General features: G+C 44.6%; 2 protein-coding genes and 1 long non-coding RNA gene across 7 annotated transcripts; all 3 read right to left on the bottom strand.

Moving 5' to 3' along the window:
- Positions 1-2,807: 2,807 nt before the first annotated feature.
- On the bottom strand, positions 2,808-12,017 carry LOC143664473 (uncharacterized). Its single transcript, XR_013166435.1, has 3 exons — positions 10,807-12,017; positions 10,418-10,538; positions 2,808-4,066 (listed from the first exon to the last, which is right to left on the bottom strand). It is a non-coding gene; the product is annotated as an uncharacterized LOC143664473 (long non-coding RNA).
- A 3,537-nt stretch (positions 12,018-15,554) lies between these two features.
- Positions 15,555-58,928, bottom strand: PURA (purine rich element binding protein A). Of its 5 annotated transcripts, XR_013166205.1 has the most exons (3): positions 58,483-58,918; positions 20,003-20,178; positions 15,555-18,476 (listed from the first exon to the last, which is right to left on the bottom strand). XR_013166205.1 is itself a non-coding variant. In XM_077137177.1 (2 exons), exon 2 carries the CDS (start codon positions 52,790-52,792, stop codon positions 51,824-51,826), a length of 969 nt encoding a protein of 322 aa, XP_076993292.1. In that variant the 5' UTR covers positions 52,793-52,933; positions 58,838-58,928; the 3' UTR covers positions 47,508-51,823. The 5 variants fall into 5 exon arrangements, 3 of the variants coding, with proteins under 3 accessions (XP_076993292.1, XP_076993291.1, XP_076993293.1); XR_013166206.1 differs by lacking the exons at positions 15,555-18,476; positions 20,003-20,178 and adding an exon at positions 23,592-24,412; XM_077137177.1 differs by lacking the exons at positions 15,555-18,476; positions 20,003-20,178 and adding an exon at positions 47,508-52,933 and having other exon boundaries at positions 58,838-58,928.
- IGIP (IgA inducing protein) lies at positions 37,465-38,470 on the bottom strand. Its single transcript, XM_077137175.1, has one exon. The coding sequence runs from the start codon at positions 38,401-38,403 to the stop codon at positions 38,260-38,262; it is 144 nt and encodes a 47-aa protein (XP_076993290.1). The 5' UTR covers positions 38,404-38,470; the 3' UTR covers positions 37,465-38,259.
- Positions 58,929-60,948: the final 2,020 nt, after the last annotated feature.

Below are 60,948 nucleotides of genomic sequence, written 5' to 3'. Positions count from 1 at the left end.
TCTGTGCATTAGTTTCCTCATCTGAAAAATAGGGATAAGATTGATAGTTACTTCACAGGGTCATTTTGAGGATTAATGGAGATAATGCACATAAAATGTAAGCATGGTACCCGGCAGATAGTAAGTACTCCAAACCATAAGGTTTTATTATTAACAGTTTTATTAGGGCTAAATAGAAGAGGATGGATTCAATATGAAAACTATAGGGAATCACTGAGGATCCTCAAAGTGGGACAGGGGAATGGGATTCAGTGTTTTGTGAAGAATCATTTGGTGGCAGTATTCAGACTGGATCAAAAGAGAAAAGCAGGGCCATCGACCTAAAAGGAGAGGCAGGACTAAAGAAGAAGAGCTGACCAGAGACTAGAAACAATCTCTCCTAAAACACGAGAAAGGCTGCCCCACTTGCTCATAGGTGTGTGGGCTCTCAGTAACCCTATTAGATAAACAACCCTAGAAGCTGCACAAGGTGAACAATATATATATATATATATTTGGAGCTTACGGGCTCAGTGGCAAATTCTAGCAGCATCACCCTATATCAAGTACAGAAAGTTTTAAAGCACCACTGAGACTGGAATACCCCACTTTGGCCTCCGACATATTTCAGTGCCTTCCACCCCAGGGAAACAAATGAATGCATATGACAGGAAAGCCAGTGAATGTGGCCAGCACATGCAAGAAAACCAGGAAAGAATGATTAGATTATTCTTTCATGTGGGGCTATCAACAAGTTTGTGCTTCTCCTAGTTTCCTAGCCCATTGCACTGCCTAATTCTAATGAAAACTGAGGTGCACGTAAAGGAGAAAGAGGCAAAGTCAGTTTGCTTCTGATCTTGGTTCAAGTCTTTGGTTTTTACCTGAGCCACAGTCTCTTTTCCTGAGGGACATTTGCAAATTTCAATTTGCTAGTCCTATCTCTCTGCATTAAAAGTGGCTGAAATGCTATTCAGGTTGGTTTTAAAAAGAGAGGGAAAGAAAATTTATTGGCTCGTGAAACCAAAACTCCAGGGGCAAGTCTGAGCTTCAGGCTTAGCTGGATCCAGGACTCTCAAAACACTATAACCAGAAATCTCACCTCTTTTTCCATCTCTCAGCTCTTTTTCTGCGGCATGACTTCATTCTCCCGCAGTATTTCTGAGACTGAGTTCCATTCTCACAATAAAGTCACAGCAGAAAAAAAAAGTCTTTCTCTTTCTTAACAGTACTAAGAAAAGCTCCAGAATGGAAATTTAGTGTTCAGATTGGCTAGGATAACTCACTTTCCTTTGAATGTGTGCTGTGGCCAGGTTATGTAACCCTGGTTGGTCCTATGCTTTCCTCTGGGTTCGGGGATGAGGCCTCACTCCCCCAAATCCCACAGTTAAAAAACTGTGGAAAGAATGGCTTCCCAAGGGAAATCAAGGTTTAGTTACCAGAATTAGGAGGACTGGATTCTGGGCAAACAAAAAACACAGCTGATTCCTACAGGTTACCAATACCGAAACCACAAGCCAATGTCATACAATATAACTTTCCAATGAGCTAATCTTGAATAGACTTGGTAGTCAACTCACCTTTTATATTTTCAGGAAACTTGCATCCAATGAGGAGCAAACTGCAGGCACTCAGAGGTTGAGTTGTATTGAGATAATGACATAGGACCTGCCTTTAGTTCTAGCTAAGTGCACTCTTCTCTCTGAAAGTATTACTTCTGAGTAAAGTGCTTCATGGAGCACTAAATGTTTTCCATGTGTTTGTACAGCACCTTGAGTTTTCAAGAGGCATTACACAAATGCATGTGTTTTTAATTGTGACTTTTTAAAGCCCTGATTCCTGAAGTGGCCTGGCATTCTGAAAGAGAACTTAGAAATCCAGCCCTGGAGGAGAACATATTTTTCTCCCAGGCTATGGCTCAAGTAAGTATGGCAATGAAGTTACCATCCGCTCTGAAAAATCTTCCTGCTTTTTGATATTTTAAAGGATAAAGGAAAGAAACCAATGTGCAAATTAGAAATAAGTAACTGAATTGTAAGTCTATTTGCATTGATATTTATAAAGTAGACCAATAATAATTTAGCAAATGATATATGAAGAGTAATATCTTGGGAAAATCTAAATCCACATAGTCATTGAACCTATTTACTGAGTGCATCATATGTGTCAGGGACTATATTAAGCTCTGGGGATACAGGAATAAGCAAAGCATTTTAAAAAAATTCTTGCCTATATGGGGCTTACATTTTAGTAGGTGTGTGTCCACTGTATACTGTCCTCAAATTCCTTTATGTCATTGAAATAGTCATATACATACAAAGAATGGAATGCTCATATGTTAAGAATGTTCCTGTTTGTATGTTGTTATTTTTTGTCAATAAAAATAACAACAAAAGAAATGGGTCTGCATAGATTATCTCATCATTCTCTTCTTTGTAAAGATTAAAAATAAGCCTCAGAATTGAGGCAAATGTTCTGGGAAATGATCATGATGATGAATATGCAACTATGTGATGATATTGTGAATTGTTGAGTGTATGTGTTGGGAATGTTTGTGTTTCTTTCTTGTAATTTTTTTTTTAATTAGTAAAAAAAATTTTTTAAATTAAAACAAAAAGCCTCAGAGAGATGCAGGCATCTGTGCAAGGAACCATAGGAAGTAAGTGGAGGGCCTAAGACTGGAATCCATTTCTCCATATCTGCCTGTTAACTTGTACTCTCTTCTAAGGTGTAGATGGGTGGGGTGGGGGGTGGGGCATAAAGCAGTGAGGACTGTGGCAAACTAGAACAAGCTCTGTGCAAAGGGAACAACTATTATTCAGCTCTAGCCACTTTTCATAGGGGATTATGGTTCCACATGGCCAGGTTTTCTGATTTCAAGAGAAGCCAGCAAACAGGATTTTGATGTGAAGATGTCCATTTTTTAAAACACTGTGAAAGCCAACTAGCTCTATCTGGGTATAATTCAGGCCACACCCCTGGTTAGAGGTAACATTGTGTCTAGAACATCCTAGGAGAGCTAGGATTCCAGGTAGCCATGGCAAAACTCAATATGGATAGAAAACTGCAAATACAGCTGCGCTCCTTAAAGGATTTCTCAGGTGAGTTTTAAAAGGCACACATTGAAAAATGGGTTGCTTGTTTACCAAAAAAGCAAAGTCCTTAATGAAAGGTAACAGAGAGGGAGCAGCTGAAGCATTCCGACCCCGCCTATCGCGGAGGAGGTTGGCAAAGAGTTATTTTATGCTGGGCTGACAGACCATGCTTCTCTGAAAGAGAAAATGTAACTTCAGGGCAGGCTCCCCTTTACAACTGAGGCCCTAATAATGATCATTATGCTGTCAGTGCACCAGACGTGGTTCAAAATAATTCTCCTAAAAGTCACATTTTACCCGCTTCCTGGCCCTTCCTTGCTGCCTCCACCCCGTGGCCTCCCACACTCAGCAAGCCTTTCCTGTTCCCCACCCCATTTGCCAAGGGGTGGCTTTGGGACATTTGGAGCTCTCACCATGGGGTGGTCTGTAACGGGAATTGGGTTGGTCACCTGGTGGTGGCAGCTCCTCCTTCTGTACTGGCCTTTGGACGGAGGGAGGGAAGGAGCACAGAAGAGCTTCCATGCTTAAAAAAAACAAACAAACAAACATTTGCACCCTCGACAGACTGAAACACTGCAAGACAACAGCTTTACTTTAAAAAGTCTAGAGGAATTCCCATCCTCCAGAGCTTAACAAGATCAGAAAACCTCTGTTTACTACAAGAATTGTTTCAGAAAGGGAAGCAAAATCTGGCACATGAAGAATCCCATTTCTACCCGCTCTCAAGATAGTAACTTTGCAGCCATATGCCATGTGTATTCCATCACAACAAAACCGTGCTGTTTGTGCACTGGGGACAGATTTGCTGCCGCCGCCACTGCTGCTGCTGCTGCCACCGCCTGCACCAGTTCCTTCTGTTGCTTGGATAAAGCGGCAGCATGTGGCACTGCCTGTCAGATTCTTAGAAGATCAGGCGATGTTCCTGGCTAGGACTCTACAATCCAGTTTGCACCATGAAGCTCTCAATACCACCTCCTCTGGGCCCTGGGAGTCTTCTGTTTGGAAAACACAGAAAAGGCTGAAATAGTTTCTGAAAAGGATGGGACAAGGAAACTTGTATATTATCCCCCCTTGTTTGGAAGGTCATTTACGATTACGAGATGAAGTTACTTCTCCCACTTAGGAAGAGGAAGGGCAATGCTTGATTAGAAGTGTCCAGAGATGTGCATTCCAGCCCTGGTTTCTTTATATCCTTGCTTTGGGACCCAAAACTAAACATTTTTGAGCCTCAGTTTCCTCATCTGTAAAATGGGAATAATAGGACTGACCACATGGGGCTTTTCAAAGGGCTATTTTGGTGAGATACTGCACGTAGCAACTGCTCCCTTTGCACAGACCTTGTTCACCACCACAGTCCCCACCTCAGATTTCCTGCCACTCCGCCTTCCACAGGGAAAACGCCAACTCAACTTTACACTGTGCTTAGGTCTCTGAATGCTCCATGAATGCATTTAATTCAGTGTCCTCCATTTGAATGTCCTTTCCCCTCTACTACATTCAAGACTCAGCAAAAATGTCACCTCCTCTGTTCCCAGATATTGCCTGGTAGCCCTGACTATGCCCTTCTCTATCCTTCTTATTTTCCCATGACCCTGAAGTGCCTTTCTGCCCCACTATACTCTGGAGGATTGACATTCTGTTTGTTTCAAATTCCAAACCTTTTCAAGGCTGGTAAGGTCCTTTTGATCTGACGCACAGCCAACTTTCCACCCTCATCTCTTACCATTCTCAGGCCCGCTCTCTTCACCCAGTCTCACTGGACTTCTGACAGTTCCCAGGGTAGCCAAGCCCCCTCCGGATTTTAGGTCTTTATGCCCTTGGCCCGGTATGCCCTTTCCCTAGATCATTTCATGGCTGGCTCCTTCTTGACATTCAAAGATCTCTCTGCTCAAATGTCAACCTCTTCAAGAGTCCTTCCCTGGCCGGCCAATAGAAACTAGTCCCCTATGCCCATTATTCTCTCGTAACACCATTATCTTCTTCTCTTCATAGCACTTATCACAAGCTGTGGCTAATTCACTTAAAAAATCAACCTTATTGTAGTATAATTTGCATACAATAAAATGCATCCACTCAAGGTGTACAGTTCTATGTGTTTTGAAATATATATATATATACACACACCCATGTTTCCACCACATCACTTAAGACATAGAATATTTCCAAATCTGGACAGTTTTCTTAATTTCCCTTTCCAGTTAATGTCCCCTGTCCCCAAGACCAGCTCCAGCCAATCACTGCTCTGCTTTCTGTCACCCTAGCTTAGTTTTGCTTGTTCTAGAACTTATTTAAATTAAATCATACAGTATGTGCTCTTCAGCCTGGCTTCTTTCACTCAGCATAATGTTTTTGAGGTTCATCCATTTTTGTTTTGTTATTTCTTTTTCATTATTGAGTAGTAAGTTTTTGTCTGAATATCCTGTAATCTATTTATTCACCTGTTGATAGGTACCTGGGTTCTTTCCACTTTTTGGCTATTATGGATAAAGCTGATCTGAAAATTCATGCACCCGTCTTTGTGGGGATATCACTTTGAGATTGCTGGGCATATGGTAAGTGTATGCTTAATTTTGTAAGAAACCACCAAACTGTTTTTCTCGGTAGTTGCTTCATTTTACACTTCCTGCTAGCAACATATAGGAGAGTTACAGTTGTTTCACATTCTCATCAACACATGGTATTAACAGTCCTTTAAATTTTAGCCATTCTAATGAGTGCATAATGATATCTCATGGTGGTTTTAATTTGCATTTTCATAGTGGCTAATGATGTTGAACAACTTTTTGTTACTATCTAGATATTTATATCTTCTTTCTGAAGCATTTGTTAAAATCTTTTGCCCATTAAACATTTTTTTTTCCTGTGTGTGTGCTGTCATTGGTGATTCATAAGATTGCTTTGTAGGATTTAGATTTGCTAAAAATATATATGGCAAAACTTTTTCCTGTTCTTTGACTTATTTTTTCACTTAATGTCTTTTGAATTTTCAATTTTGAGGAAGTTCAGTTTGCCAACTTTTCCCTTTTATGATTAGTTTTTTTCTGTGAATTAAGACATCTTTGCCTGCCTCCTAAGGTCATAAAGATTTCCTCCCATGCTTTCTCCTAGAAGTTTCATAGTTCTTGCTTTTTTATTATTTTAGATACATTTCAAGTACATAGTAAGGATTGAGATTCATTGTTTTCCATATGGATATTAAGTTGTTACAGCACCATTTGTTGAGAAGGCTGTCCCTTTGCCTGAGGTTATTTACATTTAGTTTTTCTTTAATTGAATTATTATTTGACTCTCTCACTAGACTTCAAGTTCCATATATCCATTCTAATTTAATCTCGGTTCTTCTCCATCCCTGGTTCTTCCTTGCAAGCAGAGAAAGCAGAATGAGGGTTTGCTGCTAGTCATTTATTCTGAGGGGACAGTGAAATAGGAAGGACAGAAGCCAGTATGACCGTGTGTTACCTAATTGTTACCACCGGGGCTCTATCTGGCTGGGACCTGCTGTGGAGCAGGGTGGGGTCCCCTGAGTGTCAGACACTCACCCACTCCAGCCTCCACTGGTCAACTTCCTCTGACTTCGAGCGAGTCCAGGGAGAAACCGTGGGCAGGAGGCAAGAGCTGTTGGAGCAACCAAGCCAAGGGGCTTCCACTTGCCCCAGGCTGGTTGCCACAGAGCTGGCTGCCTAAAAGGGGAGCCAAAATGTAGGGCAAGAGGCACAGGAGATTTCTGATAAACACTCATTCGACAAATATTTATGGTGTGCCTCCTGCGTGCCAAGCACTCCTTTAAGCACTAGAGATACAGTCATGAAAAAGCTAATCTTTGTCCTCATGGGAGAGAAGGCAATGAACAAGTTAATAATTAATATAATATAACATCAGGCAGAGATAACGGGGGAAGGGAATTGCAAAGATGGGTGGAGGGAAGGGGGCACATTTAAACCATCAGGGAATGATCAAATGAGAGGGAGGAGGTATAATGGAGAAATTCAGATTTAACAAGTGATTTTGACCACTGACTCATTATGTAGGTATTTCGTTTTAGTTTCTAGTGTAGTAGAACAGCCAGAAGGAAATATCTGAAATTGCTGAGCTGTAATCCAGTGGCCCTGATCTTTGATAATAGTTCAATAGCTATATATATATATATATATATATATGTGTGTGTGTGTGTGTGTGTGTGTGTGTGTGTGTGTGTAGGTTGCCTGTGTTTGTATGGGTCTACTTTTTTTTTTGGCTTTTAAAAAGGGGAATTTAATAAGTTGCAAGATTTACAGTTCTAAGGCTGAGAACATGTCCCAATTAAAGCAAGTCTAAAGATATGTCCAATCTAAGGCATCCTGGATCTACTTCTTGATGTTTTATTCTGTTTCATTAATCTATATATCTCTGACAACAGTGCACTTTCTTAGTTAACTTACCTTCATTGTCTTTATATTGGGTAGAATGCAATACTAGAGGTCAATAATGTGGAGGGGAAGGGTTATGGGATGTTTGCGTTTTCTTTTTTTCTCTTTATTTCTATTTCTTTATAATGCAAATGTTCTAAGATTGATCATGGTGATGAATGCACAACCATGTGATGATACTGTAAGCCACTGATTGCACACTTTGGATGGATTGTATGGTCTATGAATATATCTCAATAAAATTACATTTGAAAAAAAAAACCCATTAGGAAAGCTGATATTTGACACAGAGAGCATGAAGTGGAGAACATTCCAGGTGGAGGGAACAGCACGTGGAAAGCCCTGAAGGAGGAACAAGCTTAGCGTATTAGAGAAACAACCAAGAGGTCTGTGCGGCCGGAGCCCACGATGGGACAGACAGCCTGGCAGGCCGCAGAAAGGAATTGGGATTTTCTTCCGAGTATGATAGGAAACCACTGGAGAGTTTTGAGAAGGGCTGTGGCATGGTCTTATTTATGTTTTCAAGGTTGCATGGGGTATTGCTACACACTTAGTAAAATACCTAAAATAAAATAAAAAGCTAATACCCATGCAGACAGGGACACAGAGCAACTGGAACGCTCACACAATGCCAGTGGCAATGTAAGCTGGTACGGCCACCGTGGGAAAGAATTTGGCAGTCACTTATAAACACACACAACCATACAACCCAGCCATTCCACACGCAGGTATTTACTCAAGCGAAATGCCACTTACGTTCACACACAAACACCTGTATGCAAGTGTCCACAGTGGTCTTATCCTTAATCACTCAAAAACCGGAAACAACTTAAATGTTCTTCAACTGGGAAACGGCTAAACTGGTGAGGTCCATGTAAGAGCACTACTCAGCAATCAGAAGCGATGAGCTGTTGATATATGTAACCAACTAAAAGGACTTCAAGGGCATTAGGCTTAGCGAAAGAAGTCTACTTCAGAAGGTTGCATACATATCATTCCATTTATATAAGACTCTCAAAATGACAAAATTATAGAGCTGGAGAACAGATGAGTGGTTACCGGGGGAGGAAGAGGGTATGAAGTAGGAGTGGCTGCAGACATAAGAGGTAGAATGAGAGAGTTCTTTTATGGGAATGTAATAGTTATGTAGCTTGAGTGTACGGTGGTTACCCAATCTATTTATGGGATAAAAGTGCTTAGGAATGCACACACACACGAATGCGGGTTAAAAAATGGTGGAAACTGAATAAGGTCTGGGGTAATCTAGTTAGCAGTAATATACCGATGTCGATTTCCTGCTTTTGGTAACATACTACTGCTATATATAAGATGTCATCTTTGGAGTACATGGGACTCTACTATTCTTACGACTGTGAGTCTATAATTATTTCAACATGAAACATTTAAAAATAAAATCTCTAAGAGGTGGGTGAAAAGCTATAAAAAGGCTTGGGGAAATTTGCAAATGGGCTGGGTATTAGATGATATTTGGGAATTACTGTCAACTTCCTTAGGTGTGATAATGGGATAGTTATCATATGTCGTTTTTTAGCTGCTATATGTTGAAATTTCAGAGGTGACATGTCAAAGTGTCTACAACTTACTTTCAAATGGTTCAGCAACTATATGCCTATGAATATACATCATTTAGAAATATGGCAAAATTAAACAATGGTTGAATCTAAATGGTGGGTTTGTAGGCGTTCACTGTATTAGTCTTTTAACTATCTGTATGTCTGACATTTTTTCATGATAAAAAGTTGAAAGGGAAAAGAAAAGGAGTGAATCACTCATATGTACAAGATGAAGACTTAAAAGACTACATACTGTAGGATTCCATCTATATGACATTTTGGAAAAGGCAGACTATGGAGACTATTAAAAACAATTAGATGTTGCCCATGGCTGCTAGTGGGCTGAAGGGGTTGATGACTAAAGGGTGAGGGGAAATTTGGGCAGTGATAGAAATACTCTATATTTTGATTGTAATGGTGGCTACATGATGTATGTAACCACCAACCATTACGAAGCTCATAGAACTGTACGCTAAAAAAGGTGAATTTTAAAGTGTGTAAATTATACACACACATACACACAGACCCAAAAAATGCAAAGGAAAGTAGCATACACAGAGAGGCCATTAAAAAAAACTACATGAGGGCGGTGCAACAGTGGCTCAGTGCCACTCAGAATTCTTGTCTGCCATGCTGGAGACCCGGGTTCAATTTCTGGAGCCTGCCCATGACAAAAAAAAAAAAAAAAAAAGCTACATGAGGGGAATTGGTCTTGTCCACTATGCTTGTCCGCTTGGCATCTAATAAGCACTGAATAAATATCAACTAGTATTCTCGGTAAGTTTTTCCCAAATGAAACTCCCGCATTCCAGGGAAGCCCTGGCCGGGCAGCGTGGTACTGTATGGTGCAGGTGTCTGTTGGACGGTGTTCAGGCCTGGACTCAATCACCTGGGGGCTGAGTACTTCCTGGTGCATCCTCTGGATCAGTGAGGTCCCTCGGCGTCGTGTATCGGGGCACTTTCTGGGTTCAGGGAGCTCTATGGATGACCTCAGAGACCTATAACAGCTCCAAAATAATCATTTACCTTTCTGCTGAGGCTTGTAAATCAAAACCAAACTTCCTTGTCCATACGCCAAAGGATAGCAACTTTTAAAAAGAAGGCGATTTCCTTTACAAACTCAAAATGCCAAATAAACATAACACCATGTTTTACAACCTCATAATAACTACTACTTAGCAGGGGTTTTCGCAGTGCCAGCCCTGTGCAAAGGGGGTTGCGGTGTTACCCTCCCTCTGAATATTTGAATGCAAGAGCTATTGTTAGTCACTCCACTGTACAGGTGAGGAAGCGGTGGCTCAGAGGGGTGAGGTGACGAGCCCTTGGCTGTGCTCTAGGGTGTTCTGACAGCAAACCCGGCACCTACCTGCCCCCCACAGAGGCTCGCCCAGTTCGGCCATTTCACCCCGGCCATGGAAGACTCTTCTTCCAGCCTTGGAATGGGAATATTGTCTCTGCAGTGGGGTGAGGGGTCACATCTGGGTCAACTGTGGGAAGGAAGGGCAGAGTTGGGGCAGGGAGGGGAGCTGAGGGGAGAGGAAGACATGCAGAAACTACCAGATGCTCTTTCTAGTTTTTTAAAAAAACAAGCAAGGAGATGCAAGGATAGTTCAGTGGTAGAATTCTCACCTGCCACGCAGGAGACCCGGGTTCGATTCCCATCCATGCATGTCTCAAAAAACAGGCAAGCAAGCAAACACACAAAAACAACAAACAAAAATTCAACAAATGGTGCTGCAATAATGGGATACTCACATGGAAAAAGAACACAATGTGACCCCTGCCATACAGCATACCAAAAAAAAAAAAAAAAACCCACAAAAAACAGGTGTTAGGGAACAGACTTTCATCACGTCACTTTGTCAGGAGGAAGAAGGGGGAGAGGGGAGAGCAGGCTGTGGAGGGAGGAGAGGGCCTCTATCCAGACCTCTACCCAGAATTGAGTCTGGGGGCCAACAATGATAACAAAAAGGTGGCAATGATGACAACAGTAGACGCTGTGTGAGGCCGTCCATGTGAATTATCTCAGTTTACCTTCTCAGTAACTCCCTGACTGCACTACTACCATCATCTCCATTTTTCAGATTAGGAGACTGAGGCCCAGAGAGATTAAGTACACCAAATCATATATTTTCATATGTAGAGATTGCATTGAACGAGGTCAGAAAGGACACACGTTAAAGGAACAATACTTGTTATTTACTTACAAAGTAAAATTACTTGGGATGGGGAGAGATGAATGCGGTGAAGTTGCGGAGCTTTAGCTTTTTATTGCATTTTATTTTCCCCCTCCGCGATGTAAATGGGAACCCATGAGAATGTAGTTTGAAAAAAAAAAAATGTTGGGAGCTAAAGACTGTGTCCAATATCTCATAACTGATTTGGACCTGGATCTCCCAGACTGCAGCCCAGGCCCTTACCCGCTGGGCAGCAATGCCTTTCAAAGGGAGTCCCGAACCTGCCCCCACGCTCTCCATGCTATAGAGGAAGGAGGAAATTCTTCTGAGAGGATCCGTCACTTACCCCTTCCTTACCCCTGCCTCTGGTTTCCTGGGTAACTTGGCCAGTCTCGCGTCTTGGCTTTCGGGAAGACCATTGCTCAGTGCCCAGCGCGGGCCGCCCACTGTCGCGGTGCGGATTCCCGGCCAATCAGACCCGGGTGATGCCACTCCGGGAGATGAGAGTGGCAGGAAACCAAGGTCAAGGCCCCGGACACAATGGGGCCATTGTCGGTCTCCGGTCAGTTGACTTTCAAACAGCAATTCCCCATCCACCCTCGCTCCTTCCTCCCACCCCCGCCCCATTCCAGGAAGACTCCCAAACCTACTGCCTCCCTGTTACCGTCTGCCTGAAGGAAGCGGCAATCTGGGTCCCACCCCAGACCGCGGCTCGGGGCTGAGCCACCCCTGCACTGTCTATTTTGTCCACCAGGTGGTGACAGAGCACCGCATTTCTGAGGGTGGGGAAGGCGGCAAGGGGCCGGCTCTTCCGTCACTGACCCCGCGGTTCCTGTTCTATCCGAAAGAAACAAAAAAACAAGTAAGATTATACTTTCCCTCACCCCTTACTCTGAGATCCCCTAGATCTGGAATTTCAGGGCTCTTCGTTCAGCAAAGGCCAAAACGGCCGTGGATTGCAGTACTTTTCCTTGATGAGGAGGTTAACCAAGCTCAAGGGGGAAAACCTCTTTATCCAGCAAATCACAGCAGGTGGAACCTCTCTGATCTAGATTAATCAATTGTCTGGTTGATCGGTTATGCTAGTATATAAATGTCATCTCTCTAAAGCCTCCCGTGATTCCCTACGCCCCACCCAGTCTAAAGTATATCCTTTCTGTTCTCCCTCCTTTGGGTGTATCACCATTTGTAATTAGCCACACATTTGGTTGGTTGTTTTCCATTAAAATATACACTGTAAGAGAGCAGGGACTGGGTCTGGTTTTGCTCACCAGTGCATTCTTAGTGTCTAGGACAGTACCTGGCACATAGTAGGTGTTCTATAATATTTGTCAACATGATAAATGAATAAATTAGTGCCTGTTGAGGAATGGGGGTGACTGGGGGAGGAGAACCTTCAGGTTGTTGAGAATTCAGCTGTGTGAATACAGGTCGTACCTGGACCCATTTGGCAGGCTGGACACATCCCAAATCATCAAGTTAAAGAGGTAGGCCCCGGACGTAGAAGGGCTTTGGGCAGAGATGTCTGTCTAGCGTCTGGCACCTGACTTCACAATCTCCCCTCCCCACCCTCCCCTTTATACAGTGGGCATCTTTGCACACATCACTTTCTGAGCATCAGTCTCATCATCTGTGAAATGGGAATACAAATAGCACTTACCTCTATGGCCTTAGCCATTGAGAGGGTCCCAAGAGTTAATTCCTTGAAAGTGCTGGGCACAGAGCCTGGTACCTCCTAAGCACTCCTGACCACTGCCATTAACATTGCTGCCACTGTTGTAGGGAGAGGAACTTCCACGGAGGCCAAGGCCGCAGCCTGAGCCCTCCGGCAGGGGCCAGCGGAGCTGGGGGGTCTGGGACTGAGGGCGCAGTCCTCTTGGCACCTGCCCCTTGGCAGTTCTCCTGGTTTGGTTTCTTCCTTGCACTGGTCCAGGAAGCTGAGGCTGGTGGGGCCATCCTTCTCCGCTATGGGGCAGGTCTCAACCTCCAGTCAAAAGTCAGATTGGTTTCTGCTGCAGTCACACTGGGGACACCCTCTCAGCCTCCCTGGGACACTGTGGGTCGGTCCACTCACTTGTTCAACAACCACATGCCAGGTGTCCCTGGGGACCATGGAGAGCAAAATCATTTTGTCCCTGTCTTCAAAGAGCACCCGTTGGGGAGGGGCACAGTGCTCAGGACACCACAGAAAGAAGTGCAGAATTTTAACTGTAGGAAGTGGTGGGCCACAGGATGGAGGCTGGCATGGGACAGGCCCTGGGGAAGTGACTTATGAGGTGGGATGAAGGATATGGTAGAGGAACCAGCCAAGATAATCCCTCTCTTAAAAGAGCCAGGCCTGGGCAACGCTGAGATGACCCGACAGAGCCTCAGGCTCTTCCCAGGTCAGGCAAGTGGTCAGATGGAAGAAGAATGAAAAGGAACCCACTCCAAGTACACAGGCTCCTCCTGGGATCAGCTGCCTTTGCCTGTGTCACTTGGAGATGTGCCCACATGATGTCATGTCCCCAGTCCCAGCCCCGGGGGAAGGAGGAACAGCCTTTCAGGGAGGTGGCCACAGGTTAAAAAAGGCCTGGGAGGTGGGACCCTGGGCAGGATGCCAGCCCCTGAGGTCAACATTCCTGGTTCCCACAGAGCATCCCGCAGCCACCCTACAGAGCCAGGTAGGGAGGGAGCCAGTGGGTCCTGGTGCCCATACACACTGGCCACCCGCACATCGGGTGGATGAGCGCATGACCTTCGAGTCAGACTGCCTGGGGATGTATCCCAGCTCTGCACTGGCCAGCCTTGGCAAGTTATACAACCTAAGCCTCAGTTTCCTTGCTTATAAAATGGGGGCAATAATAACACTGACTCTGTAGGGTGGTTTTAGGATTGACTCTTTGTAGGGTGAATTTAGATAATACACAAAACTCCCTGGCACACAACAGACACGATAAATATTGGCTAGTGCCATCAGCATGTATTATTTCATTAGCTCCTTTGTTACAGAGCTCTGCCAGTTCAGAGATAAGGAAGCTGAGACCCAGAGAGGTTAAGTTACTTGCGTAGGATCCCACAGCTAGAGGGCAGAGAAGTCAAGTTTAGAACCCAGGTTCCTCTGACTTCAAAGCCTGTACTCCTGTGAGGTACAGCTTTGGAGTCAGTGGCTGTCTGAGAAGAAATGTTTTCAAGGATTCCACAGATGGGTGTAAATCTTTCTGGGGGTGAGGGTAGGGCACACACCCTCTTTTTCCAAAAGCTGGAGTGGGGTAGGGTCTTGGGCCTGGGGAGTCGGGGAGGGTGGGGATGGAGGGAGAACCACCAGGGAAGGAGGGCACTGGGTCCCAGGGGCCTGGAGCTGTGCCCAGGCTAGCCACAGAGCCCAGGCAAAGCATCCTTACCCACCTGAGCTGCAAATTTCTGCTCAGCCCCATCCCCAGGAGTTTGTAGTGCTCCCTCCTCCATCCATCTACTTCAGTCCAACCAGGACTCCTCTCCTCTCCTCCTCCCTCCCGAATGTAGTGACCCTGAGTAACAGAAGCAACCACGACCACTCCAACATGTACATGATGCTGACGAAGTCCAGGCCAGGCCAACCAGTGTGCCAAGACTCCTTCAGGCCCCCTTCCCACGTGCCAGAGTGCACTACTCCCTCCCTGCCCCTGCCCCATGACATGCTCTAGTGGTCCTCACTGTTGAATGGAATTAAACAGCAGTAGAAGCTTCCTGCGCCAGTCTGCTCCCTCTCCAGTTCTGAAAGGGTAAGATCGACTGGACAGCTAGGGCAGAATTGAACTTGAGGAGGAACAGCCAGATGGGCTGCGGTGTGCAGGAGACGCTGCTGGGAAGGCTGTGGGTTTGGGGGTGAGCTGGTGCAGTGGGGGAAGGGTGATGTTGGTCCAGCTCCAGCCATCCTCTGCAGGCCCAGGACTCCTGAGTCAGTCAGACCAAGTTTGAATCCTGGCTGTGCCACTTAGAACCTGTGTGACCTTGGAAAGTCACTTGGCTTCTCTGAGCCTCAGTTGCTTCATCTGTAAAATGGGGTTAACTAAATGCTTATGAAGTTTGTGGGGATTCAAAGAGATAACAAAGGAAAAATGCTGCATGCAATTCCAGCCATTCAGTAAGCCCTGCATAAATGCCCCCCTTTGCTGCTGCAGCCTTTACTGCTGCTGCTGCTGAAGGCTCTGAGACAGGGCCACGCCCAGAGTTTGGGTGCTGGGTGCAGCTTTGAGACCCTGGGGGTCAGCTTCCAGGAGGAGGTCTGCCAGGTCAGCTGGGGGAGGCTCCCTCCCTGCCTGGTCCAGCTGATAATGACACCAGGTCCTTGGGCGTGATGGAGGAAGCTCAGAATCCTGGGAGGGAGAATCACACTGCCCCTCCTCACCCCCAGCACCCCACCCCCAGCTCACCAGCATGCAAGGTGCCCTGGCTGGGAGGATGGGACCGCTTCACCCGAGAGAGCCTGATTTCTCCCTCTTTTCCTCTCAGTGTTGCTGTGCTTTTATTTATGCCAGTGCCCGAGACCCTCTTCCCTATGCCAGGGAGAGAGGGGGTGAGGAGATGGAGGCAGCTCCCCAAATTATAAAGAGGAAAGGGGCCATCTCTCTTTCATCTCAGACTGAAATTGGTGACACCTGGTGATGTATTAAAGACCTCTGACCCCCTTCGGAAAAGACTTGCACTCAAAGGCACAATGCTGTTTGCATAAGAAAAGAATGGGAGCTTTAACAAATAAATAAAAAAGTGTTTAGTGACTACACAGTCTAAATCATCCCATATCACATTTCCAGGGCTGGGGGTTTGATGCTTCCCTGTGCTGCCTATATTTTCCCTTCGGCTGACAGCAGGGCAGGGCAGGGCCCGGTGGAGGGCAGTGGTGAAGGCTGGGGCTCCCGCAGGGGCTCAAATCCAGCCTTTCAGCGCTTTTGGGAAATAGACCCCTGGAGAATCGGATCCTTCCAAAGTCCTGTTTATGAGACAGGATCTTTGGGCTCCTCCACTAGTGGGGCCCCGGGCTCCATCTCCAGGCCTCCTCCCCTCCACCTTCCACCCAGCTCTCCCAGAATTGCTGCAGAGGGGAAAACTCCAGGCCTCCAGCCCCTCCTCGCTTTCTTCTGGAGGAACCCCCGGGGAACCCTGAAGCCCCCAACCCTGCCCTGGTGAGAGAGCAGGCAGGGTAGCTCTCCCCTTACCCCACTATGAGCTCCCCAGGAGGTGGGTGGCCCAGTGTGTGGGAGCCCTGGAGCCCGATGATTGGAGCTGCAATAAGGCTGGAGTGTCCCGGTTTAGTTCACTGGGATGTGTGACGTCCGCAGGGAGATCGTGGAAGGGTGGCAGACATCTGACCGTCCCCAGGTGCCTCAGGCTTGGAAGCCCACTAGGGACTGTGATTTCTGGCCCCACTCATCCCTAGGCCTCTTCTCTTGCCTCCACCTCCCTCACCCACTAGTTCTCAGCAGCCTCCAAGGGACTTAGGCTCCCCGGGCCTTGTTCATAGGGTCCCCTGTGCAGGAAAGCCTTCCACTCTTTCTTGAAGACTCTCCTCCAGGAAGCCCTCCAGGCCCTCCCTGCTCAGGCCCGGTTGGCAGCCACTCCCCTGTGTTCTCTAAATGCCTCCTGCTTACTTCATCTTGTGCTCACCATGCAGAGTATTCCAGTGTCTGTCCCTCTCACCACGGTGACTGCCGAGGTCAGGTATGGGGTCCTCTCTGGGCTCTGGTGCCCCGCCCAAGTCCTGCCTGTGGTAGGTGCATGCGGAGAGTGGGGCCACGCCTTGTAGCTTGAGAGTTCATAGTGCCCTCGAATGCTTCCCCCCACATCCCTGTCACAGCCTGCTAAGGGCCACGGGAGGTGGCACAGCAGAGCAGTTAAGCAGGAGGTCACCGTCAGCTGAGGGACCCTGACCCACGTTTCCCCTTCTGTAAAATCAACAGCAACTTCTTAGGGCGGATATAAGGACGCAGTGTGATAATTCCCATAACGAGCCTCTTCTCTACCCCCTGACTAGACTGAACAAAGGGATTTTGTTCTTTCCCGGAGGTCTGTGATCTCTGCAGAGGCAAGGACAACTCTAGGGTCGGGCTTGGCGTCCTACCTGCAGCAGCTCTGTCCCCTCTGCCCTCACTTTGTGTCCTCCCTACAGCCACGCCTGGCCACAAAGCAGAAGCCAGGGGTGCTCTGGGACATGTTCCCGGGGTGTGCAGGGGAAGCTCCTTGGCACATGGGACACGAGAGGCTTTAGTGGCATTTCTCTGCCCCCCACAGTTGTCTCTGGCTTTGAGCTCAGAGGGCGCCTCTGCTTTAGGGGTATGCTCTCAGCCTAATGACTTAGTGCCCCCAGGTGCCACGATTGCAGATTACTACTGAGGCCCCAGGTAGGGAGCAGAGGCAGACAAACCAGGAGTCTGGGTTGCTCAGCCATCAGGGACATGAAATCTGAGAGCAGGTGAGCTGAATCTCCCTGTCTGTACCTGCAGCCCTCACTGTACCCAAGGCCAGGAAGACAATCTGTGCGGAATGAAACTGGCTGAGGTCGGAGGCCAGCATGGCTTGGCCAGCTGCTAGCACCCATCCTTTCCCTCAGATACCCCTCCCTCCCCTGACTAAGGGGATGTGCCTGGGAGGTGGCATGCAGGAGGCAATGATAAGTATGAACCTTGGAGGCGTATTTTTATCGGTTTTAATTCCAGCCCTGCCACTTACTAGTTGTATGTACCCTTAGCCAATTGACTTCACTTCTTCTGATGAGCCTCAATTTCCTAAGCTCTACAATGGGGATAACAGCAGCATGTATCTCAGGGAGTTGTAAGGTTAAATAATAAAATGCATGTAATGGATTTAACTCAGAGTGCACATATTAAGTGAATAATAAATGGTAGCTATTAACTATTATTATTATCTGTCCCTGATGTGTCCCCAGCATCGACCAGTAATACTTCAATGCTGTCCAACCTAACAGAGTCTGAATCTTGTTAACATTTATCACACCTTAAAGAGGAACTCAACAAGCTCAAATGAGAGGAGAAAGGTGCCGACAGGCTCTGAGGCAGGGGCTGTGCTCCCTTTCTGCTCCCTGCCTGTAGCTCCAGTTGGTCCTGCTGCTGTCCTCAGTTCTTGCATGTCCAAAAGCTCAGGGAGGTCTTGCTGCATCCTCTTCATATGGGGAATTCAGGCGGGCCTAATAGCAAGTGCCCCCGCCGGGAGGCCAAGGGGGACTCCAGCAGCTCAACATTTAAGAGACGAGGAGTGGGGCAGAATGGATGCCTAGATGGAAAAGTGATAAGGATTACATCTTTGCTCCATACCATGCTTCCAGCTCTCCAAAGATTCCCAACCCTTTCTCTCCATAGAGATGGCCGCTGGACATCTAGTAGCAGAGGACAGGCCCCCCTTTCCCTGTGCCGTTCCGGGAACCTCAGGGGCAACAAAAACCCAGCTGTGCAGCCACCCTGAATGACACCGGGGAAATGGGGAGACTGAGAGAGCAGCATCCAAGGCCTGGGCCACAGGAGGAAGAGGGGTGTGCAGAGCACTCTCCCAAGTGCCAGGCTCCGGCCTCACAATGCAGACAGACACACTAACTCAGGTTAACTCAGGTTAACCCCCGCCCCCCAATCAGTCCCATCCATGTTTGTGATGAGAAAAGGAAGCAAAACATAGAGACTGCAGCTGTGTGAGGTTCTGCCAATGCAGGCTGCTGCTAGGTAACCTGTGGCACTGGAGGGGCACGCGTGTGCCAGCTGAAGGACCCTGGCATTCCCACTCGGGCCACCCTGGAGTTCTCTCCTGGTGAGACCAAAAGGCCTGAGATAGAGACAATGCCCTGGCCACCTGTTGCTCCTTGAGGCTGAGGTCTGAGTCATGCTCCCTGCAGTGCACAGCTCCTGGTGAGGAACTGGCCATATTTAGGGGCCCAGTACCCGCGACCAGGAGCAGAAGAAGGTTCCTCAGCCTTCTCTGAGCCAGGCCTGGTGGACTGCCTCTTGCCCTGAATACTAGTGCTTCCTGGGGGAGGCTTCTGGTTGTCCCAGTGGGGCACTTCTTACCTGGAAGTCCTTACAGAGCCAGGCTGGAGTGGTGGGGGTGGGAGGTGGGGGATTGTGAGGAAAAGGACAAAGCCAGGAGGGCCCAGGCATCTGTAACGGCTGTTTTGTTGGATGGATCCCAGGCCCAGGGCTCTGTTGCCCAGGCTTTGCAACTCTCCTGAGGGACAAGGGCAGGGGGCTTACCCTGGCCAGGCCTTGTATGTCGTATAATGAGAAAGCCAGAGGCAGAGTGGAGTGAAGCAGGGAGGGGTGGGGATGGGAGGTGAGGGATTTGGGACAAATGTCAATGCACCAAACCTCACTGCTCCTCACTTAGGAGTTCTTTTATTAAACACGCCAAACCCAGCTCCTTCTCTGTGGCCCTTAGAGCAGAGGAGGCTGGGGACACAGCAGCCCCACAGCCTGTAACTCCACTCCTTTGCTGGCCAGGAAACTTCAGTCAGTGACCACACGGGGCACTGTGGCCTCCTGCCACAGTGCCAATCAACAGGCGGCAAGGAGAGGTGCCTGGAGTTCCCAGAGAGGGAGGGGCCTTTCGGAGGGGCTGGAAGATTTCCTGGGTGCTGGGGGTGAGCGATAGGGGTGATTCGGGCACTTTTAGGAGGCTCTGGAGGGGGGGGGGGGGGAAGCTAAGCATCGCACCAGGTTCAGTCCTGTATCTGTCCTTGTCCCATCCCCGATTCCTGCCCCACTCACTCAGACTGGTTGCTCTTCCCCCTTCCCCCACTTCAACTCCCAACTTACATGCGCTCAAAGTAGCCTGTGATTCTCCTTATCATGGCTTATAATTCTCTGTTTTCTAGATGGTTTGATTAATGTCCGTCTCCCACTCATGGTCCATGAGTCTGTGGGGTGGTATTATTACGATGGCAGGATTCTGCTTGTCCTCGTGGCTGTCTCCCCAGCACTTGGCTCAGGGCCTGGCACAGAGTAGGTGTTCAATACACATTTGGTAAATTAATTGAAGAATAAATTCCCTCATCAGACACCATGAGCTCTTGGAGGGCAGGGGCTGCTTTTTGCTTATTTTTTGTATCCCCACCCCCTGGCCGGTGCCTAGTACAAAGCAGGTGCTCACTAAATTGTGTAGGTTGGAAGACTGGAATTAAAGATGGACAAAAAGGAGTCTTTGCAGATGCATTAATGAGATTCATGCTGAAATGGGGACCCGCTTCCAGGCAAGTTGCTGTGTTCAGGGGAATGCTAAAGCTTTGTTGCCCCCCTCCTGAGGGTGGAGACTCTGATCAGAGGTCCCACAAGCGCCACTACTTAAACAAGAGGGTCTTGGGCGGGCCACGGTGGCTCAGCAGGTAAGAATGCTTGCCTGCCATGCCCGAGGACCTGGGTTTGATTCCCGGTGCCTGCCCATGTTAAAAAAACAAACAACAACAACAAAAAAAACAAGAGGGTCTTATGGTCATGTAATGCTCTGGACTTTGGGCTACTCCCTGCCTTTACAGAGCCAGGTATTCTCATACACACACATATATACAGGGGGAACTAAAGAATCGTCAGACCAGGAATGGAGTCTTGTGCCAGCCTGGAGCAGATCCCCTCTGTCAGCAGTGTTAGCCCTGTGTCCTGTGGTGAGACTCCCTCGGAGGCTGCAGTCACTCAGGCCCTCTGATCATGAGAGTGCATGCTGAGCTTATTTGGGACGTCAGGATAAACCGAGGAGGAGGGAGGAAGTCTCCTGGAATCCTGGGTCCAGTGCTAAACAGATTTGATGTCTGGGGTTTGCAGCCCAACCCCACATCTCAGAGCTTGAAAGCAGTTTAGGCTATAAAGTGACCTATCTTAGCTGCCAAACAACCTCTCATAGCCCGGGAAACAGGTTTCATGGGCACCCAAGTGGGCAGCGGAGTGCCCTCATTCAGGACCTAAGGGTTTGCCTGAATATCTATCTGACCAGCCACGAATCAAAATAAAGATTGAGGCAGACATCAGTCCTGGTACACCCAGGGTTAAAACCTGTCCTGAATGTTAGAATTTGAAACCAGAGATTATGTGCAACTTGAGAAATAATTTAACCTTTAACTCTTATTTTGTGCCTTGCAAAAAAACAAACAAACAAACAACAAAAAAAAAACCCAACCCAAACCAAACAGGGGTACCGCTTCAAAGTCTCCGTTTGGAAGGAAACATAAACTTGACTTTCTTTTACTCAGTGATAGAAATATTTACCTATATGGATGCAGGATAGTGGGGGACGCAAAGGATTTTTTTTTTTAACGCGGAAGGCTTATTTGCGACCCTTGGCAGACTCGATGTGTTTTGATAAAGGGTGACACGGCTCCAGTGGAACGGACTCTTTCTATGGAAACAGTACGTCACCGTTTGGAGAGATGGCCAGAATGCGGAAGCCCTGGGGCGGGTCTCCGTCCTGAACTGTCAAAATCTCACTCGGGCTATGGCCCCAGAGTGTCTTACCCAAAGTATGGTCCTTACCACGAGCTGATTCAGGGAGAAGTCTACACATGCAGCTGTAAACCCACTTTTTCCGTTTTGTTTTCCTTTAAAGCCGAAAGTCAGATATGTCCTCTTCAGTGGGTGACCGCCGCCCAGGTGGCGTGTGTCGTGGAGGCTGGGTTCAGATCCCAGCAAGCGAAGGTGCGCTCTGACAGCTGCCGAGCGCGGGCGGCCGACCGGCCTTGGGCCGCACAGCCCCCCACGTCTGGCGTGGGGGCCTTTTCCCAGCCCCCGACTAGATTAGAAGCTGGAGGGAGCCGGGACAGGCCTGCGCACTGCTTGCGATCGCTTGGAAGGGGCGGGAGGAGGAATGCGGGGAACCGATTTGCGACTTCCCTCGCCTTCTTTTAAACTCCAGCGTCCTCCATTCACTGCGCCCCGGGTGCGGCCCTACTCAATCACCGGCTCTGAAATGCGGGAGTCACTACCCTACAGCCAGAGCTGCTAAGAGGGCCGTGGAGGAGCCGGAAGGGCGCGCGGTAAGCCCGCCCGATAGTGCCATGAGCGCGCTGAGCGGGGGAGCGCTGGAGATCTGGCCACCTGCGGGGAAAACCGCGAAGGCGCCACTGCCCAGGCCTGGGGAGCAAAGCGCGTCGCTACCCGCCTGTAAGTCGCGGCCCGGCAGGGCTGTGGCAGAGGGAAGCTGAGGCGGTTCTGGCGGCCGCTTCTTCACTGGCCGGACCTCTTCGGAGCGCAGCGCCCGGGTGCCGGGTGTTCGAGGAACGAGAGGGCACCCCATTCGCCCCCTGGCGGCGCCGGGAACACAGCGGGCGCCGCGACGGAATGAGCTGTCCACAACAGCAGTGGCCGCTGCCCGAGATCGCACAAGATTCTGGCTGTGGACTGGGAATCCAGGAGGCAAGCTGTGCTCAGGAGGATTGGAGAGATGATGAAATGAAGCTGATGTTAGGTTTTAGGGTTTCCTCCAAATCTAGGGCCCCAAATCCCTCATGGGCGTCTCTGCCAGCTTGCTGATGGGCACCCAGGTACCTCATGCCTGATTGGTCCTACCTGCCCCACCCCCCAGTCTCCCTGAAAATAAATCTCCCTCTCATTTTCAACTTTTCTGGGAAATGTCCCCATATCTCCCCTCCTTCCACAGTGACCTGCCATCGCCTTGGTCATAGTTGGCCCAACCACACCCCAGACCTTGCAACAAGCAGTAAGCTCTTGAGGCAGTGCCAGGAGGCTATTAGTCAAGGATCAGAGTTCAATTCTGAGGGCCTGGCACTACCTTAGGCCTTGTGGGAGATTTAAATCCTTGCCCTTTGGGTGCTTCCAATCTCAGAAGACAAACATACTCTGATAACAACTGGCACAAGTGGCCTGCAGCAGGAGCCTCAGGGAAGGAATGGTGGGGAGGGCTGGCATGTGACACTGATGTCATTAGGACTTGCCAAGTGGACAGGATTTGGAAAGAGAGAGTATTCCTGGTCTAGTCTAGAGGGAAGTGGAGGGCTGGTGTGGGAGGATTAGGTAGTGGTAACCCAAAAGGCCCAGTAAAGTTCTGCTTCTGCAGTGGGAGAGAGAAACAATAGGAAGAGGGAGGGCTGGAGGTTGGAAGTCCCTTTGGTAAGCAGCAGCAGTAGCCTGTTCTAACGTGCTGCTTGAGAGGAAGGCTGCCATTTGCACAGTCCTGAGGGGCATGTGTGCAGGTGGAGAAGCAGCGATCTACGGCTTCTTCAAGAGCTTGAGTCGTATCTTACTGAAAACAAACAAACAAGAACCCAAAAGGTTGGGTTAGACTCAGGATTTCATCAGGAAGGAGAAAGTCCAGGTCATGGCAGGGGAGAGGCAGCAGCTCTAGGCTAGGTTCAAAAGCAAAAAGAATTAAAAAAAAAAAAAAAAAAAAGAGTGAGGCTGGGGGTAGCTGCACATTGTGCCGGGATATGAAGGAAGGACAAGGAAGTCTCCCGGGGAGGAGAAAGCCCAAAGGTAGGAGCCTGTTTTGAGGGACTGGCAGTGTGGCACAGGGGCCTTGGAACCTCAGGCTCTCCAGAGCTGGTTGTAGCTGACAGGCTGTGTCAGGTTCTGCCCCACTTCTCACTCCATTTTCCTTTCAGAAGTCGTCTCAGTTAATTGGGGAGACCCTTTTCCATTTAGCTTCTAGTTTTGTACAGAAGATGCAGCAGACACAGAATGAAATTTCTAGGTCTTATTGCACCCTTCTGCCCAAATTTGTCCAGGGAAAGTCATAGGGGTGCTGGTATCCTGTCCCATTCTTTGACTTAGAGAAGCCACCTTTCTGGCAGTGGAGACAGACAGACCATCATCTCGTCTCAGTGGTATGTCTCCGCACTTGGCCTTGTCTTCCAGAGAGTCCTGTCCATGCCTGGGTCTGAGCTGCTTCATGGTAACCTCCCATTCTGACTCTGAGGCAGGCAGACACCTAAGCCCTGGCTATGCTGGTACTTCATGGAGAGGACTGAAGCTACAGAAGATGAGCCAGGAGAATCAGGGGCCAGCGGCCCAGAGCCAGCAACCACAAAGATGAATTTAGGCAACGGGACTCCCCTATGACCCAGCAGTCACATAGGGCAGGCTGTGAGGTGCTTTTCAGGTGTGGCAGTCCCAGAGGAGGGTGGAGGGTGGTCACTGTCACCAAATCCTGTCATGGTGATCACTTTATGAGGGCACTCCACAGGAGAGGGGCAGCACAGGCTTAGGGGCCCAAGAAAGCACCATCTGGAAGAAGGACCAGGATCAAATGAGTCTTCTGGGATAAGAGTGGGATGGGGTTCTACTGTGTACAGGGACAGGGGAGAGGGTAGGAGGGAAAGGGTCCCTTTGCCTGGAGCAGGTTTCCTTCCCCTTGCAATCAAATCACAGCTAAAGAAAGCTTCCATTTACTTGTGCTCTGCTTGACTTTCTCCAGGGTCAGCTTGCCATTCCCACTTTCTCTGTTTCTACAAGGGGGCCTGAGTAAAAACAGGGAGGAACATGCTATTTCTTCACATAATGATGCTGTGAGTGAGCCTGTGAGTTTGTGATTCTGAGGCATCTGCCACCATTACCCTTCTGTTCCTTGGAACATGCCCCAGAGGAAAACATGGGTCTCTTGGCCACCATTCCCTGACTGTCCTTTTTAAAATTTATAAACACAGTTACTAATTTCTAAGTCCCTACTATGTGCCAGCCATTGTGGTAAAACATGAGATAGGTGCATGACCTCATTCACTCCTCACAGTAGCTCAGAGGCCCATCATTCTGACTCCCTGACTGATTCTGGTTCCAAGCCCCAGCCAGGCACCAGGGTTGGAATCTGTTCCCTAAGCTGATAAAGACAACTCTCCAGTCTTCACGTCACTCATTGTGTGGTGGCTCAGTAAATATTAATTAATTCTGAGGACAAGTTGCACTTTGGCTCAACTCTGGCTTATTAAATAAACCTGCCATATAAATTAGCAGAGGGGACAGAGAGATATTAGGCTGTGCCAAAAAGAAATCAGGCTGAGGGAGAGTATTGACATCAGGTAGAAAATCTGCCTTGGCCTGCTCTGGCTCTCTTCAAGTTCTCAGAAGGTGGGACCAGGGTGGTGGGTATGAGGAATAACCCCACTTCTCAGAGAAAGCCTGGCCCCTGAAGCCCTGGAGAATTGCAAAGAGGGAGGCAGGGTTCAGATACCCACTGGTGTCTGGTGCTCACAGTGGAATGAAGATTTGCTAAGGAACCAAGGGAGCACTACTGGCCTCCCTTTTCCCAGCTCCATCCTATACCTGAGGCTTCTGTGTCTCTGTAGTCAGCTGTGGGAGGCCTGGGGCCTACGGCAAAGGGGCAAAGGCTCCATGTGAAAGCCCCTGGCAATTGAAGACTATTGGGGCTGGCAGGTGCCTCCTTGGGTTTACTTCCCTTAGGCGTCTTTTTGAAGAAAATGAGCCTCGGTAATGTCCCAGACCTCTGGAGGCCCAGCTACCCCTCTGAACAACTGGGAGATCTAGGGCAAGTCATTTAACCTTGCATTCCTGGTCCCTTCTCTGCAAAATGGGAAAATAGCAATATCAGCCTCACAAGGTGGCTGTGAGGATTTTCAAAGAATGTAAAATGCATAAAATAAGGGCTCAGGAAGCAGAAACTACTTTATTATTATCATTATTATTATTATTATGAAAATCTTATCTGGTTCATAATAACCAATTGAACCCACCCCTCACCCCCACCCTCTAACGCTGGGCAGTCCTGAGATACAGTCTGAGTAGCTACTGTAATTAAATCCTAAGCTGTCACTTTGTAGACAGCTATTTTCCCATACATAAAAGGAGAAACACTACCTCAAAATAATGTCATGAAGTTAAAATGTAAGAATAAAATGAGATAAGGTGAGGGCAGGGCAAGAGCAGAGAAGTGTGTGAGTTCCTGAGAAAGGATATGATGGCATAGCAGGATTCCTGTGCCCCTTCTCCTCCCATCTGAGTCCCTCACTGCAGCCACCTGGAACCCCTCGCCCCTGCAGAGCCCTTAGCCCTCCTCGTCACCAGGGCTAGTGCTTGGAGCATGGCTCAGAAGGTGAAGGCCAACTCTCGGAGCCTGTACATCATAGCATCCCCACCCTGTCCTTTCCTAGGGAAAGATGCACCTGCCACCACAGGGAGCCGGCCTGTGGAGTCCCCCATTGCTGCCAACAGGCACAAGAAAAACATTTACATTCAACACAATGGAACAGATCAAATGTGGTTCTCAAAAAGCTCAGACTTGCAAGCTTTGGAGAAGGTCCAGGTTTTGGCTCCTTTTAACTTCCAAACAAATTCTTGTGGGATGTTGCAATTACTTGTGACAATCCCTCTCCCTGCCTGGGACTTTGATTTCAGACTTAAACATGTAAAGCTGAGTGGATGGCTGGGCCCTGAGCAACTTGGGGGCTGGGGTGGTGGTTGGCCAGGGAGAATTCTTTGCAGCATGTTGTGTTTGGAAGTAGGATCTCGAGGAATAAGCCTCTGAAGCTATGTTTGTAATACCAGAACTTTTCAGCCACTGTAGCAGATTTCCTGTCACAGAAATCTGTTCACTATGCTGAGTGGCTCATTCTGTCCTTTGAAACGCAAATGTCTAGGAATCATTTCCTGTAATAGTCTTATAGACTATTCCAATCACTGTAACAAATTCCGCAGCCCTTACCCTGAAATCTTATCCCCTGGACGAGCAGCAGGTGAAGATTCATTAAGGCCACGTGAGCTGTTTTAGTGGTAACTTGCACTGACCTGGCCCCAGAGGGGCCTGGAAACAGGAGGAGATGATGCAGGGAGAGCCCAGTGGATGTAGAAACGCGAGAGGAGCATGGCTGGGCAAAGCATATCTGAGTGTTGGGACTCTGTGGCCTTTCTGGGTATTGAGGTGTACATGCAAAGGCTTTAGGCAAACTGCCTATGTCTCTGCTTTGCTATTTACCTGGGCTTAAAGCATATTCGCTCTCCTGGGAATGAGGTAGGGACCTGGACCTATGTCGGCTCCTGTTTCCTACTCCCTGGCCACCATGCCTGGTTTGAGAGCCTATACAACTTTAGTTCTGACTCTTTGGGCTTTCACACAGGCAACAAAACAGCTGGATACTGCTGTCCCTGAAAGAGACTGAGCAAAAGCCTGAGCAAAAGGGCTGGGATATTCTGCCTCTTGAGGATGGTGTGCATGAAAGACCACAAAAGACTACAGGATTCCTAGATGTTCTGTGGAGTTCAGGCTGGAGAGCAGAGTGATAGGCTGGTGGTACCTGTTGGCAAACCTGGGGTAATAAATTCTTGCTCTTAGTGTAGGCAGCTGGCATAGAATCACGAACATGGCTATTCCCCTGAATACTTTGTGAACTCCCCTCCTTCCAAGATATCTTGTCTCGACAAAACTTAGAAATGACATAGAATAATGTGAAGAGAGATGAGAAGGTCAGAATGAGAGACTGTTTCAGACCAACCAGATCCTCAGAGAAGTCCAGACTAAAGGCAATATTAGGCTGCCATATGCTAGATTAGAAATTTTGGAACTTTTGAGGGAACAATATGAGAAGAAAGATTCTGGGACTTGGATGGGAAGGCAGGGGAATAGAGAGATGGGAAAAACTCCTGGGTTCTATTGGGTCCTAGGAAGATAAAGCTCAGAATTCCTGAGCAAAAGGAAATGCTCAACTGTTTAATCCATCTCTGGGTGGGAAGAGGGAATGAGTAAACTCAGATCACAGGACATGGCATTATACAAGGATCTGATGGCTTGGGCATGAGCCTAGGGAAGCTAAGGGATGGCAGGATTCGTGAGAAAAAGAAACTCTCTGCTGGAGGCCTTTAAGAATATAGCTGAGATACTCTGTTTCTGGATGAGAAAACTCAATATTTTAAAGATATCAACTCTCCTCCAACTTAATTTATAAAGTCAATAAAATCTCCACCAATCAAAATCCTGAAAGGACTCTATTTTTTTTTTAAATGAAACTTGACAAGTTGATTGGAAAATGTATCTGGAAAGAAAAACATATACAAGAATAGTGAAACAATTTTGGAGGACAAAAGGATAAAAATATACTGTATAAAAATGTACTCCAGAGCTACAATAATTAAAATGGTTCAGTGCTGTTAGAGAAATATAAAAATAGTTCAATGCAACAGAATTAAGACTCTAGAAACCCTACATGTACTTATGGGAATTTTGAATATGATAAAGAGTAGTATTTCAAATTATTGGGGAAAGGATGGCCTATATAATACATAATGCTGGGTAGAATGGAAACTTCTGCCAAAAAAAAGGCTAGATCCCTAACTCACACCATTTATGAAAATAAATGCCAGGCAGATTAAAGAGCTAACATGGAAACACAACTATCCACAAATTACAAGAGAATACATGAGAATATGTTGTTATTTGGGGATAGGGAGGCCTTCTTAAAAAAATCATCAAATACAAAGTCTTAAAGGAGAGGACTAATGCATTTTACCACATCAAAATAAAACGCTTCCATATAACCCAAGGCAGAATTTGTAAGGTCAAAGGAACCAGTTTGCCTGGACTGAGGGTCGGCTCATTCTGTCAGGGAGTAAATGGTGAGACAGATGGCCTTGGAGGCCATCTCAGAAGTCAGGGTTCATGAAACAGCAAATAAATACCACGGGGTGGCTTCTCCCCATTGTTTGTCATCATGAGAGCTCTACAATCAAGAGCTAATTCAAGTCATAGTTATTAAGAACCAACTCAAAATGAGTAGGTTAAGCAAGACACAGGAGAAGAGATGGTGAGGTAAGATGGAAGGATGGCAAACAATTCTGCTGGATCCCAGGTGAGGAGAGGAAGGAAGGGCTGCTTTTCTCAGAAATCATAGTTTCCAGTCCTTAGCTCATCTAACGATGGGTGTGGCTCAGAAAGCTCCTCCCAAGATCCCGTTTTGCCTGCATAGAGACTTGGTGGAGCATGCAGAGAAAAGTTTAGCCCTGTGTGGGCTTTATTCACCCCCATGAGACCCCTTAGCTCTGAGGGGATCAAGGCAGCCTGGAATGGATGGATCTTGCACAAACCCTAATGGTAGTAACGAGAGTCTTGTTACTACCATGTTCTTGTGTGGCCTGCATGGCCTGATGGCTTCAAGTCAGAGACCTATGTCCCGTGACTGGACTGTTTTATTTCTGGAGAACACCCTGACTCAGGGTCCTCAAAGTGAAGTGAAACTGTTGCTTCATGGAGTCTTCTTCAGTCAACTCATCCTGAGGGGATGAGACTCTGCTCCTAGGGGAGTTCAAGAGACCACACTTGTGAGCTGACCCTGAGATCAGAGGGTGTTTGCCTGCTTTAGGTAGGATGACAGCCACATCCAAGTCTTCAGAAACCTCTGTGGCATTCTGATGCCATCTAGTAAGCTAAGGTAAGTACATGGGCCTGAGGTTTGAGAAATGGGGCAAATTCTCAGTAAGGGAGATAGATGCCACTTTCTAACACAAACAATGGACCACAGCAAGGAATGATGGGTGTTCAGAAAAGCAGAAGACAGTAGCAGGATTGATCTCAATTGGGGCATAACCTCAATGCTGCATTCATATTCTAAGAAGCATCAATCTTGTAGGTCTCAATTTGGCTTTCAGAAATAAGGATCAAGATTTGGAGGGTGAGGAGTAAGGAGTAAATAAGCACAGCCAGGGTTAAGACCAAAGCACCTGGCTCATCATGAAAGGAACCACAGAGGTAACAAGAAGCCACTGACTGCTGGGAAACTCAAATGGACTATGGAGCTTAGTCTCAAGATCTCTAAAAGGAAAGGAAATGACTCCTCTATATCAATGCACAAACAACGGCTGAGTACCAACCACTCAAATGAGAGGAACATAAAAAGATACCTTCCCTCCCTGCATTACTACCACCATCATACATCTAGTAAAGTCCCCTGGTCTTGCCACTTCCTCCAAGATAACACCAGAGCAGCCCACCCATCTGGCACAAAATATAATGCCTTCTAATACCGTGACCAAATTTCAAGGAAAATAGGGGATATTTAGTTAGCTGAAACCCCCCAACTTCCCAAAAGGATACAGCAGGCTCCACCAGCCAACCCAGGTACAATAAAAAGAACAGCTTTCCTCTCTTGATGCCTAAGCAATCCTTCCTCCAGGCTCTTCTCACTAATAGTCATGATGATCAGCCAGCCTGAAAGATGGAGCCTCTTAGAGATCCCATGGAAGAGAGTTCTGTCTTCACTTTCAGATCAGGAACAGTGATTCTGAATCTATTTGGGCCATGCTCTCCCTTGAGAATTCTGATAAATGCTATGGAACCTCGTCTCAGAAAAACGTGCACTTAGAGGTATAATCTTGCACAAAATTTCAGGAGCTTTATAGATCCCCAAAAGCCCCAGTTTAAGAATTCCTGCCAAAGGCAAATCATTCCTTTTCTTACGTGAGAACTGTTTCCAGTGCTGATTAACTGCTATCTTAGATGTCCAATAGGTGAATTAATATTCAGTATTGACCTCTAGTCATCCCACGCACTTGGCAGATGGCAGGATCTCTACTGTTGCCTGTAATCAGAAGGAAGCAGAGCCCTTAGACTGAGACTACATTTTGTTTTTCAAAGGAGCACTCTCTTCCAACCCCACCAGAAAACCTCAGATACCTCAGGCCTGGAACACAGACGCCAAGCGACAAACCAAAAATAAATCTGGTCCAGTATACAACTAGACCTGTGAAGAGATAGCCCCAGACTGGGTCTGGAGAAGAAGAAAGGCATGAGGGAAGGCCCAAAGCTGAAATGGGAGGGGGTCAGAAGGGGGTCCTTGGCCTCTAGCTAAATGCAGACTAACTGATCCATTCTCAAGAGAAACTTGCTCTTTTCATGACCCAAATACATGGAATACAGAGGCTCCTGGAGACAGAGTCCCCAATCATTCTAGCTCCACATTTCACTCTCTTTTTTTCTAATAATAATAACAACCATGGGGATGATGATGATAGTGTTTGTTGAACGTTACTCTGTTGCAAGCACTGTGCTATAAACTCTTGGCATGAATTATTTCATTTAGTCTTCCCAACAATCAAACAAGGTAGGCATTCTTGTTATCCCAGTTACAGATGAGGAAACTGAGACTCAGAGAGGTTAAATAGTGCTGCTTAACGTCACAAAGATAGTGAGTGGCAGAGACTGGATTTGCATGGAAGCCTTGATTTCAAACCTAATACTTTTGACCTCCACCCTCATGTTCCTTTCTAGAAGACGTGGACTCACACAAAGGCCTTGGAAATCCTCCAGAATGATGGTCCAGTTCCCAAGACTCTGCCTTCTCTTCACCATCCTCTGCTTGCCAGGGACTCATTTTATAGAGAGTTGATTGGAAATCCTCAAACTCTTATCTCTGTATGATTTTGCTATTTGAGTCCAGACTCCATAGTCCTACATTTGTCCTGGAGCCTAAATTTATTTTAAACTCAGCTGAGGCCAGGAGACTCACATTTGCTCCTAAGGTCTGAAATCAAAGAGGAAGGCTCTCTTTTCCACTTCATCCCTGGAAAGTTACATGTGTGTGTACTGGGAGCAGTGGGAAGTTGGTTGTCACCACTCCCATTTTAAAGATTAGGGGGTACTGAAGAACAGAAAGTAGAGAAGCCAGGATTTGGTGAAATGTCATCCATGATGTTGGTGCTATATAGAGGCCATGTTTCTCTAGACATCTCATACTCCTCATCATTTGTAAATAGGTGCCTCTTCCATTCCCTCAACTAGTGAATTTCAAGGAGATTGAGTACCTAGCTCACCATTAAGTCTAAGATGCTGCCCATCATAGACTTAATGGCCAAGGTGTTCTCAAGTGCCCAACAAATGCTGAAGTCCTAACCAGTGGTGCTGTGGAGAGCAGCTAGGAACAGAGTGGGCATCAAGTTATCTGCTGAGTCAGGGTTGCTGCATTTTCCTCAGGGCTTCATCTGAGGATAACATAGCTAGGGGGAGGAGACACTGAGGCCCATACAAAAGTGGGAGATGCAGAATGGTAAGGAAGGTTGACGGCTGGTAGAGAAAACCATCTCATCTTCAGGGTCACTGTCCCCCATAGGTCAGAAGCAATATAAAACAGAATGACAGTACCCACATTCCAAGTGGACGAAGAAGGCAGCCCAATGTCACAGATGACTCCCAGAAATGGTCTGGACTCAATGGAGTCCAGTTATTTAGTCCACAGATACATAATGAGTGTCTGCTGTGTGCCAGATTGGGCTGAGCCCTGAGGATGGCATGTTGAGTCCTGACCTCACAGCATCAAAATATCAACAGGGGAAAAACGAGCAAGACAATTTTGGAGTGATAGGGAATAAGTATTAGGGAAAAATCTGAAAGAGAGCAGTGAGAGAGACTGGCAGGGACCAGTTTAGTTTGGGTTGTCTCTCTCTGAAGAGAGAACATGAGAACTGAGGCAGCCACTCAAGGATCTGGGGGCAGTATGCTCCAGGCAGAGGGAAGATCAAGGTGCAAGGTTGGCTGAGTACATTTGAGAAAAAGAAAGGCAATGAGTGTGGCTGGAGATAAATGAACAATGGGGTAAGAGGAAGGAGAGAAAGCTGGAGAGTTAGGTAGGGGCTAGTTCATGTAAGCCTTGTAAACCTGAGTAGAGAGCCAGAATCGTATTTAAAGTATGATGGGTAGCAGGGGTGGTGACATCATCCAATTAACATTTTTAAAAAGATCACTCTGGCTGCTGTATGAAGAATGGACTGCGGGGGTCGGGGGCAACAGTGGCACCAACGAGAGGCTATTAGGTAAGAAAATGGGTGAAAGTAAATGGGGTGCTACAAACAAGCAGGGGCCGGCTCAGACCACATGGAACATATGGGCACTCTGGTCATGATAGGTGACAGCAGTAATTCTCAAAGTGTGGTACCTGGACCAATAGCATCAGCATTATCGGTAACTTGTTAGAAATGCAAATTCTCAGGTCCCCCCTGAATTAGAAACCCTGGGGATAGGCTCGGTAGTCTGTGTTTTATCAAGCCCTTCAGGTTATTCCAATGCAGATTATAGTTTGAGAACCACTGAGTTAGACTGCCAGTCTAGACTGGAAGTGGTGAGATGGGACCAGCTACAGGATAGTTTTTGGATGAAGGAAGGGGGTGAAGGAAACCAGAATCTGGAGTGAGCTCTGTTTTTGCCATGAGCAACTTGTGGTAATGCCCTTTACTGCAAGGAGGAGGACTGAGGTGGGACAGAATTGAGGACTGTGGAGGAATTAAACTTCTGTTTCAGATGGTGTGAAGTCAGAGTACAGAAACAGACTTCCCTTCCCTCCGTCACCTCTCTGAGCAAGGAAGCAGCTCTACCAGCCAGAAAAAGAGATTCATAAAAGGCAGCCCAAGCTCTGCAGTAACTGGCATTGTATTCTCAGAACCAGCCCATTTCTTAGGAGGCTCCGAATTTAGACAGGGAGTTCTCCCAAGATTGCTCTGAGTGCCAGTCCAAGTCATGGCCCAAGAACGAGTGTGGAAGAAAGGCTGAGAAACTTTCCAAATAACTGGTTGCTCAGGGGAAAACAGCTCACGAAGGTACAAGTTGAGATACTCTGAGCTGGGGAACAAAGGTCTGGACCTTGTCAAGCTAGTTCCTCTCTTGGAAGACCAAGACTTGCCATTGAGAAAGCTCTAGCTGTAGTCAACATGCTCCAGTCAGGACTGTCACAGGGAGTTCAGGAGTTTTTAGCAGTTCTGCTCTGACACAGAGTTCCCAGCTTCAGGAAGACTCATTTTTCTATTTGGGGGTAATTGGACCCTGACCTGATGCCCCACGCTTGAGCATTTGTTTTTTGTTTAGAAATTGGGAGCACTACAACCTTCAGTCACAGCACAGACAGGGAGCAGCAAATCCTCATCCTTGTGATGCCTGGAGCTGGACATACACACCCCCTCAGCAACAACTGACAGAACAGAGATGAAACAACAAACAGGGAGTACATGGTCCCCCTTCTCCAGTGCTGCAGGGAGCAGGTTGTGACCAGGGAGGGTTGAAAAAGCTCTGAGTTGCAGAGTAGGTATTCTTAACTTGGACCATAAGGGGTCTGTGAAGCAGGTAAGTGGGTTTCACCTGTTTTCATCAGATTCTCAAACCTAAGACTCCAAAACAGACAAAGAATCCTCATTTTAGAGAGCAGTGGTTCTCAAATTCCAGTGTATGTCAGAACCATCTGGAGGCCTTGTTTAAACAGGAATTGCTGGACCCCACTCCTAGCGGTTCCGATTCAGTAGGACTGGAGTAGGGCCCAAGAATTTGTATTTCTAACAAGTTCCAAGGGGATCCTAATGCTGTTGTTGATCCAGGGACAATACTTTGAGAATCCCTGCTTTAGAGAATACAAAAAGCATGAAGCGCTTTTCAGAAAAGAGTTCTAACAGATGCTACAGCCCTATAAACCACCCCAAATCCCAAGGAATCTGAGCTTTTATCTTTGAAAGAAGCCCCTGGAGAGTGACGGACTTCAGACCTCCCTTGGAGGTCAAGAAGCATCTGGGAAGTAGCATTTTAGAGGGTACAGGAACATGCCTTTAGAAACTTAAAAGTCCAAGCAAAACTCTGAGTTGGAAATTGCAGGGCGGGCCCTGGCTGATTCAATTACTGGGCCAATTATTGGTGAATAGTGAGGCTTTGAGAATCTGAGCAGACTCAGACCCTAGACTCAGACCAACTTATTGCTGAGCCTAGAACTGAAGCCACCTGGGCACAGATAGGAAGTCTGCTTTAAGGGAGAAAGGGTGTTTGTCTGCTGGGCAGAGAATCTGGGAAAAAAGAAGGAAACTGACAACTCAACTAGAACTCAAGAGCCTTACTCACAGAACCGTTTGATCAGGTCATTGCGGCGAGGGCAGAAGAGGCAGGGATAGTACTCAAGACTGTGCTTACTTTGAGCAAGAGCTGTGGAGAGAGGCCTGGAAGGGCCGTTTGTCAGCTTATCTCAGACCTGCTGCTCTGTGTAAGTCATGCCCCCACGAAAGGGATGAATGAAAATGTGGATTCATTCATGAATCAACCCCCAGAATGGGAAATGTGGCTTTTGAGGGAAGATTGGCTTTGCCATCCAGCTACACACCTATTTCTGGGGTGAAGCAATGTCAAAGTCAGGGAGACCCTACAAGTTACAGAAGAAGAGACAAAACCTCATGGGTAAGCAATACACTAGTATTGAGACCATGGATATGCTTTGGCATCATCCTGCCTGGGCTGTGGATTGTGATTGTGACCCTGGGCATGTTACTTCATCATTCTGTGCCTCACTGTCCTCCTCTGTAAAGTGGGGGTAATAGTGCCTATCTCATAGGGTTGTAAAAATTTAATAACTTAGGTAAAACACTTAGATTGGTCCCTTGCATACTTTAAGTACTCAGTGTTAAAATAAAAAGAGGTGGACTTGGAAAAATTTAGGATGGTGGAAATATAGGCCCACCCTTAGGGTCACTCTCAAAAACAGAGGGCAGAGCTATGTTGGAAGTGCTGCCAATCTCTACACAAGGCTGACAGAGAAACTCCTGCTCTCTGGGGGAAGGTCTGAGGTGTAAGCTGAGCATACAGGCAGAGCCAGGATGCCTAGCAATGGTGAGGTTAACCAGGCAATGCTGCTGGCTGTAAGGTGGAGGTATCCTGCAACACCCAGTGAGTCTGTATGGTGAAATGTGCTCACGACTAACCTAAGTGCCAGATGGCTTGATGGGAATAAATCAGAGGGAATGAAAAAGTTGGTAGGACAATTGGAATGTTATCAGAGACACTCGGGATTTGGAATAATTAAGGTGGAATCCCATTTGCAAGGGGAAAAATGTGGCTCCTCCTTAGGAAGTATCAGACTGGGGGGGGGGGGGGGGAGGCAGGAAAAGGTGCTGAAGAGAGGGCAGCAGAGTGGAGGTAGGGGCTGGCCCTGAGGAGAATTTAGCAGTCCAACACTGATAAAGGGGGATCGCTCTTTCCTCTTGATTCTGAACAGTAGAACCTCTTTTAAAACCCAGTTCTCCAGGGCGGGCCACAGTGGCTCAGCAGGTAAGAGTGCTTGCCTGCCATGCCCAAGGACCTGGGTTCGATTCTGGGTGCCTGCCCATGTTAAAAAAAAAAAAAAACACAAAAAACCAGTTCTCCAAATCAAAAAGTCTGTCTGCTTAGAAGGAAACTGTTACTGGAACTAGGAAAAAAGAAATTTCTAAAAACCATGCAACAGAGCCACAGTAAACTGCATACCACATGGTTAACATCCATTGGAAGTGGGAGTGGGAATAGATTGCCAATCATATCATTTTGGAAAAGAAACACTAAATAAACATGACAAATAGTTCTGTTTGGGCACTCTGGGCTCCTTTCTTGAGGGGCTCCTATGGCCCCACCAGCCTGGCCCCAGAGCTCAGACCTATCCTGAGACTGGGATGTACCTTCTACAACCCTGCAGTAGGACCTCACCTCAAAGCCCCTGCTCTCTAAATTGACCATTAGGCACATTTAATCACGGTCCCATATTAGGGTGTGGTGCTGAGTCTTTAAAGATTAAGACCAGAGGATGATTAGGAAAGGGACTAGTTTCTGATTTTTGCTCCCTTATAATAACCAGGAGCAAATCATGGCTAGAGTTTCCACCACAAGCTTCTGTACTTGTGAGCCCTCCTCTTGGATAGGGACCTAGGAGGTTATTTGACTCCACCTTCAGGTGAGAGGGGGGTATGGTCTCTTTTCTGAACGTGTACCCCCAAATCAGAGGCACTGCAGAATTTAGGTGAAAACAAGAATTTGGCATCCTACTCGTGTCCCCCAAACAGTGGCATCCTCAACTTCAGTTCTCATAAAGCAAACTATCTGTATTATTTTTATTGGAGTTGGTGGTTGTCAGATATGGAAACTAGTCCAATCCAAGTGTGCTGTTCTCTACAAAGGCAGAACATTTTAGCAAGAAAAAACAAAAGCATAACAACCGCCACCACAAAAATCTTCTTGGGATTCACCCAGGGAAGTCTGGAACTGTGATACTGTGAACCTGAGATATTTCTATGACTGTGCATCAGTTTTTAGAATATAATCATTGTCATATATATATAAGTAACATTGAAAAATTTTCCATAGTGTGATTTTTGCCAGGAACTCTGGAGAACTGCTTGTTCCAAGTCTTCTCTCAGATCCAGTCTGAAGGTAAGAGAAAGCATCAAAAAAGATAAAACGAAAGGAGAAAACCATAAATAGAACTCCAAACACCACTTTCAAAGGCTGAGGAAAATATCATACACCTGAGATCCTGGATGTCCATCCTGGTTTTGAGCTAGAGGCCAAAGCTAGACTGAATAATCTAATCTTCTATGAGAAGTCCCCAGTGAAATTATCCTGAAGGACCACTCCTGTGTTTCATTTTTATTGGTAACTTCACTCACTGTCTGCTGATCCACTCACTAGCAAACAGCTTTGAAAAGGATCTTATTTTAAAGCCACTACCTCTATTTTCTGCAAGGATTCCCTGCATCTTTTGTCATGGACTTTTTCATAACCCTTTGACTACCTGAAATCAACTTCAAATTTAAAACAACAGGGGAAAAAAACTTCCATGGGAAAAGACCATGATCTACAGGAAAAATTCTTCCTTTTCTTCAATATGATGGGCTAGGTAAACCATCACACCATTGGAGAATTTTTATAAAATTGACCCAAGAAGCGAGATAGGGAAGCCATTCGCATAAAATCTTAAAAACAAACAAAAAACCCCAAACTTGTGTTAAAGTAAAACAGAAAATAGAGCTTTTCAATGTGAAAGACACACTTAATGCTCACTGATCATAGTGAACAGCTAAGTATACCTGCAGAGTCCTAAAAATGGTTTCCATCTATTAAAAAAACAAAACAAAACACAAGAGCAACCAGACACCCCCCCCACCCCGCAAAGGCATTGAAACAAAAAGACTGATCTGTTTATATAGTCACATGAAAAATAAACATCTTTATTTTTTTTGCCTACTTTATTTCATTTTTTTCAAATAAAATTTAAATCTGTACAAAGTATACTGTTACAGTATATATTTTGTAAGAATCAATGCCTAAAAGAATCACAATACTTCAATAAGCAGTACAGCAGACCTCGCTAGTTTCAGCTTTGATATTGAACAAACTCAAGCCGGCTGATGCACAACACATTTGCTTGGTTTCCACATGGTGAGTTCCCAGCACTGAGATGGGAGAACATGACAGCAAGTATGGTTATATTACAGCCCGACACACTGTGCTTCTTCATGTGATAATAACTGCACTTATTTAATACAGAGTTCTCAAATTTACTTTTAAAATTGCATTTGCTTAGTTCTTAGCTGGCAGAATTCAGCATTCTTATGGGGTCCCCAAAAAGTGCAAATTAATGATATTCTACTGTATATTGGCACATCTCCAATAAAGACTAACTTGTAAACTCAATGAATATCAACAACTTTGTCCTAAATTTTAACTAATATACATCTGGTCCATTTAACCAAAGTCAGTTTGGAAAGATATTAAAGAACAATTCTATTTCTGAAAGGATAGTGTTTTGACTATTCTTTAGAGATGATAAATTTTTAAATTGTCATTAAAATGTTTTACTATAAAAATTTTACAAACTTGTTTAGAAATTTCAAGATGATTCACAGCAGACAAATACAAATTTTTAGATTCCAATACCTACTCTTACACGTTCAAATAGCACAACTATGTCAGCTGTGTTAACTTAAATTCTGAACAATGTACTAAATTTAAAGTGGTGCTGGGTCTAGCAAGTGTAAATACACAGTATATTTCAATGAAAAGAATTGTCTTCTTTATACTTTATTTGTTTTCCCATAAGGAAACATTAATGTTTACATTCTTTAATAAAGTTAATCTTACATCAGAATATAACTTAATACTGTCAGCAACAGGGACCACACACAGTAAATAAGAAGCACATGTAAAATAAGTCTGAATTCACATAGATTAACATTTGTTGGTTAATAAAATATCGACAGTATTACAATCTTACAATATTTACAGTAAGAAAAATCTAGAGTAATATATACCTTTCACAGCAGGATTCCTTTTTTTTTATTTTTCTTCCAGTTTGGGATTGTGTATACACAAAAAGTTCAAAATAAAGCAACTCTGCAATATAATCTTAAAATAATGGCTACTCAGGGGGAAATTCTATCATAACCATTGAAAATAATGGTGACTTCTCACGGAGTCTGTGGCATCTGAGAACCCAGTTAATTAACGAGAGTCTTGCTCAAACCAGCCTCAGTTACCCAGATTAAAGCTGCAGAACTCCGGCCTTCCCTGACTGCTGAAAACCCAAGAGATTTTCTCAACATGCTATAAGAAAAGAGGGAAAATAGGTTTCAGCTCATACTTCTTGGCTGGAAGCCTCCAGCCAGTGCACATCCCCCAACTTATGCTAAAAAGCAAGCCAATTTCATCCCCAAAGCAGTCACAAGAGTCCACCCTCCGACCACAAAGCACTTTGACACCAAGTTCACTCATTCCTTAACTCTTGTGCATTAGGGTAAGGCATGAACTTGGCCCATATAGTACACACCAGCATCTTCGAGACTTGGGACTTGGGCAAAGAAACTAGTGCAGTCTGCATTGAGATCAACAGGGCAAATGGAAAGTGATGTACATTTCCAATCAGAATTGCAAGAAGACCCATATTCCTAAACTGGAATTTGGCCAGGGCATCAGAGTTAGCACCCCTTCTCTGAGTGCCTCAAGTGATTAGGATGTGCGCTCGGGCCTCCTCCAAGAGAGAGCATCAACAGTAAGTAACACCATGTGGGACATTAGTTCAGTGACGACTCCCAAGAAAGCAGATACAATTTTTTAACCTAGGGCTGCCTACAGTACCTGGGGTCACTCATCTGAGCTGTGGCCTGACCCCACCCCGCTTACTTTAATAGATCTGATGGGCACAGAGCACTCAGGGATAGAGCTGCTGGCTGTTTTGAACTCTAGATCTCACAGGTAATCAATAGGTACTAGGATTGAATTAGCAAACTGTACCATAACTCCTTAAACAGACACTGTCAGGTTTAAAATCATGTCAAGCATGAATCTTCACTGTCAGGTCAGGAATCAAGGTGGGAGGTCTTCCCACATCAGCTAAGGTTATTTTGTCAAAACCTTAGAGGAGATGGACAGTTTTTCATGTTGCAAATGATTAGTTTACTTATTTCAGTCAAGCTGGACTGGCAAATTGGACTGATCTATTCAGTTAGCTTTGTTTTTTGTTGTTTTTTTTTTATTCTTATGCATGTGCTAACCCAAAGCTATTGTATTTGGGCTAACTACACTGACAGAGAAAATTCAAACAACAAAAGTTTTCGGCAAACTTCTGTGGCATTTTCTTTTTGGAAGTCAATGCAAGATCTAAAGGTATTTCTACCCAACAAGGTCTGTTTAATTGTTTAATGTTTCTTCCTTTTTGGTCCTATACAGAATGCTATCACTTCTATATAGGCCTGAATGCTGCTTCATGTAGATTCCTTCTGTATATCTAAAAAATATACTTTTCAGTAGTTCAATACATGGTTAATCTTCCCACAGAGGAAGATTTTTGTAATCACATGTTGCAAAGTAGAAAAACATCTCCTTTCTAGGAAAGGAAATATACTTTCCTATTGTGCATTTTTGAGTAAGCCCAAAGGCATGCACCAAAAATCATTATTAAAACTAATACGTGCACTAAAATGGTGTAGAGTTAGACTTAAAGTGCTGCTTCTCAATTATTAAATTTGGAGAAGATATCTTGTCAGTTGTTGACTCAAAGATCCCCACTTCCGCCCTACCCACCCACCCACTCCCACCCCATGGGATCAAGAGAGAAAAGTAAAAACGTATGCGTAAATCTTTAAACTATTCTTTACATGGGGGAAAGAACAAATATATCACTATCCTATTTATAAACTGGGTTCCCAGTTTTAAATAAAACCAATATTTACTGGTAAAAACTGTCAAAGCTAAGAAACCCAAACAAATGTTACTAGTAAATAATATTCTACATAGAGAATAATTTACTTTGGTTTTATGCACCTTCTCAAAAATAATACTGGTGTCCCATATGTCACCAAACCGATGTGTTCCAACAAAGTTGTAAGGCAAATCTTTTTTTCCTAGTAACATCTTGTTTCCCATTAGACAAAATTAAAATCTTTTGGTGAGGAAGGGGTTAAGATAATGGCTCACCCCTTGGCATCCTGAGCATTGTGGTTATCAAACTCTACCCTGCTAGAAGCTGTCAGGCACCCTGACCCCTGCCTTGAACCATAGGAATGGTTCCATGTCTAGAGATGCCCTGACTCCTTATAAATAGCTCTCAGAATGTTGCTTCTTTTTCCCTTCTGTCTGGATGGTTTAGTGTCTATCTAACAAAGCTGATTGCCATGTCACATTTTGCTAGTAGGGGTCACCATCTAGCAATAATTCTAATCTAAAATGTTTAAGCCAATAGTTAGTTCCTAATTTTATTAATTATTTTCATTAAATTTTTCTCCAAAAAGTTTTCTTGGAGCAGAGATCCTTAACTCAGATTCCAGAAGATGAGTGATACCCCTGAAGTCGTCTGCAAAATTATTTGTGTATATGCATTTTTAGGGGGGTTGGGGGGGGTTCATCACCTTCAACAGATTTGAAAAGCAATCTATAACCCTTAAAAAGGATTACAGGATTTAGATACCCGTAATTTGTTCCATACTGGGATTGGGAAATGGGGACAAAAAAAAGGAGGGGGGGCAAATTCCTGATTTTTACCCTTATTCACATTCAGGAAATAAGTGCTTCAACCTAGGAAAAATAATTAATTAAGCCAATTAAACTCCATTAAAAAATAATCACAGCTATTTTCTAAAACTTTTTCATTTTCCATATGTGGTAATAAATTTAGTCCCAAGAAAAGACTTGGAAACTGAAATATTTTCTTTTCCTAAAGGAAATTCATAGATACAATGATGAACACCATCCATATTTAAAGATTTAACAACACAAAACTTAGACAACTCTAATGACTTGAGCCTTTACGATTTTGAACAAAGGATTATCTGGAGTCAAATACACATTTGCTAATCTTCATTTCTCAAAACTGGTCCATACTTAGACAACTACCTGACAAATTTCCACTAGATAAACCTGCAAACTGAACAACAGAAGTTTAACTTTTCTACCCAAATTAAAAACAAAGCCACAAGGTTCTACAATAGAGTCCAGTCACAAATATATACACTATATCACAGATGACTTTCTCAGTTCAAATACAACACTGAATTTTTGACAGAATTTGCAAACATAAGATCCAGAATGACTAGCAAAACACGTCGGGAAGAGCATGTCAAGAATTAAGCAACCCCACCCCCACCCCATTCAGAAGCACCCTCAAGCATTCCAAAAATAAACCAGATCTGAAGAGAGGTCTCTCAATTGTTGGTTTTAAGTATGAGAGATGCCTGAAAAGCTATGGGAAAGGGAATATAAAATGAAATAATTAAATAACTTATAAAAAATAATTCAGCCAAAATTATAACTATTTTATTGACAAAACTGTCAGGGATATTTTCTGTTTTTTTTTGTTTTTTTTTTTTTTTGCAATTTTCAACACAAAGTGTGTTGCACAATCTCACGAAGACTAAAAATATGTTTACAGGTATGTTATTTTTTGTTCTCCTTTTCTTTCTATAGCATATTTTTGAAGTTATAAGAATGTCTCTTGGTTAAAATAAAGTCTTTTTTACCCCTTGCCACCCCCCCTCAAAAATTATGTCAACCCTGAATTCCAAAAAGGAATATTCATCTAATATAAATATTTCAATACCAGTTATATCACAGACCATGAGAAAACCGTATGAACATTACGGAAAACTACATTAAAGAGAGAGCTGCCACTTGCCACCCACTTCACTTTCAGCTTTTTAAGCACCCTGCTAGACTCAGATCTCATCACTGAAAAAAAAATTCAACACTCCAAAACCAGGCCACCTCAGGGTGGAATTTAGATAGCAAAAAAGACAGCATTTCATATATATATTTTTCCTAACCTAAACTTTCACTTTGTATAGTCAAACAGTTAATAAAGCTCACATTTACAAAGGATTTTGTTGGCAAATAAAGGCCCACATTAAAAATTTTATCAAAACAAATTTTTGTTTTTACTTATCTAACACTAAGATATATTTTCTTGGCCTTGTAAAGCATAATTAATTGCATATAAGTTTTGCTTTGGGTGGGATATTGAAAACATAATTCTGCAATAAATTAGACTAGAAACAAAAGTGAAAGTGCCTAGTCTTAACTTTCACAAAATCAAGTGCAAAGATAAATAGTGCAAATAATTAAACTAGAAATTTTATAGGCAACTTCACACAGACTTTCCTGCTTTTGCACTTTTACATATTGACAACTTTATAAACCCTAACAACTGTATGCAGCATGGAAATGGGCTATCATTTATCTCCATTGACTAGACTCAAGGAAGCCTTTTAAAGACTAGCCTTACAGTCATTAAAATCACTGGTTCTTGACAGGGGGTTGGGAATTCATTTCTTTTTTAAAGGATTCCTAAGGGAGGGGCTATTTAAGAAGGCCCTGCATTGACTTAAACAAGGTATAGTATGCAACTGCATTATAAATTAAAATCTGACACACAATAAAATTTGAAAATCATACTAAGTGCCAACGCTACAAAATAAGCTATACAAAAATTCGTATGTTCATAAGTTAATGCACTATCTTGACATTAAAAAAAATTAAGCTCCAAGTACAAAGTCAGAACCTTTTAGCTGTCCTTAAAGAGATTTTATTATTAAAGTATAGAGTCTTGGAAAATGAAACTTGAAAGTAATCTGTCAAAAGTCACTGGAACTAAATCTATACTAAACTTGACAGCCAAGAGTTCATCCAAATATACTTGAATTACATAGATTTAAAAACAAATATTATAGAAATTCTTTATTTTAAATAATTTAAAATGCTACTGATATCATGAGAGCAGAAAACTAAATCATATCAGTTCACCCTACAAAGGGCCTAAGAACTTCCAAAATGTTTTAAATTATATTATTAACATATGCTACCACTGAACTCTTGGGAATTCTGCATTTTTAAAGTAATAGAGAAAGCAGGAAAACAAACAGAATCATGAATTTGGAGGCTATATTATCTAATTTCAGAAATACAGAATTACTGAGGACCCCAAAAAGTCTAATGTTAAATGGCAGCCAGGGTTGCAAATGGCTGAAAGAAATTGAAAAGATACCTAAAATTGCAATCTAGTGTTTTCACCTGATTTATCATCTTGTTGTAAGAAATTTATGTGGACCAAAGTCTCAAGATTCTATAAAAGCAAGGCATAGGATCTTTATGGACTGCAAAATCAAGTAATTCAGTCTAAGGAGCATCTGAAAAGTAAAGGTAAGCTACATTGTAACATGAGCCCAAGAAGATATTCTGTATGATAAATATTTTTAATAGTTTAAAATTGGTATCTGTGAAAAAGTTTGAAATGTTCCTGTCATCTTTTCCTCAAAATAAGTCTCAGCGCCAAAATGCCTTGACCAGAAAAACTGCCATTCCACAACTGTGCTACTAATCTGTCCCAGAAAAGCAAATATCCCACACATGAAAACAGATTTATATAATGCACTAACATCATAATATCTAGCTAGAGACCAAAAGCTCTTTCACAACCAAGGAAGAACCTATTTTCCCTGGTATTCCTGAAACCTCCTTAGTGAAAATCAACTTCATTGTCCTCAGCAAACAACTCTCATTCAAACTCCACCTTAGTACCTTTTCCCATTTCCAATAAAAATTACTCACTTTACCTCCAAACCATTCTCATATACCTCTTACACTCCCATTCACAAACACCTTAAACAGCTTTCCCTTCCTTGCTCTCAATTTCTAAACAATGAGTCTCAGTCCCCAGTAACTTATCTAAAATACACATACTTCTTACTCTCTTCAATTCACAAATTTCTTAACAAACGTTATTTTCAATGTCCTTCAAATTGCCAATTTTAGACTATGGGGAAAATAGCAGTCAGAAAAAGCTACCCTATAACATGATAATACAGAAATCTTTCTGGATCATCAGTTAGCTATGTTCCAAGGAAGGAGTCCATGATCTCTTTACTTCCCTCTGAAGGGGGTAAGCTTAAGTGCCATTGGCAGACCTATGGCAAGGAGAGGAATAAAGAAGAAAAGGAGAGAGAAACAAGGAGAAAGGAGAGCAGGAGAGAGAGAGAAAATGTTACCTGTATATGGGAGGGAAGTAGGTCAAGTGCCACTAACAACTGCCTGCACTAGAAACTGACAATCCACTTTGGCTGAAGGAGAGTTTGACCCTATCCCAAAATGGGTCTAATAATTGATTAGCTGATGGCCATCACTGTTTGAGCTAGTCAAGGTGAATGGGTAAGGGAGCCATCCTATAGGTCTAACTGCCGCTTCATAATAAGGACATCTTTTCTTAAATCTCCTAAAATCTTTCTATGCTAATTCAGCTTAGACCAAAACGCATGTAACAAGGGTATTTCTATGTTTTTCACAATACTAGAATGTAATGGCTTGGTCCTTGAACTTGGAGGCCTCTTGAATTATTAAAGTGGACCCTAAATCAAGAAAATTAGATTGAACTCTTCAGCTTAATTTTTTCCCATGAAAAGCTACAAAAATTTAATTAATAAGCAAATTACTACTAATCATCCAAAAAAGTATGTTTTCACGGAAACCAATGCAAAAATACTGCATTTCTAAAATGAGTAAAATATTTCTGGTCTTTAATAAGCAACTTTATTTTACATAGAGAATCACCACCATGTTTCTGTCCATCAACAAGACAACTTTCCACAAAAGCAAAGCAAATCAAGAAAAGGAATAAATACTGAACAGAAAATATGGGGACAGAATAAAAACAATGAACAGCTATGAAATTCTTAAGAAAAATGTTTTAACAAGTGACCTTTGCCATACTCAACTTTCCTAAAGAAATAAATGGTCTTGGACTATTCAACATCAAATCTTGGTAGTCAGTTTAGTAAACAATAGATGACAAACTATTGGCTTAGAACCAATCATATTTTTCATTTTTCACCTGGTTGTCCTTGCATCAGGAAATTGTACTGCACTCATGCTAATGCTGGTTTAGATGAACTTCACTTTACCCATAATAATGAAATTTCTGTTCAAAAAGAACCTGACAAGTGGCCTAGGCCTTAAATTTAGGTCTTGTTTTTGGATCACACAAATCCTCAACTATCAAAATCAGATTATCTTACAAACATATTGCAAATTCTGCAAAGAACTCTATAGTAATTAATGCTGCTGGATGAAAACAGTAATTTTAATAGCACTGACCACTTTAGTTTCTTAATGTACTTCATTACGAATGGCCTAAATTCAGCTAACATGCAATGAAGAAACAAATATTTCATTTTAATGTATGATCTAAAAATTGATAAACTTTAACCAGCAGTTTTGCAGAAATAATTTTGTTCAATTTAGCTGCTTAAGCAATTCCAGCAAATTATTTATTCTATGCTCATGGAGAAGTGTATATATTTATAAATTATTAAGATATTTAAATTTAGGGATAATCAACTACAAATGCTATACTCAGAGCTATCACCACCTGTCCTAAATCTAACTTGCTCAAGATCCCCTTCTTTTAGCATTCTTCTACACAGAAAACAGTTCATCCTGATATTCAAAACTTCGAAAAAGGAAAAAAATAATTAGATTTGATATCTCATTTCTCATGGAGAAAAATGTTTTAAAGTTATGTCCACATCTAAAATAAAGTGAATTGTGATGCTACGAGAGCTACCAGAAACAATTTCAGGAAGCCTCATTCTAAAATCATCTGAAAGTGTGTGCGTGTGTGTGTGTGTGTGTAAGCAGCATGAAAAAATGAGAGTGAATGTTGTAAAAGGGTGAAACTGCATTGTGGAAGGTAAAAATAATCCTGCCCATGGTGGGGTCACCACCACTGGCAGAAAACCCAAAACGTCACAAAAGATAAATGTGTTAGCTTAGAAAGTTTCAACAGTGCCAAAACATAAAATGTTAATGCACAGAAATAAAAAATGAGATAACTGTCACAAACATCAAGTTCCATAAGAAAACAAGAAGAAAAAATTGACAGAGGCATCTTTTTTAATCTACCAAATCTTAATTGACTTAAAGGTGACAAAGTGCTTGGCCAAGGCACCCACCCAGATTCTCATTATCAACGTATTTATCTTTTTTCCCCTCCCTTCCACCCAAATTTAGTTGTTTTCCTGCAGAAAAAAGTACAGTATTCCCATATTAGTAAGAATAAGAAATGAAAACAGTGAGTACAACTGATATAGATCCATTGACTTTTATTACAAATGTACTTGATCACTTGGCTTCAAAAAGTTTAAAATCAATACCCTATTTTCTGTATGCCAGTACAAAGCAAACTGTTTTACAAATTAAATATCTAAAAATTTGACAAAAATATTAAAATTTGATGAAAAACAATTATAAAAATCCTTAATCTCTCTCTCTTCAAAAAAGGAAGCAGTCTTCTCAGTCTTATTATACAATATTAGTAATATTCACCATTTTTAGAATAGGTAGCTAAATTATATTTTTCTGTTAGCATACAAAACTCTTAGGCTAATATTTTATTTGAATATGCTCCAGTTAAGTTTATGAATGCCATCTGATTGCAATATAGTCAACTATCTTTAATTGAATCCTAATTTACACTTATTTAATAATTTGCATAGTTTGAAAGGGATAAAGGTTATTCTATGACTAATTATCATAGGCTATTACAGTGCTATTTTTCAAGGCAGTAAGTATTTGCTCCCAAATGAAATTGTTTGTCTTGTTTAGGCAGGGGCTAAAATTACTAGCAGCTTTCTCCATTACCTGAAAAATCAAACTGGAATAGTTATTCATTTCTAGGATATGAAGACTTAAAAAACATATATACTTTCCACTTTCAGTCAAATTTCAACCCCTGCATGGGACAACTAAAAAGTGACACTTTCAAGGTTTTTTTGTTTCCCTGTTGGTTTTGGTTTCTACTCTCCATGGCTCTTGAGAAGCTGGAAAACAGTTTGTCTTTCGTGACTAGCATTGTCTCTTTTTTCCATTTGGCAAATATTCCTCTACCTCCAATCTGTATCTAGTGGAGGAAAAGCCGACATGGCTTTTCTTATGAACTTCCTTTGTTGTCAAAGGCATGTATAATGATTTCTACAGTTCTGGTTAGTTAACTTTAGCTCCCTCTGTGGCTGGATGACTGCTGCTTCTAACATCAGCATGATAAATAGGAGGCACAAATAAAAAGCTTAAAAAAAGATTTGGTGATTTAAAAGAAAAAGAAACGAACAACAGCAAACACACACATATGGGCTTTTCAAATCTGGTGGCTGATCTCTGGATTAAATTACTTGACAGTGTCTCTCATTTTAATGAACGTCAATATTGCAATGCATTTCAAGTTTTTTTTATACTTAGGCAAATAATATAATTAAACCAAGCTCTTGGACCTTAATTGTAAAACAAATTAAATAAAAAAAATAAGGCATACTTGTTAAGAATTAAGTTTTGTTTGCTTATTTTTGGCACATTTGATCATACTGTCTTCTATGAATGACACATATGGTCAAATATACCATTTCCTTTTTATTTCAGTACAAACAGTGTTTACCAACTAGTAAAATAAAAACAAGGAAAAACTCCAACATAAAACACTGAGAAATAGAACCTTGGTAAAGTACTGAGCACCTGGGGAGAAGGGTAGGGAAAAGATGAAACAAGAGAGGGAGAAGGGAAGGTTGGGAGGTGCTTGGGGAGGTAAAGTGAGATGCAAAAAAGAGCATCGTTACAGTCATTTACTCTTTTCTATGATCGCCTCTTATATCTTAAAAGATGTGCATGTGGATTTCTTTTTAAATCCACTGGCCACAAATCAGACATTGGTTTCAAAATCTTGGTAAGATTGTGTTCAACTGTTATAGTGTAAATACAATTGCACAATACAGGTGCTTCTTGATCTGTAGGTTCCAAGCAGAATCTGAAGTCTATACGTAAGAAAGGCTTCACTTTAGGTAACTGACCCTAAAGAAAACCTCATGAAAGAACTCGCATCTCAAAGAAAAGGACACTTTGCCTAAGTTTGCTGTGTTTTTGTTGACTTGCACTACTTATTGCTGGCTACTATGAAACACTGATCTAGGAGTACTCCAACAACCTGTAGTACAAGGCTGAACTTTAAGAAGCTATAGTAAACAAGAGACAAAATCAAAGCAATTCGTTTTTCTAACTAGTAACAGCACAGAAAATGCAGTCTTTTTCATATCACAGTTAAGAACAGTGAACAAAACAGCTCAACAAATCTTAAGACAAAAAAGTGCAGGTTATTAATGTTTACATGCAATTGATAAGCATTCCAAATGTCACATTATGCACTGTAAAAGTTCAACTTTACTATATGGAAATAAGAAAATGCACCTTGGGGGAAAGGGAAAAGCAATTTAATCATTTCCAGTGATTTTGCAAGTAAAGAAACTCCTAACTTTTGTATGGTCACCTCATATTTAACATTGTATGAATTATTAAAAGCAAACAATTTAATGGGAAAATGCACAGTACAATGGAAATAGCTTGTTATTCAACACATACAGTAGATCTCAAAAACGAAGACAACACACTCAACCAGAGAGCTTAAAAATATCAAATCAAAATCCAAAGAACCAGCAGGAAAAACAAAACAAAACAACAAAAAAACTCCTTCAAAAAGACAACTGTTTCACCTTCCTAGGCCAATGCTTTACAATGTGAGAAGCACTGATACTTTCCAGCTCCTACAGATGGTGTCTTCTACATACAGCAGTTAGATCTATGGCTGGATATGCCAAGAAATAATTCCACTCCCAGAACTCTCTCTGTCAGACAAGATCCTTTTTTTTTTTTTTTTTTTTTTTTTTTTACCAAAATACTTTCTACAGAATTCCAAACCAAAATGTACTGTTTAAGGCATCTTTTTTTTTATAACATTTTCTCTTCACTCAAAGATGATAGTCATGCAGCAGTTTAATGATAAAAATATATTAATATTTTACTATACAGCAGCAAGAAGTTAGTCGTCAATTAAAAAGCACACAAACATCCTTAAATGAAAACTTGTAAAAGACTATCGTTACAAACAATTTCAGTTTGGAGGACACCAGCTTAGTAAAGTGCTCTCCCTAAGCTTTGCATTTTCATACCCTATACCTTGAATATATAAGAGTATAGAACATACTTTTGATAGAAGGCTTGTACACTTGGGGGACACAAATACACTTAGCATATAATGTAGCCAGTAATAACTAGCACCACAGCTACACGGAAATCCTTAACATATACCAACTTGGCTTTCACTCTTAAATGAAACTCAGAATCCATGGCTCAGTAGGATAACTCTATAATTGTGTTGCTCTGCTTCTTAAAAGGTCTAGATAAGTTAATAGCACTGGCAAAAACCAAAGTATAGCTTCAGATCTCTTACAGTTTAGGAGACAGTGCTAGTGACCACAAATAGACGCACTACCTGATGTCCAAGTACAAGTTCACTGGAAATTGCTGTACGTTAGTTAAGAGTTTAAAATCTTCTACACAGAATTAAAAAAAAATATATTATAAACGATACAAGTACATCTCATATACATAATAATGACAAAACAACTACTCAGTCAAAGCAAACAGATGCAGAAAAATATTATGGGAGATTTCCTTTTTCTTTCTTTCTCTTTTTCCTTTTACTATTTGAATAACTTTGGTTCAAACCGTAAAAATCACAACTTAGCAAATTTCATTTAAATGCCTTTTTTAATAATTTCTTCATGTTCACAGAAGTTTCACTGACCATTTTTATATGTTTAAGGTCCAGATGCAATGCATATTGTATAAAAGAGAGCACTTATTGTTTACCTTGCATGAATTAAACCTACGTACCTTTAACTCTACAAACTTCTGCATAACATTTAGACAAAGCTCAGACACACAGCATGCCTAGCCCTCATATATATACACATCTCTAATCACAGGTATATAGGGTGTCAAATATACTATAATAACCTCCATGTAAGGTTTGAAATTTGGTAACAAAATGAGAAAAACTAAAAATATTATTTTACGTGTTCTAAAATATCTCTTTTTTTGTGCTAAAGTCAAATGTTAGCTCAACATGAAAAGGACTTTTATATAATTCAGCAATATTATAATCTTGACCATTTTGCAAACACTTTTAATAATAATAGCTTAAACGTGTACAAAAGTTCTTGGTTAATTAGGGAAATAAACACTCAGTTCTTTATATTTTTTAATCAAGTAGGAAACACAGTTCATATAATGTTATTACTTTTTGTATTTTTTTTGTTTTTTGTTTTAGCAGCTGCTTACTGTTTTATATGGTGGATAAAGTGGACAACATCCAGCGATGGGTGGCAAGTCAAGAAGAGAAACTGTCAGTTGGTGGAGGTTCTGTGGGTGGTGCTCCCTTGGAGTTAACAGTTATTTCTTTTTTTTTATTTTTAAATTTTTTTTTTACTTATTTTCTTTCTTTACAGTATATTTTCTGTGTGTGTAGCTGTGTGTGTAGATGCATGTGTGTGTGTGTGTGTGTGTTTCATTCAGTTTGATCAATCTTCTTCTCCTTCTTCCTCACCCTGCAGCAGCAGGGTGGCAGAGGCGGTCTCCTCCTGCTGCTGCTGCTGCTGCTGGTGGAGCTGCTCACAGGCAGCCCGTTTCTCCCTCTGCTTCTCTTGAATCTTCTTCATCTCCTCCGAGTACTTGCAGAAGGTGTGTCCGAACTTGGCCCACACCTTGTAGGGCACGGTGATGGAGTTGCGGTAGGTGGGCTTCACCTCGCTCACTCGCATGAACACGCCGTACTTGTTGGAGCCCACATCGAAGAAGAAGCGCTTGTTGTCCACAGTCAAGGAGGTGCCCTCGGGCAGCTCAGCCGGCTCCTCCTCCACTCCATAGTCGTCGATGAGCTTGGCCAGAGCATCGCGGAACTCGATGAGCCCCTGCGCTGGCAACGCAATGGTCTGGCCCTGCGTGGAGCCCAGGCCGGGCCCCCGGTTGACCGTCTGGCGGATGCGCAGGAAGCGGCCTCGCTGATTCTCCTTGAGATCCATGTAGTACTTGCGGTTCTCGCGCACCAGGAACTCACTCTTGAGCGCCCGGCGCGGCTCATCCTGTGCCTGGGCCAGGTCGGGCGGCTGGCTGGGGCCCAGCTGCGCGTAGTGTTCGATGAAGTCGCCCAGGTAGTCGCGGAACTCCACAGCCACTGACATGGAGAGAGTGAGGCGGCTCTTGTTGCCGCCCGCGCCCACCTCAGCGATCTTCAGGAAGCGGCCCTTGGCGTTCTGCTTCACGTCCAGGTAGAAGCGCTTGTTCTGGATGTCCACCCGCTTGGAGGCCAGCTCCTGCGTCTCGTGCTGCAGCCCCCCCGGGGCCCCGCCGCCGCCGCCGCCACTGCCGCCGCCGCCCCCGCCGCCGCCACCGCCCCCGCCGGAGCCCGAGCCCGAGCCCGGGTGCCCCAGGGAGCCGCCCGAGCCCAGCGCCGCACCACCCTGCTCGCTGCCGCTGTCTCGGTCCGCCATGATGCTGCGCTCCGCCGCCGCGCCGCCGCCTGCCGCTCCGCCCGCCGCCGCCTCAGTCGCCTCAGCCGCCGCTGCTTTCCCTCCCCGGCTCCGCCTGCTGCCGCCGCAACCCCCACAGCCAGTCAGCCACTCTCGCGAGATCTGCGGGAGAGACGAGACAGACGAGACCCGGTAACAGGGCACTGACTCCCCAGTACAGTAGCAGGGCGCCCTACTGTACGCGCCCACCCGCCTGCCCGCACGTGACCCGCGCCCCCTCCCCATTGCCAGCCCCCCGTCTGCCTGTCCGGTGGCGCCCACCCGCCGGCCCGCTCCCCACACCCCCCTGGCTTGGAGTGGGGGGGAAGAGCGGGACGCGGCGCGTCGCAGCTGCTACCGTCGCCACCAGCACTGTAGTTGTCGCTGTTGGCCAGACCCCGGCGGCCTTGGCCTGGGGAGTTGCGGGACTAGGGGTGAGGAGGGGACTGCCATACTAATCACAGGGAGGTGGTCCAAGCTCTGCTGTCCAGTGACCCCAAAGAGAGGATGTGGGGGGAGGGGCCTGCGCAGCGCAGAGCCCGCTGCAGAGAGGGGACACCAAGTCACGGCTACTCTTCCCCTGTGAGCCCCAGCCAGACCCAGACAGGCCCGCCCGCTGCCCAACTGGGCTGTCTCCTACCGCAGAGCCCTGGCCGCAGAGGCAGGCGAGAAAAAGGAGAAGCGGTGCGGCGGTAACCCTCAGCTGCAGAGGGGGTTGCCGGGGACAAGGACCGGGCAGCAGCGGCGCGGAGCAGCAGACACCTAGCCGGTCCCTCCCCTCGCTCCCGCCGCTCCCCCTCCCCGCACAAGGCAGCGGCTCTGGCCTCAGATGATCCCGCTCCCCCCTCCCCCCAACCGCAGCCCCGCACAGTCGGGCGGGCAAGCGGACGCACTCACCGGCGGGGGGAGCCAAGGGGAGGACAGCAGTCGCACCAGGGCCGGGGTGCCCGCAGTGCCTCTCCCCGTCGGCTCTGCCCTTCCCCCAGACAACAATCAAAAAGAAATCCCACACTCACCCCAAAACCTGCAATCAGCCCCCTTTGGGACCACGACTGCCCGCCTGACTCCCCCTCCTTCTTGCGAGATTTGGGGAAGGGGGGCACCGTTCTCAGGGCCGAGCCCAGCCTGGGTTGCCAGCCAGCGCTGCGGATGAACCAGGCCCTGCTGTGTTTTCAGCCCCTAGCCCGCTTCTTCCTCTCTGGAAGGACCCAGAATGGAAGAGAAAACCAAGTAGGCTTTAGGAAATTCACAAGCTAAAAATGCCAGGAATTTCCTGGGAAACGCAGTTCCTTACGGGATTCATTAAAGCAGGTTCGCTAGCCCCTGTTGCCTTCCTCCCAGAAATTTAGATGTATCAAAGCGAGCCACCAAACCCCAGAAGTAAACTATTAATAATTGCTGGTTTTAAGGCAGACAGCTAGGCTGTCGGTAGACCATTAATTAACCAATGAGTTTTTGGACACTGACAGTGAAAGGGGACTTTTCTGGGTTCAGGAGTAAAGAGGGGACTCAGAAATAACTGATTCTGATACGTATTAAGCCTCTTTTTCCTCTTCCAGATACAGAGCAAATTCTCATACTTCCTCTATGCAGTGTGCAGCCCTGGCAGCTATGAAAAAGCTAAGGCCTAGTTTCAGGGGATCCCCTACCAATGCCCCTACACTATCCCAATTACCTTTTGCAGGTGCTCAGAGCATACAGACTTCACAGCCTATCCCCAGTATTGCTGCCTCCATCCTGAGAAAGATGCCTATCCCATTCATGGGTTCCATTCTCATTAAATGATGCCCACCCCCAAAATAAGACCTGCCTCCTCCACTCTTAGCTCCAGAGACAGTTAAGTAAGTACCTATAGTGCATGGTTGCCCAGCTTCTTGGAAGAGAGGACTAATGACCAAGAAACCCGGGGCAGTCCAGGACATAAGTTCTGTCAATGCTTGAGCCCTCAAAGTCCCTAACATATCACTGCATTCCTGGGCAAGTCTGCCTGCTGAGTACTCATGGCTTCCTTTTCTCTTAGCAAAGGCCCATTTTTTCCAGCATTAGCTACTTCAGCACTGAGCAAGACAAAGCAAATAAGGTAATCCTATGAACCAGTCCCTGAGCCACCCACCCATATCCAGCGGTCCCTGAAGCGTGTCCCTGAAAGGGAAGCCCACTCTGAGAGGTAAAACCCAGACTTTGGGCCCCATAAAGAACATCCCTATTCGTCTGGGGGCAAACTACATAAGGCTCTTTCAGTGCTGAGTTTTTGGCACTCCCTCCCCTGCCTCAAATCTGTCGGAAAGGTACCGGGATCTGCTGGTGCACTTCACGCCGCAAAAAAATAGTGTATGAAGATGCAGCAGCTCCTCCGGTCTCGCACAGCAACAATCAGGACCCTGGATAGACCCAGACCCCCGCCAGAGATGCAAAGGCTCAGAGGCTCCATCTCTGCAGGAAATGAGGCAGGGCGGATCGGTTATGCTTCTACTTTGAACGGTGAGGCTCAGATACGGCAAGATCTGATCTAGAAGGGCTGCTGCTCTTCCTCACCAGTTTACCTTTCACTAAATCAAGCCCTTGCCCCCTCATGTGAACTCAAAGCAGCAACAAGACCAATAAGATGCGAAGAGGGTCCCGTCCGACGGGTCCCGATAAAGATTGCTATCCTCCAACAGAAGACTAAGGTTGGAAACTGCCCGCCTTCTTGAATCAACTTCGGAGTTCAAATTTCTTGCCCTCCATCCCAAACATTTCTGTCCAGGGATTGAGTCTGACAGTACCCTGATTTCCTGGAAAAGTGACTGTCACCCGAAACTGAGGTTTTAGTCCCCAGTGCAGAAGCAACTGACGAAGTTTCTAGACAGAACACAAGCATCATTTGCATGCTTAAATTGGGAATTTTAAGCTTAAATCACCAAACAACTGAAAACCAAATCTCTTCAAATAAATATGCATTTATTTTATGCTATTGATTATAAATGTATAAAATTTCTGTCATTTTATACCAGCTTCTTGCCTACTTTACAAATATATCTAAATGGCATACTAGACTAATAATGCCTTTATAAAATAATTCAATGATAAATTGAATATTTAAAACTTTTATTCGCTATTGAAAAAAGAAAGTTAAAATCAGAATAAGTCCCTAAATGTGGGCTTTTTCTCAGACTAGGGGGTGAAAAGCAGCTTTGTATATAGCAGCCTTAAAAGATGGTCTGGGAAGAATTAAAACTAACAGAAAAGTCTTAAAACAAAAAGTTTAGAACTTTAAGTAGAATTTCAAAGTTAGATTTGCATCCTGACTTTGAAAATCCACTAGAAAATTTGTGGATTTAAAAAGACATCTAGCCATAAGTTAATTACCTTTTAAAAAATCGTTTTAGTGGCCGGCTGTTTGAATTTGTCATTTTAAAACAAAGAGTTGTAAGATTAAATTTATAATTTTACTAAATCATATTAAAAAACAAAAGGAAATGAAATATATTAATATGTAGTAAAATAGCCACAATAATTGAAACATTTTCAAAAAATAAACATTACCTTTTCTCCTTAAAGTTTGCTTATATTAAAAAATCTTTTAAACATCTTTAGAGTTCTTGAGTTCTTTTATTAACAATACACACACATTTTAATGCAATAGGGACTACTTTATTTTAATCCTACTGTCTTTGTATTTTTAACAAACTCTTAACCAACAAAAAATTATGCAAAAAGAAAGAGAACAAGAAGGGAAAAAAGCCTTGCTTTTCCTCAGCCTGAACTACAGCTGCTTCTGAAATAATCTAATTCAGCTTTGATTTTTAAAAGTGAAAATTAACACACACATTTATAAAATAAACTTGGAGAGAGAAGATACCTACCTTTGGGTAGTAAACCCTTTTGATTATGGAGTTCCCCACAGAAACAATATGCTAATTACTATTTCACAAAATCACAAATTTCCAAAATAAAAGAGGAGCAAGAACATTAGAACTTGTGTTTTCAAGTGCTACTTAGGTTAAATACCTGTCTTAAACTAGACAATTATCTTCAATACACAAATCATTAAAACGAACTGGAATGTTATACTCCAAGTATTCAAAGTGGAGGAATTCTCCGTTTCTTCTTGTAGCTATCTACCAGAAAAATGAAGGGAAACTCTCAAGTAAATAATCTACATTTAACAACAACAAAGACTAATAGCAATGGCATTTCCCCGATCATTTTAAAAGCATGTATCCTTTCTATAGCTCACCTGTCCTTTAAAATTAAAAGCCTTTACAATGCTATCTTAATGTTCAGGGTTAAAGATATGAATTAAACATTTAAAACCTGAAGAAAATAATTCATGTAATAGAATCCTCGCATTTCACCAAACGTTTTCATTTTAAGCATTTGCAGAAGAGTTAAATAAGTGCAGAACAAATAAATTCGATAAGATTCAGAAAACCCGACATTTCATGTGCCCAAAAAGTCCAAAAGAACCGATGCAAATGTCAATAGTCCTCTCTTACGGCTGAAACGTAAATAGTTTTACTAGTACCCAGAGGAATGAAATCAGCAACTTGCTCTACACTCTAGTCCACACTCCAATTTCCAAAGCCGCGATTCGCAAACGTCAGTTTGGACAGGGAGCAGTGGGGGTCCTGAAGTAATCCAAAGATTCCTTTCCCCCATGACAGTTTACCAAAAGACGTCAAACCAAAATCAAACTATTTAAAGCATTGAAACTTCCCTTCCAACGACACGGGATACAAGCACAGGCATCGTTGCAAAAAAGCTGTTTCAAAAGCACCGGCTCCGCAGAAATGTAAAGGGCCCAGATCAGAACGAATTAGAACCCACAAGAGATTCCCGCAGAGGCAGCGGAAATGAAGATGGCATTTATTCAGCGGTAGACAGACCCGTCAGAAAGTTGCCCCAGCCGGTCTCTTGTATCTCTCTCTACCCACGTTCAGGCTCGTGGCAGATAAATTTGTTGGGTCCCTTCACCCACAGACATCTCAGCCCGCCTAAGGGGTCCACTGTTGCTCAAAGGGGAGACCCTCCAGCTTCACATCCGTTCCTTTTGCCTCCAGAAAAAGGCAGAGAAGGCTGTTGAGCTGTCGAGTGCCTTGGGGCAGCAAAAATGGCCTGTTCGGACCACCTATCCTGGGGCCTGGCTTCATCTGCGATGTCAGCACCAATGCATTATTTTTTATTTTTACAACGCATCCCGAGTTTGCATTTGGGGTGAAGAGATTGAACAGAGGAGAGGAAGGGTTGGTAGTGGAGCCTAAATCACAGTACCCCTCTTCTTCCCTCCTCCCGCCAGGGTTGCCGTGCGAGGAGTGTCCGCCAAGTCTGGCGCACTGTCCCAGGCCCCGGGGCGAAGGTGGCCGGGGAAAATGGAGTTTAGGGATTGGTAAGCAAACCGCACAACTGCTGGTCTTAAACGCCAGCGAAGGTAGGATTGTATTTTTTTTTTTTTTAAGGGGAGGGAGTGTTATTTTGTTCTTCTTTGAGGTGGGAGGGGGCACATTCGTGCGTGCACTGCGAGGGGGGGGGGAGGTGCTGCTGCACTGCTCGACTCCCCGGGAAGGAGGGTGTGGGATGTCTGCAATGGTGCAACAAATCTTCCTGGAGGTTGAGAGGGCAATTACAGGGGACCGGGTGGGCGGCACCTCGAACCCTGGCAGTCGCGGCAGATAAGGTCGCGAGGGGCTTACCCGGGCGGGCGAGCGCTGTCCTGCCGCAGGTGAGGTAGGGCGCGGGCTGGAGGGAGGGAGGGTGCGCGCGAGGATGGCGCTAAGCAGGCGCGAGGCAGGGGGGAGGGCAGAAGGGTGCGCGCGCGCACACCTGTCCTGGAAGGCGGCGCGAACGAACTGCGCCTCGCTGGGGCTCTGCCTGCTGAGGAAGGAGGGCGGGCTGGCAGGCGGGGGCGGGACGCCGAGGGGAGGAGGAGGAGGCGGCTCGGATGGCTGGCTCGGTTCTCGCTCGTTCTCCCTCCCGCGGGCAAGGCCAGCTCACACCCCGCTGCTCCCGCTCACTCACAGCCCCCTAGGCTCTTCCTCCTCCTCCTACCCCTGCGGGATCCGCTCGCCGCCGCCGCCGCCGTAGACGGCAAGTCGTGGCAGCCAGACGTCGACGCGTAACCCGGCGCTCCGTGCGTGACTCCGGGCGACGTCAGCGCGCGCTCCGCGCTATTCCCCAGCCCCCACCCCACCTCCACCCCCATCAACCCCTCCCGCTCCGTGGCATGCGCCCTCCGCCCTCGCGTCCCTCCGTTTCAGTTGCCGCCGCGCCGGCGGCGGTGGCGGCGGCGGCCGCCGCGGAGCGCGCGTCCTCCGACTGCCTCCTGCGCGTGCGCGCGCTCTGTCCGCTGTTGGCGCGTGAGCAGCCGGTGGCTCAGGCCTTGAAGCGCGTCTGAGGAGGGGGCTATAGTAGCCTCTCGGCCCACACTTCTTCCATCTCCCGCAGAGAGCGCCTCAAAGATGACTTATCCGTCGCGAGGCTTCTGAACGCTAAGGCCAGACCCAGGCGGGGTTAGAACCCTGTAGGGCCTGCGCCGGCTCCAACTTAGGGCCCTCGGCGTCATTGCAGCCGCCGCTACTACCCGGTCACCCCTCCCCCGCCTCCATCTTTCAGGAAGCCTTTCATCGTCCGGGTGGGTCTCACCTTGGCCTTTAGACACCCGCAGAGAGGGGCTGGAAGGGGATAATTAGCATAAAAAAGAAAGGGTAGACCGCTTTCGGGCCCTAAACCCCAGAGATCATTGAAGGAAAACCTGGGTTTGGGATTGCTGCTCAGCTTCCCACGCAGGGTAGGTGAAGCTGGCCCTTTGAGGAACTGTGACTAAGGACAAAACCCTGACAAATATTATTTACGCATCCTTGGGCCGAGAGAGAGCAAAAGGGATGCGTTAATTTTCATAAATTGCTAAGCAAGGGCGAGATGCACAACTGCTAAATATCCTTTGAGACTTTTTTTTTTGAAGTCTTACAGTTTGACAAGATTTTTGGTGCACGGTGACTTTTTTCCCTCGCTTTCTATGCTGTTAGAGCTCCATCCTGCAACAACTGCGTACACAGAAGTAATGTGGATCCGTTAATTGTCTGCTGTATTATAAAAAACTGCCTGCATCATCTTTATCATAAATTATTTAATTAGCTCTTAGAGAAGTCAACCTGTGATTTAGGAAAAGTCTGTTACTGTCATAACTTATTAGACTGAGTATATTTTATTTTGAAGTGAGTTCGTAGTACCTCGCAAGATACCCTACTTTTAGTAGGCATTAATTTAAAAGTAGATTTTTAAACTCAAAGGAACTTTTTCCAAGAAGCTTGCTTAGTTAAGCTTTCGACGCAAGTAGGTAGGTGCAAGATGTAATTAGCCCCATTTTATAGATGAGAAGATTGAGTTACCAAAATGTAAGTTAATTGTTCAGAGTTGCAAGGAATGTCACCGATAGAAAAGCCTTGTTTTTATCCACTTATCTTTTGGCGTCTCATCTTAATATCATAGGCAGTGCTTAATGGATGAGAAGAAACACATTTGAAGGATATTTCTGGAGACCTTAAATATAGAGGGCTCTAAAAGTTCCGAGTTTGAAATTTTCTGCCATAGAAAATTACAGCTCAGAAATAAGTTATTGTGAAAAATTCAGCTTTCATATTAACAACCAACAACAAATACTTATTGAGCCAATAATCTAGATAGAGGTGAGGAAAATTTTGAAGCAGACTTAAAAGTGATGGGTCAATTCCTTTGAATGACTTTACTCACTTCATCTTTAGGTGGCAGCACTATTATATAAATATCCTTAAAACTACTATCTTCTGCAACTTGAGATCCTACCGAGTATTTTATCCTAAGTGCTTCCAACTGTACTGTGGAGATTAGAAGCTGGTGAAAATTTGAAATCATAGCTGAGCACTAGAGTACTTAGCAGGCTCCAGAGAAGGAAAAACAAATGCTTTCAGAGAAATTAATAAAATACATGGAGTTATTGAGGGAAAATATCAGATATCCAGAAGAAGCTTCTAAAAAAATTGTACGAGGAGCAAGTAGCATATTTACTCTAAACCTGATCTCTTATTTAAATATAGCACAAGAGTACCTTCCAAGGCAAACCATAGTTTCTCAATAATGCATATTTATCAAGCATTTACAAGTTTAAAGTTGACAGTTGCATA

Source organism: Tamandua tetradactyla, chromosome 20, assembly GCF_023851605.1.
Source record: "Tamandua tetradactyla isolate mTamTet1 chromosome 20, mTamTet1.pri, whole genome shotgun sequence".
Lineage (NCBI taxonomy): Eukaryota > Metazoa > Chordata > Mammalia > Pilosa > Myrmecophagidae > Tamandua > Tamandua tetradactyla.
Note: the sequence above shows the minus strand (reverse complement) of the source record. Positions and strands in the feature narration are given on the sequence as shown.

What these genes read in the sequence shown, in the direction of transcription:
- IGIP (XM_077137175.1), bottom strand. Translation starts at nt 38,403, where the DNA reads ATGAAGAAGCACAGTGTGTCGGGCTGTAATATAACCATACTTGCTGTC.
- PURA (XM_077137177.1), bottom strand. Translation starts at nt 52,792, where the DNA reads ATGGCGGACCGAGACAGCGGCAGCGAGCAGGGTGGTGCGGCGCTGGGC.